Below are 72,089 nucleotides of genomic sequence, written 5' to 3'. Positions count from 1 at the left end.
AAACACTCATCTTCGAAAAAGCCTCCACCAACAATTACTGAGTACAGGAGAACCTATTCAGTAAATGGTGCTGAGAAAACTGGCTGACCACATGCAGAAGATTGAAACAGAACCCTTATCTATCACCATACACAAAAATCAACACAAAAAGAATCAAAGACCTAAACGTAAAACATCAAACTAAAAGAACCTTAGAAAATGCTTTTTTCTTGTCGGCCCATTTGAGTTTCTTATAGATCTTAGATGTTAGGCCTTTGTCAGATATACAGTTGAAAAATATTTTTTTCTCAGACTGTGGGCTGTCTCCCCACTCTCTTGATGGTTTCTTGGCTTTGCAGTTTGATGTGGTCCCACTTGTCTAACTGATCTATTATGGCATGAGCACTTGGGGTTTTTTATCAGGAATTAGTTGCCATTTCCAATTTCCATAAGAGTGTCTCTTGCATTTTCTAAGTTTCTTATAGTTTGAGGTTTTATGTTTAGGTCTTTAATTCATTTAGAGTTTGTTTTTGTGTATGGTGATAGGTAGAGGTTGTGTTTTAGTCTTCTGCATGTGGTCAGCTGATTTTCCCAACACCATTTACTGAATAAGTTCTCCTTTCCCCAGTGGTTGATGGTGAAGACTTTGTTGAAGATGAATTGGTTGAAAAATTCAGGTTTTGCTTCTGGAATTTCTATCCTGTTCCATTGGTCTATATGCCTGTTCTTGTACCAATACCAGGCTGTTTTGATTATTGTAGCTTTATAAGAGAGTTTGAAGTCTCGGAGTGTGATACCACCTGCTTTTTTTGTTGTTGCTGTTTGTTTTTTTTTGCTGAGAATTGTTTTGGCTATTTGTGGTCATTTATGTTTCCATATGAATTCCTGACTTGTCAGTTCTAAAGTAGACAAAAGATATAAATAGATACTTCTCAAAAGAAGACATATGAACAGTCTATAGATACATGAAAAAAAAATGCTCAGTCTCACTATTCATCAAAGAAATGCAAATTACAACCACATTGGGATAACACCTAACTCCAGTAGAATGACCATCATCAATAACTCAAAAGACAACAGATGCTGGAGAGGATGTGGGAAAAAGGGGACACTTCTACACTGTTAGTGGGAGTGTAAACTAGTACAACCTCTGTGGAAAACAGTTTGGCAATTCTCAAATGATCTAAAAATCTAACTCTGCAATCCACCTACTGGGAATATACCTGGAGGAACTCAAATCACTCTATGAAAAAGATACCTGCACATGCATGTTTATTGCAGCACTATTCATAATAGCAAAAACATGGAACCAACCAAGCTACCCATTGAAACTGGAATGGATGAAAAAAAGTGGTACATATACAAGATGAAATATTACAGAGCCATAAAGAAGGACAAAATTATGACATTCACAGCAACTTGGATGGACTTAGAGTCTATGATACTGAGTGATCTATCACAGAAACAAAGATCTGAGAACCACATGTTCTCACTCATAAGTGGACCTTGAATAATTATCATAATACTGTAAGAAAGGGATTGGCAGTGGTTGGAAACTGCCAGGGGGAGGGGTGGGATTGGCAATATTGGGAAACTGTCAGGAGGTGCACACCTCATCTGCAAAGGTATCTGCATAATTAACATTTGCATGCCTAATCCTGAATTGTAGCCCACATCTTCAAAATTAAAAATTAAAAAAAAAAAGAAAATGCAAGAGACAACCTTATGGAAATTGGAACTGGAAACCAATTCCTGATCAAAACCCCATGTGCCCGTGCCATACGAGATAAGATAGACAAGTTGGACCTCATCAAACTGAAAACTTCTTCAAAGCAAAAGAAACCATCAAGAAAGCAGAAAAACAGTCCACAGAATGGGAAAAAATGTTTACCAACTGTATATCTGACAAAGGTCTACCATCCAGGATCTACAAGAAACTCAAATGTGCCAAAAGGAAAAAAACCAAATGGTCCTTTTAAAGAGTGGGCAAAATACATTAATAGTCACTTCTCAAAAGATATATAGGGGCAGCCAATAGACACATAAAAAAGTGCTCAACCTCACTGATCACAATCGAATATTATGCAGCCATAAAGAAGGACAAGCATATGAACTTCACAGCAACTTGGATGTATTTAGAGTCTATCATTCTCAGTGATCTATTACAGAAACTAAGAACAGAGTACTACGTGTTCTCACTCATAAGAAAACTCTTAACATTTACCATAATACTGTAAGAAAGGAATTGGCAGTAGTGGGATACTGTCAGAGTGGGAGAATGGGAACACAACATCATTAAGGGTACCTGATCTCAAACCAGGCAAAGTGTGGACCAAAGGAGGGCCTAAATTTTACCTCTATGATGATCACTTGTATACCTAATCCTGAATTGTACTTCACATCTTAAATAAAATAAAATAAATAAAATAGTATATGCACTTGGGAATCAAGTAAAATTAATGTATAAAAATGCTATGGCAAACTGGTAGCCTAAACAAAGGGGAGTTTTCCATAATAAATTTACACATTAGAATTTTTTTTATAATTGTACAAATGACCCCAGCAAGTTTATCTGCATCTTTTACTATAATTACATTATCATGTTTCAAAGGCCAGAATTGATATTGTTAATATTAGTAAGGAACTATCTTCAAATATGTTATGCTTTACCCAATATCTTTGAGAATTGAGTCAGTGGAGTCAGAAAAGCAAGTGATATTCTTGAACTGTTATTATACCAGGAATATCTTGTTTTATTTCATTTCAGTTTATTGTACTTCATAGATAGTGTGCTTTTTATAAACAAAACTTTTGGCAACCCTGTGTCACATAAGTCTTATTGATGAATAAATACAGTGGTTTCTTGAAATGGGATTTACCCTTGATGAAGGTGATAGTGAACATTGTTGAAATTACAACAAAAATTTACAATATTACATAAACTTATTTGATGAAAGCAATGGTGTGGTTCAAGAAGGCTGATTCCAATTTTGAAAGAAATTTTTCTGTGTGTAAAATGGTTTTAAATAGTATCACATGCTATAGAGAAATCTTTCATGAATGGAAGATTCAATTGATGTGCCAGATTCATTGTTGTCTTATTTTAAGAAATTGCCACAGCCACTCCAACCTTCAGCAATCATCAACTTGATCCCTTGATAGATCATTGGCCATCAAACTGAAGGCAAGACCCTCTACCAAAAAAAGATTATGACTTGCTGAAGTTTCAGATTATTGTTAGTATTTTTCAGCAATAAAGTTTTTTGATTTGTTTGTTTTTAGAGACATAGTGTTGCACTGTCACATAGGCTGGAGTATAGTGGCATGATCACAGCTCATTGAAACATTGAACTTCTGGGGTTAAGCAATCCTCCTGTTGCAGTTAGCCTCTTGAGTATCTAGGACCATAGACGTGTGTCACTATGCCTGGCTAATTTTTTTTTTGATTTTGTAGAGTCAAGGTCTCTAGCCATGTTGCCCAGGATGGTCTCAAATTTCTGCCCTTGGGTGATCCTCCCACCTCAGTCTTCCAAAGTACTTGGATTATAAGTGTGAGTCACTGTGCTCAGCCAATAAAGCATTTTTAATTAAAGCATGCATATATTTTTAGATATAATGCTAATGTACACTTAATAGGCTATAACATAGAGTAAACATCAATTTTATATGCACTAAGTTACCAGAAAATTACTGTGAAAATTAATAGCAATATAAAATAACAAATATTCTTTATTGTGGTGGTCTGGAACCAAACCTGCAATATCTCCAGTGGTGTGACTATATTGATATAATTGGTCTACTTTTGTGGTTTTTAATAAGCAATGCCGAGTGAAGTGCCGGGATCTATACAAACACCTCATGAATTTTGAGAGGACTAGGTGTTTATATAGACTGGAGTGTGGAATCCCTTGACAGAAGTTCATGAGTTTCTATCAGCATTGGCTGAAAGACAGCAGTATAAAGGCTTATATGGTGAGCATAAGAACTGGTGCCTGTACATGTCTTTTCAGCAAAAAGTATTGGTAGAGGCCAGGGAAAAATACAGTATTTGATGTCTTTTGTGATCAAAAGTTCCACACAAAATGCAGCCCCTTGATCTTGGACTTCCCAGCTTCCAGCCTCCCCCTCAATAAATCTCTTTTCCTTATAAATTATCCAGTGTGTGGTATTTTGTGACAGCAGCAGAAAATGAACTCAGAGAGGCTAACAATTCAATAAACATAAGGGTCATTAAATGTTTTCCAAACTGATTCTCCTAAATTAGAGACTGTTATGGTTTGATTGCCTCTACCAAAACTCATGTTACATTTAATTGCCATTGTAACAGTAGTAGAAGATGGGATATTTAAGAGGTAATATGGTCATCTAAGCTCCACCCTCATGAATTGATTAATGGTGCATGGGAATAGGTTATTTATAAAGGGCATGGCTTCATTATAAAACCTCTCTCACACACATGCATGGTCTCTGGCCATATTATATTGCCAAAAGAAGGTTCACACAAAATGGGACTCCTTGATCTTGGACATCCCAGTCTCCAGAACCAGCTTGATAAATCCCTTCTCCTTATAAATTTCCCAGTGTGTGATATTCTGTAACAGTAGCAGAAAATGGACTCAGAGAGGCTAACAGCATTTAGTGTTCACTTCCTTTTTTTTTTTTTTTTTTTTGAGTCTCACTCTGTCGCCCAGACTGGAGTTCAGTGGCCGCTCCCGGCCACCACAGCCTCGACCTGCTGGGCTCTGGCGATCCTTCCGCCTCAACCTTCCAAGTAACTGGAACTACAGGTGCACGCTACCACGCCTGGCTGATTTTTTGATTTATTGTAGAGATGAGGTCTTGCTGCCCAGGCGGGTCTCAAACCCGCGGGCTCAGGCAATCCACTCACCTCAGCCTCCCAAAGGCATGGGATTACAGGCTGAGCCACTGAGACCAGCAGTGTTCACTTTCTAAGAAGCCATCTTCATAGAATTTAGTAGAGTACTAGAGGAAAGATATGAAATAGGGCTAGAAAAGTTATATTCTACTTGTGTGGAATTTGGAGTTCTATGAGGTGCTTAGCCCCAGAAGCAACTCCCTATGACAGTAGGTCATAGGCACTTAAGAAACCATAATGTAGTAATTGTATATTAAAAATTAGAAAATAATCTTTATCTTTATCCACAGATGAATAGGGTCAGAAGGCATACATAATGGATCTTCATTATGATCAGTAAACCTCAAAATTTATTCAAGTATCAAAATTTTATATAAAAATAAAGTACTATTAATGACCTAACTACCACTACAAAAAATTTTGAATTAAAGCATCTAGTCACAGTGGCTCAAGTCTGTAATCCCAGCACTTTTAGAGGTCGAGGTGAGAAGATTGCCTGAGCCCAGGGGATCAAAACCAGCCTGGGCAACTTGGTGAGATCTCGTCTCTACAATAAATCCAAAAATTAGCTGGGTCAGGTGGCGTGTGACTATAGTTCCAGCTACATGGAAGGCTGAGGCAGAAGGATCTCCTGAGCCCAGCAGGTTGAGGCTACAGTGGCCATGAGCATGCCACTGAATTCAAGCCAGGGTGACAGAGTGTGAATCTGCCTCAAAAAATAAAAAATAAAAATAAAGTATCTCTCTCACTATATATATAAAATATATATAATATATGTATATATAATATATATATACATATTCTACATAGAACTGATAGAAACGGTCAATGAAAGGGACTATAAAGGAGAAATTTCTGCTGACACAATTTCATTACCCTAATTTCATTTTTTTTCTCTGTCAGTAAAGGAAAAAGAATGGAGATTGAGAAATGAATCAGTGGGGGAAAAAGTCCTTACCCTCAAGTATTAAACACAGTATACTTCATTTCTCTTTACCATCAACATGTAAGGGCTAACATTACTCCTTCAGAAGTAAATGTCATCACAGCTTGCGTTGCCAATTAAAGTTGCAGAAACATACATACAACTCCACATCCTACACTAAGGGAACAAGGGGTCATTGTGCGCTACAAGACAGTATATTGCTGGCAAAATATGGTGCTAAATGTAATTTGAACTAAAGCTCAGAGGAAATGTCCAAGATTAATATCCACATTCTTGAAATCTTGTTTACTCTACCCAAACAAAAACAATAATGTTTTCTTTTGTATCATCACTGTTTCCTTTTTTTTTTTTTTGCATGCATGCATTTCTAGCACACAATAATTGATTACAGCTCATGCAATGACATTCAGTTTGCTGCAACTAATAAAATTTCTCAAAGGAAACATAAGAATCTCTTTTCTTGATTTAGAAAATATCTACCTCTCTCTTTATGTATGCACACTTAAAAGGAAACAAGTTACAGTACATACCCAGGACCAAAACTTAAAGAATGATGTTAAAATGAAAATATTTTCCGTTAATTCAAAAAGATTAGTAATACATACTTTTAAGAGTGGCTAGCCACATTAGAAACTTCATAGACTTATTGGAATGCTCCTTTTTCAGTAGGCTTCTGAAATCTTCAAAATGGGACAGGATAGCACAATTTACATTCCATACATAAAAAATATTCTTGGGAAAGTAATTGTCAGTAAATGTCAAGGATAACCAACTGCTCGTTTGATTTCCAATATTAATATGACAACTTAAAAAAATTTGTATATCTAATTCTGATATTTTGCATGATATAGCAATAATATTGAAAATAATTTTGCTTTCTTTCTAAAACAGTTTACGATATATTCTCTGGTTCAGATAATCAAGGACAATCACATTTTAACATTCAAAAATATATACTATAAATATTGTTCATCCTAGCACAAAACAAAATTTTTACAATTATTAAACATCTTCTGGCAAAGGCATTTCAGATATTATTGCCTGCAATTATGGGGAAAATATACATGCCAAAAGTCAACCCTAATCACACATGTATATAAAGTGAAGGGACACTGGTTATTCAGTCAGGATTTATTGTAAAACTTGATTTGGGTTCCATGATATCAGTTAGGTTAAAACACAAGAGAAATGCCACCAAACTAGTGCAGACTATAGGATGACACGGGGCATGACTGAAGATTTGTCAAGCAACCAAAATTATACCACTCATATTAAACAAGGCTATGCTGTTTCTCGTGTGTGCAAGTATAACAGGGGGTCAAATGACTGTATGCTGAACATAGAGGAAAAGCAAAATTAAATAAAACAGTCCTAGTCTTACTGTTTGGAATCATTCTAATCTTATTCCCCTGGCTTGTCTGTTGAAACCTCAAAATGCTATTGCTAACAGGTAAGGAAATATGTTATTTCTTTCTGTTTCCTTTTTATTTTTCTGTGTTATCCCCATATCATCTTCTGCTTTCTCTGTTATACTTAGTTTAAGAAAGGGCATTTGACTTCTTACTCTCATTTGCATTTTTTTCCCTTCCAAAATCTAAAGATGTAAATTCGTTGTACTCACTATTTGCTAACTGGGTAAGTTTGGGCAAGCTATTTTACTTCTCTATGCTTTGTGATTCAGTCTCCTTATGTGCACGAGGTAATAATAGTGATTATAATGGCGAGTTATTATTTTCATATTACTTACTATATGTTGCTTCTCATTCAAGGCAGTTTTCAAGCGATAACTGATGCATTCTTCATAACAACCTTATGAGAGATACAGAGGAGGAAACAGACCCAGAATGATTTGGTAACTTACACAGGTTGCACAAACAGTAAGTGACAAAGCCGGAATTTAAATCTAAATAGTTCGGCTAAGACTTCTTTCTTGCTTTTAACCAAAATGTCACCCAATTCATAGAGGATTTTTTAAGTATTAAAGATCATATATATAAATTTTGATTAGAATAGCTCCTGGCATGTGATAAAAATTTCAATAACTACTAGCTACTGATTATCATTATTCAGATAGTTCATGTTTAGGAGGTGCATATGATGCCTAATTGCTATTTTTTATGGTTTTTCTGGATTATTTACTGTCTGATACATTTTAAATTCTTGACACTCATTATACTACATTTTTTCCCTTAGCTGAGTTGTGTAACTCTCCACATAATGTCTGTATGTTTTGTTACTTTGTTGTTGTTTTCATCCCTCTATTTGTTACTTTGTTGTTGTTTTTGACCTTATATCTTTTATTGATATTTTTACTTCAATATTTGCTCCTGTAATTGCTATAAAATACTTACTTTGCATCCTAGATTAATCCTACATGTCTTTAATCTTTTTTTTCCCAGAGATTATAGAGCTTTGCATGTTTCTTCTGAATTCTGTGGTATTATTGATTTTTCCCCTAATTAACTGCTTTCGATATTTATATTTAAGTTGTTTGTTTTATGGTTCTATGGCATTTCTAAACTTCAGTGATTATGTCTTAAAACTCAAAGAATTATAATTTTATATTTTTTCTGTTATTGATTTCTGCATTTCTTTTATAACTACAGTTTCCTTATGTCTCTCTCTGAGAAGATTGAATTGGTGATTATATAATATTTCTATGTTTCTTCCTCAGTGTCTAAGTTTCAACTCCTTATTTTAAATAAAAAGTTTTATGATGCATGTGTCTCCTGAATTCAGGAGATAAAATGAACTCTTACATAGATGTCATGACACTCTTCTCATCCTTTTAGGTCTATATAAAAAATAAAGGAAAAATGGAGGGTTATTTTAAGTTTTAGCTGCTAGACTAGATATTTTATGTCCTGTGAGAAGTTGAACGGGAGGTACAGCTAAGGGCAATCCTGGCAGACAGATTATTGTGGTTGCCCAAAATTACTTGTGGCAGATTTTCAATTCCTTGTACAGCATGTGTGCCTCTGTGAGAAATCATCCTTTAAATAGGAATTTGGAGGGGAAAGGGAAAACAAATATTTCATTATCTATAATAATTTTTGGTGGAAGAATGATTATAAATTGGTATTTGGCTTCATAAATTGACTCGGTCAAAAATTAGAGCCATACCTTGTCACTCAGAACAATGGGATATCAGTGTTTTGTTGTTGTTGTTGTTGTTGCTGTTCCTTTCTTCCCCCAAGGATGCCTTTAATTTATATTCAAGGAAGTGTATCTCTTAATATTTTTTGATAGAAGTACATCATATGGATATATAATTACAAATATGTATTTAATCTTGAAAGTTTAATCACAACTATAGTCACATTTAGACTCTAACATTTACTTATAAATATTTAATAAAAAATTTGAAGGCAGAAATAAGAATAGTATATAACATGTTTTAAAAAGTATATAGTATAATCAGGACACTTGGCTTGGTGAAGTAATGGTGCCTACCGAAACTGACTGTGAGGCGTTGCATATCTCTTTTATATATATGGGTTTATATAAAGAATCTGTGGCAGAAATATTTTTGCTTCCTTCCACTTTTGAAATTGTGTTATAAGTCCCAAATCTTATGATTGTAGTTCAATAGAAAGAACACTAAACTTAATGTCAGCGTAACATGGCTGAAGTATTCGTTCTTTCCATATCTAGGCATTTGCCCTCTAACAAAAGATACAGTTATATTGAACCTGTACCTTTATAGAAAATGGATTCAGAAAAACAGGCTTAAGAATACATAAAACTGTGTGTTTTCTTCTGGAGTAAATAAAATATCTATGGGAAAGTGGTTTTTTGCTCTTCATTAATGTCCTCAACATACTGCTCAACTTTTCCCACACACTAGGTGTAAGAGGGAGACCCAGAAAAAAAATAAAATTATCTTTTGGAAAGCAGGCACTTTGTAGTACAATTGGAATTTGTTCCTCCAGATGAAATGGTCAACTGCAGTTTTTATCTAGAAGGTTTGAGAAGGTTGTGTCATGATCTGTGGAAGAAACGTCCCAAGTTTTGGCAAACAGGTGACTGGTTCTTCCACCAAGACAATAATGCACCTGCCCACACTATGCTGAGTGTTCAGCAGATTTTGACTAGAAATGGCAGGACCCCCATGTTCCACTCTCCCTATTCACCCAATGTTTTCTTGAGTGATTTATTTTATTTTATTTTCCTGGGTGAAAAAAGTCCTCAAATGGAAACATTTTGCTAATGTGGAAGAGGTCAAACAAAATGGCAGCATCAAGCCGGGCTCGGTGGCTCAGCCTATAATCCCGCGCCTTTGGGAGGCTGAGGCGAGTGGATTGCCTGAGCCCATGGGTTCGAGACCCACCTGAGCAGCGAGACCTCATCTCTACAATAAATCAAAAAATCAGCCGGGCGTGGTAGCACATGCCTGTAATTCCGGCTACTCGGAAGGCTGAGGCGGAAGGATCGCCGGAGCCCAGCAGGTCGAGGCTGCGGTGGCCGGGAGCAGCCACTGCACTCCAGTCTGGGCGACAGAGTGAGACTCCAACTCAAAAAAAATAAAATAAAAACAAAATGGCAGCATCACTTAAAGGCATCAAAATTGACAAGTTCTTAAAATGGTTTTCAGCAGTGGAACAATCATCTATTAAGAGATGTCCCTTTGAAGGTGACTGAAGTTTAAGCATGTAAGAATAAATATACAATTTTTTAATAAATAAATACCATTTTGGGGGAGGTCCTTTCTCATACAATTAAAATTTATCTTAATATTTTATATATTGCCTTATCTTTAGTCATTCTTGTTCACTGCCACAGTGGGTTGTCAAACACAATGTGTTTCTTAGAGCAACTCAAGTTTAACTCAGTATTTTCATGAGTTTGCTGTGCTAGATTTTATATCACTCATTGAAATAAAAACATTAAAGTTTAACAAACATGAACAAATTGAGTGCTCTCCTGGCTCTTGAGTAGTCTACCATCCAAAGACATCCTAATACTCATACCTTCACTAATTCCTGGGCTGTGGTCAGTGGCTTAGCTGTATGGTTTGGTAGTTGAATAGTCTCAGACTGGACCATCTATGATCACTCCTTTGGTGGCTCATTGTTGATATCTGTGCCACTCAGTCTGTCTTCTTCATCCACCATGTCTAGCTTACACTGGTCACCAAAATCTCACCTCTAAATATTAAAAAAAAAAAAAAAGAAAAAAAAGTAGATGACCTTACCCATATTTCTGCCTTCACAACAGAGACTATGGCATCTGAACAAGCTTTCTTCTTTTGGGCACACATGACTTTGGGCAGTCTTAGACGCATCTATTAACTTAGAGTAACATCACTGGGGCTTCTCAATTTCCATACCAGCTGAGGGCAACTGGACTAATTGCAAGCATAAAGAGGCTATTGAAGAAGTCCCTTCTTCGAGACTTCTCACCAGTATCTTCCCCTACTTCTGGCCCGGATCAACAGGCTCACATTGGGACCTACTGCTCTTCTATAGGACCTGTATTTTTAAACTTTCTGCCTTGTCCTTCACTCTGACCTGTGTACTCCAACTGGGGCAATTGGACTTGGATGCTTCTACAGCTGTTGTTTCTCGCCCTGAAACAAGAGTCCTCAATCATTGTTTTCCTTTGTTTTTCCTTTTGGTGAGTTTCCCCATAACTTTGAGCCACGCCCCGTGGACATGAGTACCCTCGTAGGGGCTCCTGTCCTCTCTTTCTTCAGTTTATGTTACTTATGGAAACGGACATTCCACTGACCACCTTACAGTTGATTCCACCTCCCAATGTGGTGCCCACCACATTGTTGCCTTGCTGAGTATTCTGAAAACCAACTCTGGAATCAGTTCCTGTTGAGAGCAAGCCAATTATTGACAGTTCATAAGACACATTCAGCTGATGCCCTTGGGAGTGCCTTCTCCATCTTTATTTCTCACAGTAAGTTAACATGGGCAAATAACATTTGGGCCTAAGGACAGACATACCCTCACCCTTGTTATTGTCACCATTGCTTTTACTTTCTGTTAGTATTTCTCCTTCTGATCCTCATCTTCTATAACTATGAAACATTAGTGATGGTGACTCCCCCATGTGATACTTAACATTGGTAGCTCCCTATAGGAGCCCTCTATTGTGTGGTCTGATTATTACTAATTCCACCTCATCTGGCACAAACCCCAGACCTACCACTGTTTCTTCTGTGTCAACAAGGACCCCTTGGGTCACTTCCACCAAAAATACATCAACGACTGATTAGTAAGGACAAGACTCTGCTCATCTTACTAAAATACCAATGTGCCTGAGCCCACAGGCTCGAGACCAGTCTGGGCAACATGGAAAGACCTCATCTCTACAATAAATCAAAAAATTAGCTGGGCCTGATACACATTCCTATAGTTCCAACTACTTGGAAGGTTGAGGTGGAAGGATTACCAGAGTCCAGTGGGTCAAGGCTGCGGTGGCCGTGACTGTGCCACTGCACTCCAGGCTGGGCAACAGAGTGAGACTCCACAAACACACACACACACACACACACACACACACACACACACACACACACACAAAATATCAACATAATGATCATTTTCACTCTTGGAAGTTGTGCCCCAACATTTGTTCCTGTTACTACTATTGCCAGGATCCTAAGTCATACTCTTAAATACTGTCCCAATTACAAACTCTCAAACAGCGCTACCATGTTTCTTCTCCACTGGACCCAAACATACTGCCTGCAGACTCAACTCCTTATGCTCCTTCTGAAGTGGATCTCATTTTTGGCCCTGCACTGATAGTGTTCTACTGTGCTACCTAAGAGAGTTTCTCCCAGATTTGACTAATTTTTTACACTGTGATGTGTTTACCCTGTGGGCCCTCCAATCTGTTGGCAAAATTCTAACAATTAACAGCTGAGGAAGGCAATTGCTGCAACACAGACCACCACACAGTACCTTATTTCTGGCATCTATGATTTGTAGAAACTGGAACTTAGCTGCAACCTCCTTTTTTCTCTGGTCTCTGCTGTCTTGCCATGTACCAGTGGCAGAGGATAATGTCACCGTTTACTTAACCACACTCGGCTTTCCTGTGTCATACGTCTTCTTCCCCACCTACAGAGTCCACTTTCTTGCAACGTGTAGCCCAAGTTTTCCTTCAGATCAGCTTCCACAAACACCTCTTCGCCATTCTTTTTAGCTTTTCATCAGACCTTTGATGCTGTGACAACTTTCCAGGCTAGTGCTTTTGCTGCAGTCATAAAGTTCTTGACCCCAGCTCAATCTTTTCCGTTTGCAAGGACCTGCCTCATGCACAAGAACTTCTATGCTCTTGCCTCAGAAACTCACTTGAGATTGATCACTGACTATACCAGCACACTTATCAGCGTTGTGCAGTCCCTGCTTCATCAAGTTCATGGCAATGATCAAGCACCAACTTTTCCATTTACTGAAAAAATGACTTCACTGCTAATATCCTTGTCCTGTGCCCAGATAATTTCACAGCCTGACCCACTAACTCCAGCTACGTCTTTACCTGGCAAGGCTTTACTTATGTATTTGCCCAGTATTCTCTTGAGCCACCTCCACTATCATTTCTATGGCTTGTAATTTCTCTTTCTGTATCAAAGAAAATTTTCAATCCTGAGACTATCAATTTTAGCAAAAAAAGCATAGGATTAGAGTTCTAATCCTAACCTCCCTCATTGTACTTTTAAAAAGTATCTTAAAAATGATAATGATTAGTTTATAATTGTGGGATTATTGATATTGATACCAAAAGGATTAAGTTAAATAAGAAAATAAATATAACAAACTGCTGTAGTTCAGACTTAATAAAGTTTTATTTACTTTAAACAGGAATACATTTTTTTCTTGGTAATCAAACACATTTTGGATTTAGTGTTGGGTTTTGTGAAGTTTATTATATATATATATATTTTAAAAACATGGTTTTAAAAATATCTATTGACTAATAATATAATATTGTATGTGGTATATAAAAAGTGAGTGGTAGGGTTAGTAAATACTGTAAGCATTTTTAAGCAGCTGAGGTGTTCAAAGAAGGCTAATACAGAATGTTTTTGCTGCCTTTGTAGCAGTATAAAGGAAGTTAATGCATAAATCAACTTAAAAGGTACTTTCAAAAAGGTTTTATAAAATGTTTTCAGCAGGTGTTCAGAGATCATGACAGAGAATGTAAACCTAGCAAGATAATTCTAGAATATAGAACTTTTTGAAACACAGTGTTCAGGAATTTAAACTTTTTGTTTTGACTAGTTCTTTCCAAGCTTTTGTATATGCCTGCTTTACATATTACATTAAAACAGGAATCTCATTATGGTTGAAATAACAAAAAAAAGTTTTTTATCATCCCAAAATATCATTGTACATAAAAAAGAATAGTTATGTTTTCAAGCATTCTGTAATTCTATTTACTATTTAGATTCATGATAAAGGCATACAATTTGCATTAGTAATATCAAGACTACATTTTGGTGCTCTGGCATTCAAATGCTTTAAAATAAAAGTAATAATTCCTTTATTAGATAAAAATAACAATGTTTTATATGTTAATTTTACTAGAAAAAATAGCTACACATACAAAAATAATAAAGTATTATACATATTTTTTAAGGATAGATTTTTTTACATTAAAACACAACAAAAGTAGTTTTGCCAGCAGATTTTTTTACTGTAAATATAGAATACAAAGATAAAATATGAAAATAACTCAATTTAATATAGTGAGATGACATGTCATTTCTGTTAATAAATAGTGCGATGGTTAGAAAGCAAATTATTATTTTTTATATCAATTGAAATTACTCATTTGTTTTGCTATCGGTATATATTGAACTATTTAAGAACAACTGCAGTGGCAACATAATATCATTAATTCACCAATTCATCAATTTATTCATTTGGACTAAAGAAATGTATTCAATAATATGATTTGCATCTTGAAGTGGTTAATTAGATTTACTTTTTTATATAAAGAGTAAAGATATTGAATGTCCAAAAATCACCCAGGATACTAGTGCAACAATGAGTTAGCAGAAGAAGAAAAGGAAGGAGAGGCATAGACATATTAAAAAGGAATAATAGGCAACCCTCTCAGTTTCTTAATAAACTTCTGCTTTCTCACCTCAAAATAAATAAATAAAATAAAATAAAAAGGAATAATAATGTTATTGGGTAATCAATTGGATATAGGGAATATGTGAATGTGAAAAGAAAATTTGTTTTTATTGTTTAATATGTTCGTATCAAATTGCCACATTATCACTCATTCATTTTTAATCAAACTCTGTCTAAAATAAACTGATCTCAGTTTCCCTGGCTTTCCTCAATTCTTTATCTTCTCATTCTCTTCTAATTTCCAATTTGAACCAGTCAGTTCCATTAAAAAGAAAAACCCACTGTGTAAAAAGGAAAAAAAAAATATTTTCAATGGAAAGTCAGAGACTTAGATGTGACTCTTCAAGAACAATGCTGAAAATACACAATGAAAGATCCATAGAGAACCCTCTGTTTCAATGTCAAAGTCTTAGGTGCCGTCGTTTGCAGTACCCAAGCCTTTTTCGCTACTGCTCTCAAAACCCAGAACTAACATTACCAAATACCAGGATTTGGAACTGTCTCCATTCCCTCACTCTTGACCCTTCAAGAGGTGTAAATGGTTAGCATTAGGGATAATGAGTTCCTGACTTCCATCTAGGAAAGCTGAGCGCAATGTGGCAAATATTCAAGTTTATTAATGGATACTCAAAAGACTCTAAGTAGCCAGAAGGAAGTAAGCCAGTTCCACTCTTCTGTTTCTTGATCAATCACTACTTAGTTGACTTTTGCAAGATATTTTCTATATACTTTCCCCCAGTTGTGAAATAGCAGTATAGATACTCAACTTAAAAAAAAATTCATTTTCATAAATGGATGTGATGATAAAATATGTGAATTAACCTATTGCTGTGAGTGTTCCATTCACATCCCAATTAAGTTGAATATCTTACTAAAGTTAAAAAATTTTAAACTGACTTTGCACTTATGGAACATAAACTATGTGTATTAATTTTTAACTTTTGATATAATGGATTTCTTCTGTGTGTGTGTGTGTGTGTGTATGTATGCACGTTTGGCAATAAATGGATAGCTGCACTTAATGAATAATGAAATTAGTTTCTATTTATTTTATATTTTTCCATAATATTTGTATAAGTCTCCTTAATATATTTGTATAAGTCTGTCATAATATATTACCACAAACTTGGCTTAAAACAGCAGGAATGTAGTCTTCTGTAATTCTGGAGACCGCAAGTCCATTATCAAAGTGGAGGACATAAAGGAAAATGTTTTCTTTCCTTTTTCAGCTTCTGGTGACTCTGTATGTCTTGGCAACCTTGTCTTGTATCCATGTCGTCACTCCAATCTCTGCCTCGGTCTTTATATCACTTTTTTTCCTGTGTCTGTGTGTGTGTGTGTGTGTGTGTGTGTGTGTGTGTGTGTGTGTTTCTTTTCTTTGTCTGTCTCTTATGAGAACTTGGATATAGATCTCAGTAAGTAACCTAGGATGTTCTGATATCAAAATCCTTAACTTAAAAACATCTGCAAATACTTTTTTTCCAAATGAGGTTTGAAAGTTCACATGTATCAGGGAGTTGGATGTGGACCTATCTTGTTGGAAGCCATTGATAACACCAGTAGAGTTTATAGAGCTCTGAAGGATAACTCAAAATATTATGGTATGACAAATTTTACCCTCATTCTCTTGTTTACTGTTGACCCCATCAATCTATCCGCAAATGCTACAGAATATTCACCATGTATGTTCTAACCCTCAGGGTAGGCACTGGTGAAAAAACAAAGAACTAGTAAAAAATCTCTGTCTCTAAGGAGCTTATAAGTTACTGTTCTTAAAAAAATTTAATTTACAAAACAAAGTATTGATCTCATAGAAAAGCATAAGAGTGCATCAATGGATATAGAAGGTGGTATCAGGTTAACTTCTTAAAAACTGGGAGGAGGTTAGAGGACGGAGTGTGGGAGGAAATGACACCTGAGTTGAACATGGAGAGGAGCATGGAAAGTTGTGTATCTCGGGTAGGAAGAGAAAAGCAATTTGTATGCTAATTTCTATAATAATTTTTGCTCATTTCCATCATTGTTTACATCAAGCACATCCAGGGTTCATGGCTCAATGAGTATAGTCATAATTTTGCTAAATTTAATTAATAACCTTTACATTGATTATGATATTTGCTGCCAATATACCAGATTTGTTTTTTATTGAGCAGAAACTAGTAAAACACTGAATGCAAAAATATATCAAAACCATTTGCAAAGTAGTAATTGTGAAAATTGATCCAATTATTTTAACTATCAAATTTATGATCATATTAGATGAATAACTCAAATCATATTACAATGTAACTGTAATGTAACAGATATTGTCTATGATGAAAATAATTTCCCTGAGCTATTAAATTTTCAATTGTTGTAGAATACAATCTCATAATTATATGTAGCATTATTTCTCTGAGAAGAAAGTTTTGTGTCTCTTTCATATACTCTTATGCTTAGATTTCACTATATTCTGTTAAATGTTTGGAATTAAAATGCAAGTGGAGCCGGGCTCGGTGGCTCAGCCTGTAATCCCGCGCCTTTGGGAGGCTGAGGTGAGTGAATTGCCTGAGCCCGCGGGTTCGAGACCCGCCTGGGCAGTGAGACCTCATCTCTACAATAAATCAAAAAAATCAGCTGGGTGTGGTGGCGCATGCCTGTAATTCCGGCTACTAGGAAGGCTGAGGCGGAAGGATCGCTGGAGCCCAGCAGGCCGAGGCTGCGGTGGCCGGGAGCGGCCACTGCACTCCAGTCTGGACGACAGAGTGAGACTCCAACTCAAAAAAAAAAAAAAAATGCAAGTGGAGTTGGACAATCCACTGGAAAATATAATTCTAACAGTAATTACCTTATGGAACAGTAGTCTTTTATTGATAGATATATTATAAGATATCAAATATAATAATGGATTACATAACATGTCCGAATCATGCAATTGCTGGAAGAGGGTTACAACTCAAGGAATGTGCACAAGCCTCCAGAATCTAGGAAAGGCAAGGATCAACTTCTTTCCTAGAACCAAAGGAACATAGCTCAGCTGACACCTTGATTTTAGCATGTACGTTCATGTCAGACTTTTTAAAAATATTATTTTAGATTCAGGGGATACACATGCATATTTGTTACATGGACCTGTTGTGTAGTGGTGAGGATTAGGTTGCAGGTGACCCATTCCCCAGATAGTGAACACTGTACCACATAGGTAGTTTCTGAGACTGAGCCTCCCTCTCCCCTCCTTCCTTATTGGTGTCCCCAGTGTCTATTATATTCATCTTTGTGACCGTTTAGCTCCCACATATGAGTGAGAACATGTAGTGTCTGGTTTTCTGTTTCTGAGTCAGTTTACTTAGGATGATGAACTCCAGCTCCATCCATGTTGCTGCAAAGGACATGCTGTCATTTTTTTAATGGCTGCATAGTATTCTATGGTATAAACTATAGTTTCATTATCCACTGATGTGTTGATGGGCATTTAGACTGATTCCACATCTTTGCAATTGTGAATTGTGCTGCAATGAACATGTGGGTGTTGGTGTTTTTGTTATATTATGACCTCTGTTCCTTAGGGTAGATACCTAGTAGTGACACTGTTGGATCCAATGGTAGATCTGGTTTCTGTTGTCCTAGAAATCTCCATATTACTTTCCATAGAGGTTGTACTAATTTACACTCCCACCAACAGTATATAAGTATGTCCTTTTCTCTGAAACTATTATGAGCACCTCTATGCAAACTAGGCAATTTAGAGGAAATGGATGAATTATTGGAAATATACAAATCCCAACCTTGAATCAGGAAGAAATAGAAGAACTGAACAAACCAATAATGATTAGCATTATTCAAACAGTAATTAGAAGTCTCCCCCTCAAAAAAGTCCAGGACCTGATGGATTCACACCTGAATTCTATGAGACTTTCCAAGAAGAATTTTAGTATTAAATTTTAATTACTGAATTTATTCCATAAGATTTAGGAGGAGGGACTCCTCCCTCACTCATTGTACGAGGCCAATATCACTGTGATTCTAAAGCCAGGAAAAGACACAATGAAAAAAGAAAACTACAGACCAATATTCTTTATGAACACAGAAAAAAAATCCTCAACAAAATAGTGTAAACCAAATTCAACAGCACATAAAAAAAGATAATAGTACACCATGACCAAGTGGATTTTATCCCAGAGATGCAAGGGTACTTCAACACACACAAGTCAATAAACACAATTCAATACATAAATAGAATTTAAAATAAAAATCATATGATCATTTCAATAGGTGCAGAGAAAACATTGGATAACCCAGCACTTCTTCTTGATAAAAACCCACAGCAAAATAGGCAAAGAGGGAATATTCTTCAAAATAATAAAAGCGATATATGATAAACCCACAGCCAATGTCATCTGAATGGAGAGGACTAGAACAAGGCAAGTATGTCAGAATTTTGACCCTAGAACTGTAAAATAATGTTTTTTTCCTGATTATAACCAAGTAACTCCATGGTAACATATTACAATAGCCATAGAAAACTAATACAGATTTTGGTTACTGAGCACTAGATACTTTTGTTGCAGATTATTTTCCTATGGCAGACTGAGCTAATTATTAGTACCTAATGATCAACAGAATATTATATTCATTGTTTAGTTCAAGAGAAGATAACCCCTACATTGCCAGTAGTGAAACACTAAACAAGTATAAACTTGGGTAGAGTCCTACTGTGGATGGTTTTTCTAAATTTAGTCACCAACATCAATTTAAAAACATTTGCCCATGTGTTTTCCATCTTGCCATGGCATGATAATGTGAAATAATTCAGTTGTGCTATTTTCAAAGTAATATAATGCAAACCAAAGATTATATTATACTGTTGAGAGCAATATTCTTATTTGTGATTTGCAATGTACGCTCTTGTCAGTAAAAGCATACAAATATCTATTTTGAGAAAATGGCTTATGTGCTTTGTACATTATGGATTAGTTCAATATTTAGTTGTCTGTTGCAAGTGGTCACAATGTCAAGATAATTAAATGTTAATTGAATAGCAGCATTCTAAATTAGATGAATATAAAATATGGCAAGCCATGAAAAGCATTTGGACTATATCATTACTGAATATTTTAAAATATTCTATCTCCACTGAAATAATTTAGTTTTACACTTTGGTGGTTAGGGGCTTGATTCTATAAGAGTTCTGCCTAATATAAATTGCATAGATCACACAAAATGTCCCAGAACATCATGCTGTATGACTGATGAGAAACATATTGTTCTGCATTTTTCAAAAAGAAATCGAATCCCAGCTATTTAATCAAAGAACATAGACAAAAATCTCTTACTATCAACTTGTATCATATGCATTATAGCTGACACTGTCATCAGTAAATTATCACTTACTGTAATGTATTTTAAATTTCATTTGACCTTGGTAAGACAAAGAGTTTTTCTTATTGAAATTAATATGCTGCTCACAGCTTCATCTTTTATGTTGCATTAAAAAGTACTTGGCAACACACAATTGTACTTTGAACAAACCCATGTTTTTAAATAGCTGGTATCCTATGTTTTGATCTTGGGCATTGATAAAGTGGAAGCTGAATACCCATTTGTTAGGACAATTTTCCATTCAAGAGCTTCTTGTAAAAAAAAATAATTTGTTCTTTATTTGTTCTCTCTCTCCAAATGTTTAGTATCAAGGATCCATTTTTCACACTAATCCACTCAATTTACTCTCCTTTATAAAAGAAAGCAGAACTGCTGCTGCTACATACATTTTCTTTGCTGGGTCTAATGTGTAATTAATTTCAGAAGAAAACCTCTTTTCATTAAGTAATGGTTCCTAGGTTGCTGGCATATTTCTAGGCCTCTCTATAGTGAGAAGGAAATGATCAGAATAAATTCCCAAGCACTGCCACTAAATTTACAAGCACACCGGAAAGTACTTGAGGCAAAAAGTAGGTAACCCATAAGGCAGGCATTGTCTATGCTGTGTCTCCCTCCTCTAATAAACACTCAATGAGAATCTCCAATATAGGGGAATAAACCTTCTAACAGACTAAGAAAAATGACATTAGATATTATTTAGTGAGTTGCGCAGTAATAATGTTGTCCTAAAGGCAATGCCCTACGGTGCCTGAGAACTCAGATAATTTCAGTCTCCAACAGAAATACTGAGAATGAGAAACCACAAAAGAAATATGACAAATAAAAAGTATAAATTATGTATTAAATCTCAACATTTTCTACTCTTCTGTCTATATAACTCGATATAGTATGGTGTCCTGTATAGTTACATTGAAATGATTGTCCTCCTTTACTCAAACTCTGTGATTTATCTCAAAATAAAACAATATAACCTTTACATAACAATTTTCAAATCACTTTCCAATGTTATATTTTGTGACAATCCTTAATGTCTGGTAGAAGAAAGAAGAGATATGGACATTTTTGGTAGATAAAAACATATTCTCATAAAGTTAATACACTATTTATAAATATGGTAAATGATAAGTTGTGGGTGTTTTTGATACACTTTATTTTTAGAGTAGTTTTAGCTTTACAATAAAATTGAGTGAAAAAGGTGCAGAGATTTCCAATATAGCTCCAGTCCCCACGTATGCACAGCTTTTCTCATTATCAACATCCCCACCAGAATGATGTATTTGTTACAATTGATGAACTATACAGATACATCATCATCACTAAAAGTCTATAGTTTACATTAGGATTGTATCTTTTATACATTTGGGCAAACTTAAAATACAGGTATCCACATTTATTGTATTGCTCGGAACTGTCTCATTGTCCTAAAACCTTTTATGCTATGCGTATTTATTCCTCCTGCCCGCCAGGTTCTGGAAACACTGATTTCTTTCCTGTATCTTTAGTTTAGCCTTTCCAAATGTCACATAGTTGAAATCAGGCAATACATGGTATTTTCTCATTGGTTTCTTTCACTTAGTAATTTATACTTAGGGCTGATTGACACCTTGATTGCTTTCAAGTTCTGGCAATTATAAATAAAGCTACTCAATATTCATGTGCAGAGTTTTTGTGTGGTCATGTGTTCAACTCCTCTGGGTAAATACCAAAGAACATGATTGCTCAATCATATGGTATGGTAAGACTACCTCAAGTTTTGTAAGACACCGATAAGCTGTCTTCCAGAGCAACTGTATCATTTTGCATGCCCAGTGAATGAGAATTCCTGTTGCTCCACATCCTTGCCAGAACCTGATGTTGTCAATATTTTGGACTTTGACCACTAAAACTGGTAGGTTATTGTTGTATTATTTTGCAATTCCCTAATTATGTATGATATGGAAACTTTTTGTAATGATGTTGTTTCCACTTCATTATTTTTGAGCAATTTTCTGTTGTTGAAATTTGAGAGAAACTGATTGTACACTTAGATATTATACCCTCATATTGATTGGCCCATTCAATGCTCTTTCTCTGAATTTTAATCTTGAATAGTATTATTATAATACAGGAGATGTTTGAAGTTCAATTATCCTCTTGGCAGCATCCTGAACAAACCATTCACTGCGATCCCACTCTCTGGAGGTACTCTGGTCCCTGTGTTACCTGTACCTCATTCTTTATCCTTCTTCACAATTATGCGAGTACCTTCATATTCTTTTTTTTTTTTTTTTGAGTTGGAGTCTCACTCTGTCGCCCAGACTGGAGTGCAGTGGCCGCTGCCGGCCACCGCAGCCTTACCTTCTGGGCTCTGGCGATCCTTCCGCCTCAGCCTTCCGAGTAGCCAGAATTACAGGCATGCGCTACCACGCCCGGCTGATTTTTTGATTTATTGTAGAGATGAGGTCTCGCTGCCCAGGCGGGTCTCGAACCTGCGGGCTCAGGCAATCCACTCACCTCAGCCTCCCAAAGTCGCGGGATTACAGGCTGAGCCAGCGAGCCCGGCCACACCTTCATATTCTTTGAAGTAATTTACTTTTTCACTTAAATGAATAGTGGCCTGCTTCTAGTCTTGCTTTAAAGTACTTTAATAGTAAGAAAGTGTTGGATAATTTGACAGTGTAAAAAATAGGACTAGAAGGCAGATCTTTACACATCACTTCCATTTTGCTGAGAGTACTTACAAAAGTAGCGCAAATCTTGAAACATATTAAATGCTCAATAAACAATAATTCTTTAATAACCACATACAGACACATCAATATTATAATTAATAGTAAAATAAAATCTAGGTTTTAAAAATGTGTCTTTCTTCTTTCAGAATATCACAACTTCTGAAAAAAATCATGGAGATCTCAGAAAAGGCCATGAAAAATATAGGTGTAAAAAGTAATATCAGACTATATATGTGTATGTCATTTGGTGCCGGATGTCATTAGATTTTGGCCCAGTTTTGTGTGATTATGAGCATGTTATTTAATATATTTAAATTTTACCTATCTCAATTTACAATGGAATTGCCGATTATACTTATCTTATGTGACTGCTGTAGTATTACATATCTGACCTAAGACCTTTAAATGCATTATAATATTCAATGTTCAAAATATTCTATGAATTTCATAGACCCACATGTTAAGTTACACAATGAATGTGAAATACATAATATCTGAAAAACAAGAATTATCTCAAAAATATCACTACCAATATTTTGGAAGAGATCATATTTTTTTCATCGAATTACAAACTAAAATAAGTTATTTGTAAAAATAAGGAATGATCCAGTGCCTACTAGGCATATATCAGGCACTGTCAACTTGTTGACTTAATAAAAAGTGATATTTACAATTACATTTTTATTTCAACGTTTTATCCTCAAGCAAATTTTATTCAAGAAAGAACAACCATTTCAGCTTGTATAAATGTCAACTCACCTTTTCAGACTTTTTATCTTTAATGACAAAAGAGCATTGAGAACATTTTAAAATTTGCCCAGAGAAACCATCAGTACCAGAAACTATACAGTTTATTACCAATCATTTCATTGGCAGTTCAGGCAGTTTAAGGAAGCTGTAGATAACAAAATAACTCACTCAAGGGAACATGTGTTTCAAAGCAAGCCCTCTAAAGACAGCTCTCCTGGCTTGAAATTCCAGTTCCATTATATATTAGTCCATTAACTCCATCAGCTTGAGTAAGTCACTTATCCTTTCTCGACCCTCTTCACCAAAGCATCATTTTTCTGTTTTCCTGACATAAACTCTCCAATTTCCCACATATATCTCTTGCCACTTATTCTCTGCATACTAATTATATCCTTGCAAACTCTAAATGGAGAAAATCTGCATGCATGTCCCTAGATTTTCTTTTTAAATAAATAATCATTCCCTAATCAGCAAAATCTGTAAACATGTGCTCAGCTGTCATTTAGACATTCATGAATCTCAAATGTATACTTACTGCTCAGATCCTATCTATGAGGTTCACACTCCACTATCTAATCGCCTCCTAGAAGTATTCATGGTTTATTAAACTTCCGATTCAAATCAACATGTCTAAAATTATAATATTATCTTCCCAAATATAGATTTTTCTCTATCATTTATTCATTCTCCACATTTCTGTAAATGGGAATTTTAAAAATTTAAATCTGAGTTAAAAAAGTCTTTCGACATCTTTCATTGCTTAGCCAATTGACCATATATAATTGAAATGTAAACTAATATTGTGTCAAGGAAAAAGAGCAAACAAGTACTCAGTGTCTGGCACATTGTTACCAGCACATATTATTTGCAGTCTGGTCAAGGTCTTGAAAACCTGCCAAAAAACTAGACACACTGCTATGTGATATACTTGTGTAATATGGTTTAAATTTGTTTGACTTTGGTAGGAGAATCTTCAAAGTAGATACATTGGTGGTTTTAGGAAGTCCGTAATCTTGAAGTCTGGAAATGGTGATGTTTAAGAATTCATGAAAGTAGTCAGAGAGCTTATGTATCCAGTGTGATGAAGATTTTCAGAAGTTTAGTCTGAGATGGTTTTACTGAAGATGTTTCTCAAGACAGGATATGGGAGTCATATAGGCAAGAGGTGAGTGAGTCTGAGTACCTGACAAAAAAGATAAAAGACATAGTTTACTATTTTTTAGTTGTTATCAAATTGAATGGAATCATATGAGTCTCTTAGTCATTTAGATGTCAATAGTTGAAGCAGTGCTTCCTTCTAGGAGAAAATTACTCCATTTCGCCTACATTTATTCTGACTTAGTTCTTCTGCCAACAGATTTGAATAACAGGATGCTATGAATCTGTGATGATAGATTGAGATGATTATTATTTGTCTTTTAAGAGTTTATCTTTGGTTTATCAGTGCTCTGGGGTAGAGATGAGCAGCATTTTGATAATGGCTGCATATTGAATACAAAACAGGACTTCAAGAACTTCAGTCTAGGCCAGGCTCGGTGGCTCAGCCTGTAATCCCAGCACTTTGGGAGGCCGAGGTGAGGGGATTGCCTGAGCCCATTGCTTTGAGACCTGCCCAGGCAACTTGGTGAGACCTCATCTCTACAATAAATCAAAAATTAGTCGGGTGTGGTAGCGCACACCTGTAGTTCTGGCTACTTGGAAGACTGAGGTGGAAGGATTGCTGGAGCCCAGCAGGTCAAGGCTGCAGTGGCCAGGAGCATGCCACTGCACTTCAGCTTGGGCAAAGGAGTGAGTCTGCAACTCAAAAAAAAAATAGCTTCAGTCTAGAGAATGATACTGCTGATGATGATATTGATTGAAAAAGCCATTCCATGATAACACATTCTCTGCAATTATTCTCCCACTTTGTCACTCTCCTTCAAAATTTAACCCAGAATCCCCTATTTACTAATTCCATTTGCTATCAGACTTTCAGATCCCTACCACCACCTTCATATCAGTAAAACAGGTCTTAGCAAGGTCATCGTTGGTCTCCAAATGTCTGTCCATGGCAGTGGATTCCAAACTTCAGACCCCTTTCTCATTCTGGAAACTCCTATTTAGTTTCCCATGCCCTTGGATTTTATCTTACCTCTCTGATGTATCCTTTTCAGCTTCCCCCTCCAGGCTTTTCTCTTCCATTCAGTTTCTAGATGTCAGAGACACTACTACTTTGTCTTTTCTCATTTTCTCACTTGGCCTTTTCTCCCACTTACTAACTATAAAAATTAGTCATTGTATTTTTGCTTGCTTATCTAAAAAAAAAAAAAAAAGAAGCTAGGGAATATTGGAAATATCTAATCTATAGAATAGAGTCTGTGCATTTAGAACAATTTCTGGCAAATGTGAAGCCTTCATAAAATGTTTGCTCTTTTGATTTTGAGAAACTAATAGATCAATTTTTCTATTAACATAAAATCTATTGTAAGCATGCTGTAGGAATAGCTGATTGTTTAAAATAATTTAAACTATTTTGTATATCCTTAGGCAAATCTATGTATTAGGTTTGAGATTATGTATTAGTATTCATAATAATTAATACGGTATTTGTTATCAAGGAAAATGAACCATACTAGTTCATGAGTCATTCAGTATTTTCATTTGTTGAAACAATATCTCTAACTAGGAGAAAGCATTCAATGTCTCTTGCATTTATTCTGTTTTTATAGTTCCTCTGCAAATAGATCTGAGTGATAGAATATCATGAATCTTTGTTACTATGTTAGCATTATTTTTTTTTAATACTTGTCATTTTTGTGTTTGTCTATGGGTTATTTTTCTTTCTGTGTGTGTTTATTTTTGAATCTATAGGCTACTTAAATTTCTTTATTTACCAAATGCAAATCCTCTCATCTCAGATCCTATTATCAAATTTCAGTTTTATTATAGTAGTTCACCAAGATATCTATTAACCTGTATTTTTTCCTCCTTAAACTATCTTAACTTCACATACACTTTATAAGTGTTGAAACATTTCTAAAAACACGAATATATCAAACTTTCTAATATCATTCTTCTTCTCATTGATAAACATCCTTTTGTCTGCTTTGTATGTTGGGGCCATTGAAACATATTTAAATATTTCTTATTTCAATGTTATTTTGTTTACAGTAAAGGAATCATTTAATATGTTTTGTAACTTGATTTTTATGTAATCATTTCATATAGTTCTGTGACATACATTTATTTCACAATTTTAAATAATTTAATTTTAAATTAAAGCTGTATTATTTTACATAATTTTGTAATTTTTAACATTTCTATATCTAATATTTAAACAAGTCCCTCAAATCATTTTGAATTTATATGGAAGATCACTGGCTTAAGAAATTAGGGAAGATTTTTTGACCTATCTAGCTGGATATTGCTAGTGAAATCATGCATGGTTCTATAAAAATTCTAGCTTTATTTCTTTGAAGAACTGTGAACTTTTTAGCTTTGTCATAATCTGTGTGCCAGCTTTATTCTCAGGATAATATGAGGGATTTTTAGGCAGTCTATTTCTTACAACAACTGAGGAAACAATTTTTTTTCTCCTGTGGCTCTAATTTCAGGTTAATGAATATTCTTCTCCTGAAGGCACTAGCAATTTTTTTCTTCCTGTCTGTGGGACAGAATTACTAAACTTTTTTTTCTCCCTGAACTTTTTAATTTATACATGAGCCCCTTTCTATGTTCAGAATCTTTCTTTACATATATACTCAGATCAAGGTGATATTTTAGAATTTGCTTCAATTTTCCATCTCTTTGATGTCTGTATTTTACATTAATTTTTTTTTGGCTCACATTGTCTTTTCCTCTATAATGTCAAATACTTATTTGTTCTTCAGCATTCATTTGTTCCACAGCAACCACATGCATTCTTTAAATGGAAACCCCTAGGCTGCTATAGTACCCTAGTAGAAATAGTGCACCTGACCACTGTAGCGCTGCAGTAAACTTAACACCTGAGCTGTTCATTCTCACACAGCTGTTAGCTAATTCTACTGATAAAATAGAGTAGACTCAGCAAAACTCCATCATTAAATAAAAATAGCACCTCCAAGATGGATTCAGACCAGGGTTTCAAAGAATCACCTGACTCCAGAAACAAGTAGCTGCGCTGTCACAGGGGGTTAAATGAATAGGGGGTGTTCTCACCTCTACCTTAACTAAGTCTAGCTCACGATCCAGAGATGTTCCACCTGATGGTATGACTTGGTTGATTAATTGATCTGTGAAATTCAAAAGTCAAAGAGTCCCATGGGTCACTGCAGCCATCCACTCAAGAATGACCACCTTTGGACAGAAACGAGACAAGGACACTATGTCAAATGGATGGAACTTCCGGTGGTAATGATGGCTTTGCAGGCCACTCAAGCAGCAACTCTGCTACATATTTACAAACTCATGGACTGTTACAAACAGGTGACCATATGGTCCAATAACTTGTAAATTAATGATTAAACCATTAGGTCTTCCTTGTGTAAGGATAGGGACAGTAGCAGCAGCTCACAAACAAAAAACAAAACTATTCATCATTCATGTTGGTGCTCATGACAAAAGACCATTCAAAAGGGAGAAAAAAAAAATTAAACTCACAGCTGACCTAACATGGACTTAGCAAATACCATAATCACTCTTCTCACATGGGCAGAGATATCTCCTATGGGCCATTTAAACCCCTCTGGTAAGGCAGGTGTTCAGTCCAACATACAATGGGACATAAAGATCTACCTCAGATAGAAAAATGGACAAAATAGTGAGGACTCATCCTACAAGGAATAAAAACCAAAAACAAGGCAGAGTTGCCTGACTCCTGCCAGTGAGCCTAGGCCATGTAATGTGGAAAACTGGGTTACACGAATCACTAATAGGCCCCACGTAAACGAACATCAGAACACTTGTTCTCAGTCATGAATTTCAATAATGCCTCACTGCCAAGGATCCATATTCCAAATAGGAAACCACCGTTCCTGTATGCCTTGTATAGATAAAAGTTACTGCTGTGACTTTAAGAAAACATCTCTGCCATGTCCAGCAAGGTTTCAATTCAGTGAAGGCACCACATTGAGTGCACAAGATACACAACAATGGACACAGTCTCAACTCATAAATGTTTCACACTTTTTAGGAAAGAACAATTAGATAGACAACTGAAATAACAAATACACAAGAAAAGGACAACTTACTGGATAATACTCCCTTCTAACAAAATCCATTTGTGCATTAAATACTACACTACAGCAAAGAAAACAACAACATGGCACAACAATCCGTGTTTAAAAATGTTGAATATGAGGGAGGGAGATGAAGGACCAGGCAGTCATCTAATTAGGCTGTGCTTGTAAAATTCCAATCTTAATTTACAAGGGAGACTCCCCTTCAAAAAAACTGGAATTATTTTTTGGAAGGCAGTCCCTTGTAGTACAGGCTTTTCCTGCTTGGTGAGTTCTAGGAACCTATTGGCATCAGCGTACCAGCTGGCATCAGTGTACCAGCTAGCCTTGTGGCAGGCTGTGTACATAGTGTGTAGTCAGTGTACACAGCTAGTCTTGTGACAGGCTGTGTTTGGCTTCAATGAATTTTTTTTTTCCTGGAGATTCTTTCAATGCATTTGTTCATTTAATGATGAGTGAATTATGAGCACACCTGCCAATACTGCCCCAAGAATTCAGCAGTTTTTGACCAAAAACAGCATGACCCTCATGCTCTACCCTCCCTATTCACCTGATCTCACCCTGATTTTTTTTTTTTTTTTTGGCTTCCCCAATGATAAAAGTCCTCAAAGAGAAATATTTCTTGTCCTATTTAATGCTTTGGCAAGCACACAAGGACTCAAACCTGCTACAACTTATCAGTGGATCAAAATGCCGATTGACTCCATTGCTATAAGTTCAGGTGCAGGCACACTTTTGAGTTCCCTCCTTTAGTATTACTTATGATACGGCAGGAAAAGACACACCCCCCAGCATTTTTCCTCCCCGAAAGTCTTACAAAAAGGTTGAGACTATATATAACAGGACTAGCCTTCATCATAATAGCAAATCCCCGATGGAGGTCACCTGTACTTCTCCCAAGGGTCTGCCCTTGGGAAAAAAATCCTGTTACCTTTGAGGTCCATAGTTCGTGTCAACAATCATACATGGTGGGGTGGAAGCGGCAGTCATGGTTGGGATTCACACTGCTAACCTACCACCACATAGCTCATAACATCCTTCTGAAGCAACAAACCTACTCACAGCCAATTTTAGTCTGCTTCTCACATTTTAATACCATGTATAAGCTTACAAACTGTAGGACAAATGGTGTGAAATCTGTCCCTAACTGTGATGGAAATAGCTAAGAACACTACTCAGGTCATCTACGACCAATAAGACTCACTAAATTTACTAGTCAAGGTGGAGACGTGCAACTGAGTAGTCCTCAATATTCTTTTTAGAAGAACAGGATACTGTTTCTGTTTTTAACAAAATCCTTTCCTATACATTTTTTGACCATTTGAGTTGGTTTTACCCAGACAGTTGCAATTTCTACTTAAGAACCATCCACCAGAGAGGACTCATCATCATTCTGGGTCTAGCTCTTCTGGCGAGCATGATGAAGTGCTGTCTCAGAATGACAAAGGGTCTGCAAGCAGACTGCCTCTATAATGTGTTGTTCACGAGCCCCATCAGACACAGCTCTGCTTCCAAATTTAGAGGTGGAAGGTGACCCTACCCAATTTGATGTGCTTTATCTGCTATTTCAGCAGTCAAGCAAGGGTCAGAGGTGAACAACTGGGAATGACAGTCATGCACAGCTTGCCAGCCCTTGTGCTGTTGCAGAATTGAGAGCCTCAGGTCTGGAGATAAATTTTCCCTACATGGAGATAAAGAGCCCTGGCAGCCTGTACTGGGTGAATTTCCTTGTTCGGAACTATTCTGGGCTTAATGTGTACTTTCCTATTCTGGGCTTAATGTGTACTTCTTTGTTTTGCATCATATGGCACCTGGTCAATCACACTGTTATATCTGTTTTTGGTAAGTAGGAAAAGAGATCCTTTATCTGAAGCACAAGAGGGCTATGGGAGAGACCTACTAACCATGGGGGACCAAGTCTCACTATTAAAGCTGATCTTGCTCAGTCTTTTTTTATGTGAGTAAAATGTTCCATCCAATGCCTGGGTAATCTGTGCATTTCTCGGTAACGCTGACACCAGCAAACCATGGCGTGGGTTGAATTCCTGGGACTGCTGCTTCTGGTGGTAGACTTTGTTATGTTCTTTGCTATCTTCCATGCAGTGGGACTTCTCCCCTGGAGACAGTAACAGGTGTCACCAGCTCAACAGAAATGATTGTAGAGAAAATGATGCATAATAAACCCAAAGATATAAGTCAGGTCTTTCAGCTTTTTGTAACTCGTTGGTATGGTATATTTTATTTTGAGTTAGATGAAAATAAAAGTAAAGTTTTGGTCACTGAGTAAAATTGTCTTCTGACCTAATGTTAGGAACATTATTCTTATAGCTATTTGGAAAATAGGAGGCAGTAGACAATATGTAAACTTAGAGACAAGTTAATAGGCCATTGCAAACGTCTTAAGAGAGAGATAATAAAGGCCAGAACTAAGGAGAATAAGCAGTTGATTCATACACAGAAATTGAAGATAGTGGCAGTAAGACTTGCAGATAGAGTAGATAATTGGTGTGAAAACATGATTGAGGAGACTGATGATTTGTGAATCAATAAGACAGAGAAACCAGAATGAAGAGCAAATTTGGGAGAGTAAACCAGGAGTTTGGTATGGAACACATGCATTTTGAAACTAAGTATCTTTGTGGGAATATTATGTTGCCGGTAGATTCTTTTAGCCTGGAATTCATGAAAAACGTCAGTTGAGACTGGTGATACATATTTTGGGGTCATCAGTATATAGAGGACTTTTAAGCCATGTTATTGGATGTGATCACCTAAGAGAATATCTGTAGAATAGAAGACAAGTTTAGTATTAGACTAAAGTGGGGAGTAAGCATGACTATTAAATTTTCAAGTTTCGGGGATTGAGTGAAGTTCCATGGCAATAATATACTTTTCAAAAGCTTTAGAAGATCATAGTGAAGAACACTGAGTTCAAGCAAAGATTTATAAAATTGAAGCAATACAGTACAAAGTCTAATACCCGAAACATTAATTTTATAATATATTATTTCCATCAATTTTTAACATAAGCAAAGAGGTAAAAGACTTCACGAATATGGAATATAGGCAATATTATTTTTTGCCTATTAAAAAAATTTTTGCCCAATATTGCTTTTTCTAAAACTTAATAACAAAATTTAATTTGTCTTTTTTTTCCATTTTTAAATATTAATTATCCAATATATTATTTCTAGAGGCAGTTTTAATAGAAAAACTACATATACAACTTTTATGGAAAGACCTTTGATCTTATGTTCCTTACCTGAATTTCACTCCCAACTAATTAAGCACAGCACTTGATAAGGAGGGCTTGAGAAATACATTTCTTCAAATGTTTTCTCAAAAGTAAATAAATATAGTTTATAAATATGCATTTTATTTAATCAACATATTTGGTGTCAGTCTTAGTATTATTAAAAAAAAAAAAAAACAGCACAGCAATGAATGAGAAAGAGAGGTTATACAAAAGCACTAGTTCCCAGTACTTAAAAGTATGTTTTATTATCCATGACAAAATCAGGAAAAAAAAATACATATATTACATACTTATGGGTAGTGGACTACCATGACTAATTCTTCAAACTTGAAATAAATTGTGAAACGTGGAGAACCAACCCTGGGGTACTTAGTAGCTGGTGCTGTGCTTAATTGTGTGTAAGATTAAGTGCACTTCTTCCATGACCACCAGTTTCTTTGGTAAAGCAGTGCTCCTGCAGTGTTCATTATGTTTTCTAATCTGATTCAGTGACTAGTAATTCTATGCCTCAGAATATGGAATAAAGACCAATGGGAAAGTACTAGGCCAAATAATTTTACTATCAGAATGAGGCTGGAATCTCTACTTATAGTCAAAGGATTCTTGATGGGCTTCAGATAATATTCTTAATATTTCAGCTTTTAGAAATTGACGGCATTCATTGCAACAGACACAGGGTCCATATGCTACCACCATATGCATAAGCACCAGTGCAAAATGAATAATTGTCTCTACTTTCCCTTATGTCACTAGTGTTTTCTTTTCTAATAGCATATTATTATTAAAATAATAGCACTGTACAGATGTACAAAAAGGATATTTATTTAAAATATGTATTTTTTTCTTCTAAGTTTTGTGTACTGAAATTGCATGGATTTAATGCAAAATATTGATTCTAAAGTTGGAAATATAAAATTGGAAAAAGAATAGACATATATTATCTACCTTTAAGATAATACTTCTAGATTAAAATAACTTGTTTAGTGTATGTGCATATATGTATACACTGAGTACAAATATGATATGCATATGTATGTATGAGGGGGATCCCTCCCAACAAATGGAATTTGTTTATAAAATATTGTGCATTTCTTCTTACATGTTCAAACTTCAGTCACTTTCAAAGTACTTTCCGTTTGATGTAATGTACCTATCTAGACACTTGTTCAAAGTCTCAAAATAGTTTTTGAGCTTTTCAACTTTGATGCCTTTCAGTGCTTCAGCCATTTTTTTGTTTCAACTTTTCCACATAGGCAAAATGTTTCCCTTTGAGGAATTCTTTTCATCTATATTTTTTTTTAAAGAATAAGGTATCAAAAAGTAGTTGTTTTTACCAGAGGGATAACTTGGGTAAAAAATACTTTAACAAAATGCCCTTATAGGTGTTAACTTGATCTTTGAGGTATGAAATTTATTTTTAAAACATAAAAATTTAAGTGTAGACAATGTTGTAATGATTGTTTTCGGTAATTTTTTTTTTTTTTTTTTTTGAGTTGGAGTCTCTGGGGAAATAATTAGATGAGCTCAGTGTCAAACTCCACATAAATTGCACAAAAGTTTTTTGTGACTTGGAGTCTCACTCCGTCGCCCAGAGTGGAATGCAGTGGCCACTCCCGGCCACCGCAGCCTCGACCTGCTGGGCTCCTGTGATCCTTCCGCCTCAGCCTTCCAAGTAGCTGGAACTACAGGCGCGCGCTACCATGCCCGGCTAATTTCTGATTTGTTGTAGAAATGAGGGCTCGCCAAGTTGCCCAGGCGGGTCTCGAACCTGCGGGCTCAGGCAATCCGCTCACCTCGGCCTCCCAAAGTGCTGGGATTACAGGCTGAGCCACTGAGCCCGGCCTGTCCTCGGTAATTTATATGCTGACTTTATTCATGACACACCACTGTGTCACTGGCATATTAGACCTCCTTTTCCACACCTACAGAGAACTTACATTCTACAATTAAACATGAATCTATAGCTATATTTAATGTGGGCACTTATCAAGTATCACTCTTCAATTTGAAACCACATATTTGATTACACGTTATTATCATGACATATGCTAGAAAGGATGAAGGCTGAAAATGTAAGTAGAAATAAAAGCTAGAGATCTTATTTTTCCCAAAATTTTTGTTCAACTATATTGAGTTATAATTTAGATAGAGTAATATCCACATATTTTAAATGTACTGGTCATTTACTTTTGAAAAACCTTATTAAGGTACAATTGGAAAATAAACTAGTTCTATTCAAAGTGCATAATTTGATACACACATATGTATCAAACCATAACCAGAATTAACATTATTAACGTGTCTATCATGTTTTAATTTCCTTTGTAATTTGAAAACTTAAGGTTATTATTATAAAACTAATGCCAATATTTCATATATTTAGACAGATCTAAATTATTATTATTAATTAATTATGTACTCTTCCCTATGCTTTCTCATTTAGAAAATGCTATTATAAAATACTTAGCTGTGACATGATACCTCATTCAAGAAAATGATCTCCTTAAATTTGACAATATTAAATCTAAATTTAAAAATTATATAAATAATGTTTATTTAATGGTAAAATACTATCTACAAAAAGGAAAAATAAAAGTTCTTAAAAAGTTATTTTGGCAGGAGCTAGGGAAATGCACACACATATACACTCGTAGAGAAGCTAGAAATTTAAGAAATGTGCTTAAAATATGCACATTTTAAAGGTTTGTAAGTGTTTAAATACACAGTAAATTATAGAATTTTACTGTATATAGAGAAATTATAATTAAAAGTCAAAGCTTGCAAAAGACATTTCTGATAGAGTAGTGTTTTACAAAATATTCAAAGAACTATTAAAATGCAAAAATGAGAAAAGAATAAAACCTGATTAAAAAATGGGTCAAAGACCTTAACAGACACTTCACTAAAAATATATATACAGATGAAAAATAAGCATATGAAAAGATGCTTAGCCTCATATGGTATCAGATAAATGCAAATAAAAACAACAAGATACCATTCCACCCCTATTAGAACAGTCAGATTTCAAAACACTAGCAATATGAAATGCTTGCGAGAATGTTCTCCTTCATTGTTGGTGGAAATGCAAAATGGTATAGCCACTTTGGAAAACAATTTGGCAGCTTCTTACAAAACTAAGCTTATTCTTACTATATGATCCAGCAATTACATCCCTGGGTATTTACCCAAAGGAGTTGAAAACCTACAAAAGTCTACACATCAATGTTTATAGCAGCTTTACTTTTAATTGCCAAAATTGGAAAGCAATCAAGATGTCTTTCATTAGATTAATGGACAAATAAACTGTAGTTCATACAGATAGTGGAATATTATTTAGTACTAGAAGACTATCAAGCTATAAAAAGACATGGAGAAAACAATTTTTAAAAGTCAATCTGAAAAGACTTCATAGTGATTCCAACTAGATGACATCCTGGAAAAGGCAAGATTATGGAAACAGTAAAATGATCAGCAGTCACTAAGATCTAAGAATTAGGGAAAAAAATAAGGGGAGCATAAAGAAGTTTTAGGACAGTGAAAATCCTCTCTATGATACTACAATGGTGAAACATGTCATTATATGTTTATCTAAACCCATAGAATGTATAACATTAAGAATTAACCCTAATGTAAACTGTGGATTTTGAGTGATGATGATGATGTGTCAGTGTAGGGTTATTGATTGTAATATTCTATTTTATATCTACTCTAGTGTGAGAATTTGGTAATGACAGAGGCTATCCATGAGGGTGAGGAGGGGCCATATAAGAACTCTGCTCAACTTTGTCATTAACCTATAAGTACTTTAAAAATTAAAGTCTGTTTTAAAAAAAAAAACACAGTAGTTACCTATTGCATCTACTAAAAAATTGCATTTCATACTCATTTTTCTGATGTTTTTATTATTGAGTGAGAAGAAATTGTGAAAATATTCATTCCACAGCTATCAGAGATACTTTTACTAACTTTGTCCTCATGCTTAATTAAATGATCTGAAACTGGTAAAATAAAACTGTAGTTTATGATGCCATGGAAATAAATGTAGCTTTGAAAGGACTTACACCTGATGATACCTGTGTGTGGTTTTTGCATTCCTGACTAAGCTATCACCCAGAAGAGACAATCTTTCTTTAGGACAATAAGCATATCAGTTTGGCTTGTTAAATTAGTATTGTAGTGTACTAAATTTTACTTCCCTGATCAAAAGGTTTAGCTATATACTAAAATTATATATATGTTTGCCAGAGAATATTTCCTGCCCTAAAATAAAATTTAATTTGTGTTTCCTGAGGAAAGAATGGCCTAATCAAATTAAATAGATGAATGAATAAATAAGAATGTATAATACCGAAAGAACATATTAAAAATATTTCATTTCCAGAAGTTATTTTCTTACCATACACTCTCAGAAAATCTGGACTAATGCTTAACATAATCTTCCCCTCTGGATTTCAATATTTGAAATGTATATTATTGTTAATGGCAACATCAACAGAGCATACATAATGACATTTTCTGCATTAGGAGTCAAGTTGTTTTACATGTGTTTTTATAAACTCAGATAATTTTCTTAATAATATATTACAAATGAAATAAATAAGCTGAGCTAGTTCACTATTACTAAAACTTATAAGTGACCTCCACATTTATTCTTCCTCTAACTTCTATTATTTATATATATACCTCAGGTTTATTCATTTGTATGTCTAGAATCAAAGGTCCTCTCATTTTCAATTTGGCTTTGGATTCCACTTTATATTTTAAAAATTATTTTTTACATTCTTTTCTTTCTACTATTTTGCAATATTCTAAATCTTGCAGACGTATGCCTTAACCCAAGAAGTGCATTAATTTTTCTACATTTAAGCTAAATTCTTGACTTGGATCATTTACTTTTGCTTACAAGTAAATTTATATTATTGCTATGATTGTTATAGTTTGAAATTAGCTCTAATCCATCTTTTCATAATGAATAATTACAAATGTATTTTATTGATGTTTTCATTCAGTTATAGCTCCTACTTTATAATGGGTTTACTCCATTTCACTTGGAAATTCAATAAATTACTTGAGTGTCATTATCACTTGGAAATTCAATAAATTACTTGAGTGTCATACATCTCCATATTAACACAGAATGGAATTTAGCATAAAACTAGGTAAACAATGCTCTTGAAGTCATTTAAATAGGAATATTCTGGCAATATAAGAATTCTTTATGATAAAGAAAAACAATGGCAGGTATCTTTAGACTGAAAACTTTTTCAATTACCAGAACTATTTTAGATGGAGGATTCTTTGGCATAACTTCCATTTGAAGAGGGTTAAGTGCTAAGACAGAATCTCTGTCAATAAATTTTTATTGTCTGCAGAATTTAAACTAAAATGGATCCTTACTTTCCAAGCAATTTTTGCTTTTAAAGGTTAGTAATCAAAGAAGAGGAAAGAGACTTTTATAAAATAATGTTTAAACCTTCAATGTCCTGTGTCATTTAAAAGTTCTACAGGAATTTCCATTACAAACACACTTTTGAAGGCTTTAGATCTTTGTAGCTGAAATTTGGAACAAAGATACCCAGTCTCAAACAGTTGTTATTTCTTTAAACAAGAAACTAAGAAGTCTGTATTATTTTTCAGTGGCAATAGCACTGAAAATATATTGTAAGGGAATGAGATCCTAAATAGAGAGTATGAAAACCTAAAAACCATTATTTAGTATGAATTCTGGAAAACATGACATGAAATTGAATTTCTTGTACAATTCAAATATAAAATAGAATTTTCATTATCATTATTTGTCTTCCATTTTTGTCTATGTTTTGCTTTCTCTTTGGAAATTTGACTATTTATTAAAATCCCAAAATGCACTCTGTTGACTAAAATATGCCACAGATTTATTTGTAATAATACGTTCAAGTCATGTTAAAATCTGAGTGTCTTATCCCAGTTTTGGAATCTTATGGAGCCTGAACATTTTATTATAAGACCTATATCTATATCCATCTATTTGGTTTCATAATTTGGAGTGAATAGCTAAATAGTGATAGCTGAGCAGTATTTATGAGTTGGCAGAAATTAAATGACAATTTGTTAAGCTCTGAGAAACAAACAATTAAGCAGAAAATACCTGTTCTTTAACTCTCTTTGGAAACTAATTTCCTATGCTTAGGGACTTCCAGTCTTCCCCGGGTACCCCAAACCCTGACAAAATTCATCTTTGCCTGTGGCATTACTGTAAATGAACTATTATTTTGTCCACATCATCATCTGTTTTGGGTTTTTTTTTTTTTCTTTGGTTTTTTTTTTTTTGGTTTGCTTTTGGAGGCTAGACAAAAATTAGAGCTAGTTAGGAAAGACTAATCATATCAGTTAGCGTGCTGACAGCAGGTCAATTGTTAAGATTAGCTTCACATAAAGATTTTAATTTTTTAAAGGCCATTGGTGGTAGTAAATCTACCTCTTTTTTTTTTTCTAACAAGGAAAATTTGACCCGAGTTGGCCTCCACTTTATATTGGTTAAAATTAAATATCTATTTTTGTGCTCATTTAAAAGTAATATACGCAACTAAGAAAAAGTTTATTGTTCAGAAATTTTGTTAGTTAACTTATTTGAAAATCATTTTTGAGAATCTAATTGAACATAAAAAAAAGAAGTAAAGCATATTACTTGACTTACTTTATAAAGGAGGGAAATTGTAAAACATAATTTGTGTTACATTAGTTAATTAAATCATTCTTTCATTAATGCAGTAAGCATCTATGGAATGCTTCCTATGTCAGGTACTGGCATTGTGTCAGATGGAAGTCTCCTATAGCATTCAATCTATTAAAGAAGACAATTTCCCAGACAGACAATAATTACGGTACATGGTGCTCAGTGCCCTGGTGGAGTTATCGAGTCTGCAGAATGTTGCAGACTCAAGAATTCAGAAAATAGCTCAAGTAAAATAAGTTGATGACTACCTTGGGCCTTACAGGATGAATAGACCCTTGAGAAGCAGATGATAAGAGGAAAGAAATACTTCTAGTTGGGAATTATACATGACATTGTATTGAACATTACAAGAACTGTGACTAATGCAGTGCAGCTGTGGCACAGAGTGTTGTGAGCTGACCAGATGTGAGGCAGATGTAGGTCCAGTTTAGCAAGGGCCTTAATGGGTTCAGGACATGTTATCCTAAAATATATCATCTTGGCATACTGAATATTTTAAACTGAAATAAAACTGAGAAAACCACAGAAGCAGGAAGATGACTTTCACTTTCCCTTCATCTTTCTTCCCTGAAGTAGGCCATAAAAAATTCTCTAACTGACTGGGCACAGTGGCTCAGCCTGTAATCCCAGAACTTTGAGAGGCTGAAGTGAGAGGATTGCCTGAGCCCAGAAGTTCGAGACCACTTGGGCAACTTGGTGAGACCTCATCTCTACAATAAATCACAAAAAAACTAGCCAGACGTGGTGGTGTGCATCTATAACTCCAGCTACTTGGAAGGCTGAGGCGGAAGGATCGCCTAAGCCCAGCAGGTCGAGGCTGCGGTGGTTGGGAGCGTGCCACTGCACTTCAACCTGGGTGACAAGAGTGAGACTCCAATTAAAAAATAACAATAATTCTCTAACTTGCTCTAAGGTAGATCATAAGATCCTTATTCCAGAGGAATCTTCTCTATATTCGAAGGAAAAGAAGTGATGCCAAGAAGAATCTGAACAAACAGGCCTTGTCAAGTACCCCCTAATTACTCGCCTTGTCCAATAATACTTCCGAACAATTCTCTGCTCTTCATGAAAACTAAACATGCAAATACATGCTTTCCCAGTTTCTTTGAGTCCTTGTTTCTGAAGGCTCCCATGTCACATAAAACTTGTTGTAAATCCATTTGTAATTTTATTATTAATCTGTCTTCTACTATAGAAGTCTCAACCACAAACTTACAATGGGTGAAGAAAAGACATTACTTTTTATTCTTTAGCCTTGGAATACCCTATTTTATCTTTTGGATAACTAGAAAGTATTTTAACAAAGTCATGAGAAATACACACACACACACACACACACACACACACACACACACACACAAAGAGGGAGAGAGTGCACTTAGAGAATAACTAAAGCAGGAAAGGTAGAAGGCAGAAAATATTGCCTCAAAGTTCTTGACATTATTTGACAGAATTTTAATTCTCCTCTCTCCTAAACACATGTGGTAAAATTCCACTTCTTCACTGTGATTTATTGGAGCTTTTGACCAATTCTGGTCAAGTAGCCATGAATGAAAGTAATATATGTCATTTTTAGCTTGGTGAATTTAATTGCTGATGAGAAACTACCGGTGTTAATTTTTTTTTTTTCTTTTCCATCATAGTACTATTTTCCTTCTTTCCAGGTCATAGAGTAAGGAAGGAACACAGTGGCCAAGCAGCCCAAATGGATATGCACCCTAAGCAAGAAATAAACTTTTGTTGATTTAAGCCATTGAGATTTTTTTCTTCGTATTTGTGTGTTTGGTGATGTTAATACAGTATAAGCTCTGCCATCCCAGTTCACATAGGTACAAACACTTTGTCCCCAAGCTGAAGCAAACACGTCCCAGAACTAAAACAAAACAAACTTCTGAATGTGAATGGATTTTATTGTCAAATTCTTTCTTGTAACAGGAAAAACATGTAACTTTTATTCATATTTACATGCATTGGTATTCACAAAAGATAAGTTGGTTAAAATTGAATTAGATTAGCAGTATGGATTGGTTAAAGTTTATGGGAAGCCATTACTTGATGTGAAAAAGAAAACAGGGTTTTATTTAATCATTATAATGATTCAGTTAAAAAAAACACAAAACTCAAAAACCAATCAGAAGTACAAAGTGGGTATTTGGGGGGGTACTTGACAAGACCTGTTTGTTCAGATTCTTCTTGGCATCACTTCTTTTCCTTCGAGTACAGAGAAGTTTCCTCTGGAATAAGTATCTTATAATCTACCTTAGAACAAGTTAGAGAATTATTATAATTTTTTTTTTTTTTGAGTTGGAGTCTCACTCTGTCACCCAGACTGGAGTGCAGTGGTCGCTCCCGTCCACAGCAGCCTCGACCTGCTGTGCTCTGGAGATCCTTCCCCCTCAGCCTTCCGAGTAGCCGGAATTACAGGCGCCGGCTACCACGCCTGGCTAATTTTTTTTTATTTATTGTAGAGATGAGGTCTCGCTGCCCGGGCGGGTCTCGAACCTGCGGGTTCAGGCAATCCACTCACCTCAGCCTCCCAAAGGTGCAGGATTACAGGCTGAGCCACCGAGCCCGGCTCTATGATTATTTTTTAACTGGAGTCTTGCTCTAAGCCAGACTAAATCTCCTCTGTGTTGTGACTGTAAGGAAATCAACTTTTATTCTAGAAAAAGCTAGTTAGATGTTCAAATTTTTGGAACTGCTCTTCTCAGCCTTCAAGTGATGTATGACCAAACCTGGATGAAGTTATAGATGATAGGGGCTATTTTATAAATGCCCGATTATGCATACTAATCTTGGTAGTGACTCTGTGACCAATGAGAGCAGTAGCTCTTTGTTCCCTGGTATAAGGGGAGGCAGCTTCCACAAAGGTCATTTCATGTCTTGCTTTCAGCCAGTAAAGACTAAATGAAGGTAGAGAACTCTACCTACATCAGTTGAGTCTTAATTGCCTTTTGCTCAAAATAATCTTTATGTCAGTGTGGCATAATTTGGGGGCTGGCACAATCTAGACCTTTTCAGAGCAAGCTCAGATACCAATAGAAACAATGAACTTTAAAGAAACAGTCAACAGTTATACTAATATTGCACAAGTTTCATTACAAATACACTCTGGAAATTTATTGCCATTATCAGCATCAACTTCAAGGTTGATTTCCTTAGACAGTATATTGATACACAAATACATAGGTAACATATTATTAAATACAGTGTATTTGATAACATGCTACCTATGAAACACCATTGGATTGTTTCTTTGTTGTCTTAGAATTGATTCTGGGATGTCATAGCAGCCTTATGGCACATCTTGATAACATAGAACCATTTTAATTGGCAGGTTATCGACAAAGTCCAGGATGTCCTGGGGAGTCTCTTATTTGTAGATCCTTTCTTTAAAACTATCTCTTAGATCTTGCTTGTTTAGAAATCCACTTCTAGAAGGGTAAAACATACCCATATCAATTATATTGCTTTGTTTTTAGCAATATTTACTAATATGATATTTATTTGCCTAGAAGCTTGTGTACAACTGGGTCACATGAAAAGTTCTTCCCTTCCCCACTTCTGCCTTTATCTCTGACAAAAGATTCTCTTTGAAGTATTCTCTTGTTGATAATTTTTCATCTTTTATTAGTCCCAAAGACACCTCACCATGATCTACCATGATCACCAAAATACCACTAAGACTAGTGTAATCTTGCTTGACATTCATTTATTTCTCTTTTATGGAAGTCTGTTTTGTTTTTTCAACACCAAGATCTAATTGTCTTATTCTCTGGATACCAATGGGATGTTCATTAATTTTACTCAATTCTGATACTACCCAGAGTAAGTGTAGACCTCAAAGATTATGAGTCTAACCCACAAGGTTTCCTGCCCCCCATTTCAGATGTCAGTTACAAGTCATGGGCCTCATGTACTTCTGACTGAATAGCTATAAATTAGAGGTTCCCAATTACCCCTTCTTAGGTTTAATAATTTACTAGAATGACTCATGGAACTCAGAAACATACTATTTTTTTATATTTATTGATATATTATAACAGATATTATAAGAGATACAAATGAATAGCCAGATAAAGAAGCACATGGGGTTCCAAGCAGGAGTTTCTGTTCCTATAAAGTTGGGAACATAGATGTTGTTTTTAGCAACCTGGAAACTTTCTGAACCTCATTACTTAGGAGTTTTTAGTGATGGTTCCATCCCATATACACAATCAATGAATTCAATCCTCAGCCTCTCTCCCCTTTGCAAATGTTGGGGATGGATTGGAACTGAAAGTTTCAGGTTCTAATCAAGGCTGGAGTTTCTGGTGACCAACCTCCATCCTGAAGTTTTATAGGAATCATCAAGAGTCACCATTATATGAAATTAAAAAATGTTTCCACCACTTCTATCAAGCAGGAAAATACAATGGTTTTAGGAGTTCCGTGACTGGAACCAGGAATAAAGATAATATAAATATGTATGTCTTATTGTCACAAAAGGGGTCTTATTTTCTGGGAAAAAACAAACCTACAAAAACAGTTAAAAATAATTTCCAACTTGCCTTTATTAGGAATCCTCTGAAGAGCTCGTATCATTCTGTTTACAAATGGTTCTTCGTGTAAAAAACATTCAGCCTCCACTGTGTATTCTCCTCTAATTAAGAAACTCACATCAGAATTATCTTCATTCCTCTAATTTGTAGAGGCACTCCAAGACCCATCACGGTTCCTGTTCAGATGACTTCTAATCACTGCATGAATGGGGTGGAAGAATAGCATGTATGCAAAACATTTTTAACACATTAACTCCATCCCCATGAAAATAAGTATCAGTAGATAATTGATCACCATTCAATAAGCTATTCTTTTCTCATATAAAAAGGAATTTACAAGACCATCAATTCTTTTATTTTACTAGAAGAACTTTCTCAAAAACATGATTGTGGTGAAATTTATTATCATCTCTAATTATTTGCACACACCCCATTTACTGTAAAAAGTGTATACATCTTTACCTATCAACATGTAATTGGTATTCCCTCCTCTTCCATGCTAAGTACCCCACAACTTTAAAATAAAATAAAATTTAAAAAAAGATACACATTCCACTCTGGGAGTATATATCCTTCCTTTATTTACAATGAGCATGGAGCCAAACTTCCTGAAGTTTGCATTCTGGTTCCCTAACTTGCTCTTTGTGTGATCTTTCATAAACTCTCAACCTGTTTCTCACCTATAGAATGTATGAAATAACGACAACTTCTCAGAAGGTTCTAAATTATAAGGTATAAATATATTGCTTTTGTAATCCTTTAAAAATATATTTTTAAAATTAACCATTTGATTTTACAAAGCATAATAATAGTAGCCTTGGATAAGTGGGCAACTGCAGTATTATCTCACAGTACTTATGGCTGAATTAGTTAATTAATTAGTTAATTAATTTATGTAATTTGTTTATTGTTTACATTTTAGATTCAAGGGGTACATGTGCAGGCTTGTTACATAGTAGATTGCATGATGATTAAGGTCACCCACGTGGTGAGTATGGTACCAAATAGGTAGCTTTTCAACCCTTACCTCCCTCCTTTCCACTCTTCAGTAACCTTCAGTGTCTGTTATTCCCATCCTTATGCCGATGTTGTTTTAAAGTGCCTAAGTCGGGCATGACACAATATTTGCTATGATGTTGATGATGAAGATGATAAAAATTATTTCTTCTCTAAAAGAGAGAAAAAATATATTTCTTGTCCCATATGGGTTACATTTATGTTAATTGCACAGTCCTTTTCTGGTAAATTTCATAACCGCAAAGAAGCAAGCTCTGACAAACTTTTCTGTTTCCATCTTTATCAGAAGAACTAAAGGTAGGGGTGTAAGCTCAGATGAGCTGGGAAACTCTCACAGATTTTTACACAGGTTAAGCTACCTTAGTGATTTGTCTTGTAAGAGACTTCTTTTTTTCGGAAAATAATGGGGAATGTTTCATATTAAACCTAGCAGTTCATCTAGCACCAAAGTGTAAAAGCAGTGATGATACCAAAAAGCAGGAAATGAACCCTGAATTTATCTGCAAATATGTCATTTTTTTTTGTTTGGTTATGACTCTTCTTGTTAGAAAAGTTAGCTCTAGTCTATATTCCATTAGATTTCAATATTTTGGCACAAGCAATAAGCATACTAATATAAATGCAAAATACTATTTTTAAGTCTGAGAAGAGATGAATCATATGACAGCTTTCTCTGCATAGTCACATTGAGATTTAATACACTTGATTATTTAAAAGGTTAAAATTAGCTGCTGAATGAGTTTGCCCTTATAAAGCCCTATAGCAAAAGAACAGTGTGCATTTCCAGAAAACAAGATCCTATGGAAAATAAGGAGCTCATTGAGCTCTTTCACATCATAGTCATATGAAGAGAAACACAAGTCAATATTTTTCAAGACATGATATGTGACCTTGAAATTGCTATTACTTTTGGATAGAATAATCCACTGCTACTAAAATCTAAGATCAAATGAAACTTGATACCAAAAACCAAAACCATTCTAAAAATTACTTTGAGGGGCTTATCTTTTAAAGCAGAATGGATAGTGGCTTCACTTGTCACTTTCGATGAAGGCAGATCTGGAAAACAAAGCTTCTGGAATCATGGGATTTGATATTTTTTTGTTTCTAAGCTTCTTGATATATCCTCTTTGGCATTTTCCTGACGCATTATAGAAACTGGATAACAATAAGTAATTTATTCATTCTATCATGAACTTTTTACAAATTTTAGAATCATGGAGCACATGTGAGGATTTGTTAAATTGTGTGAAGGTGAAGTTTGGGCTTCTGACAACCCCTCCTCCAGTAGTAAGCATGGTACCCAATGAATGGTTTGGTATCCCACATCCTCCTGCACACTTCTTTAGCAGTGCCCAGTGTTTGTTGTTCCTTGAGTCCCTGTGTGCCCAATATCATCGACTTTGCATAAGTTTGTCAAGATAAAAGTGAGGTGAATATTTAAGAAACGTGTGTGTAGATTTAATAAACATGAAGATCTTGAATTAGGCAAGTACATCTTAAAAACTTTCTTCAGTGGTAAATTTTCTCCCTCATGTTTTTAATTATCTCCCTTAAGCTCCAAACTTTGATAAGTACACACTATTTATCTATATACATATGATTTTATAACACAAACAGTGCTTAGTTCATCATTTTAGTCTTAGAAATAAAGTGTCTTTTACATACTCCCCAAAATAAGATGAGAATAAATTAGAATAAACTAAGTGGATACAAAATCTAAAAAGTTGTCAAGTGGAATAATAAATATGATTTTTGCTAAATTTAACCTGTCTTAATTTTATCACCATTGGCACATTATTCTTTTACTAAATTGAAATATTTTCTAAACTACTCTATATTTTCCCAATCTTGAATCTGTTGCTTTTTAAAATTTTGTCTCCATATTATTTTTTTCCAAAATTTGACTAAATTTCTGATTGATCAATTCTAGGTTCAATTATACTATAATGCTGAATATTTACTAACTTGCTTGACAATCTTGGAATAAAGATTTTCAATATATTTATTCTTCTGAATCATATGTGAGGTAACCAAGTTTAAAATCTGTCATTATTTTTTTTTCTATTATAAAACTTGATATTGACTTTGCACATAGTAGGTAAACAATAATTATTTTAAATAATTTAGCATTAATTTGAATAGCAGTATTCTGGCCATCAAGTTATAATAGAAATACAATTTTTTAATAAGTTTATTCATTATTAGTTTAGATTCACGGGGTATATGTACAAGTTTGTTACTTGGACATATTGTGTGATGCTGAAGTCTGAACTTTTGAGCCAATTACCCAGATGATAAGCATATTACCCAATAGGTAATTTTTCAACCCTTGTCCCCCTCTCTCCCTTCCTCTTTTAGAAGTCCCCAGTGAGCCTCAGTCACCTCAGCTATCTCAGACACCGCAGCCACAGCTGCCAATGACACTGCTGCTGACACCCCACCCCTGCCTGAGGCGAACCATGATTCCAGACTATGAAACCCCCCTCCCCAACCATGCTTTACTGAAACTGCCACCGCCACTGCCACTGCCACACCCTGCCCCCTCGCCTGGAGCCAGGCTCGTGGAGCTCCTTTCACTCAACATGAAGCGGAAACTGCCGCTGCGGCTACCATTGCCTGCTCCCTCCCTGGAGGCCTCTGACCTCCGCCCAACCTGGCTTGCATTGCCTGGCAGTCTCCAGCTGCAGTGGAAAAAGACATCAACTGGAGTGGTGAGACCAGCACCACCCACTCGGGATCCAAGGTAACAACATCAAAATGGAAAGGACAGAAGCTCCTCCCCCTTGCTAAATAGACATAGGCCGGATCTGGGTGGCAGATTTGGCAGGCAGCCCAGATCTGAATCACCCTCCACAGCAGGCCAGGGGCAACTGACCCTAACTATGAACAAATCTACCAGCCTGCAAAGACAGCTAGAAATCAGAGCTGAAAGGTTATTGGACTTAAAGGAAAAGTCTCAGAGTGTGCTTTGTTCCCTGTTTAAAATTTTTTAAAAAATCATTCTTTCTCTGTTAGTCTACCTACCTTGTTTTCTCTCTCCTCTTACTGCTATCAATGTTTTCATACTTACTGTGGTTCTGTTAGTTTACTGAATTTACTCTATTCTATTTTTTTCTCTAGACCACATCTTTATATAGGGGAATAGCACACCAATAAGGAGGTTGGTTAGCTTGTATGTTTGTATGGTTGTATGTTTTAGTTTTTTCGTATGGTTGTTGGTTTGCTTGTTGTTGTTTTTTTCTTTTTACTTGTATCAGTCTTTGTGTCTCTTTTTATTTGTTAGTAAGTATGTTTGTCTGTTTTTCCTCTTACACCTCTCTCTCTACCTCCCTCTTCCCCCGACTCCCTGCTCCATTCTTTTCCCCCTGCTCCATTCTTTTCCCTTTTTTTTTTACCTCATTTTGCTTTCAGGGAGTAAACCTATAAACCCACTGCATGGACAGATTGCAAGGCAGTGGGAAGTGGGTTCCAGATTATGAACCATCCTCCACAGCAGGCCAGGGACAACTGACCCTAACTATAAACAAATCTACCAGCCTGCAAAGACAGCTAGAAATCAGAGCTGAAAGGATATTGGACTTAAAGGAAAAGTCTCAGAGTGTGCTTTGTTCCTGTTTTAATTTTTTTTTAATTATTCTTTGTCTGTTAGTCTTACCCACCTTGTTTAGTCTTACCCACCTGTCAGTGGATACTGGGATCTGCAGACAGATTTTTAATCACAGTCCCCCCTTAATTAAATCTTAAAACTGCAAAAAAGACCACCCCCAACCTACAGTCCAGCTCCAGAATTGAACAAAGTTATAGGATATACATAAGGAAGAATAGGAGATTGAACAAACAGAAGTAAAAGCAACCCCTCCACCCCTGAACAACAGATTTAAAGAAGATGGTGGGGGGGGGGTGAAGAGGAAAAATCTGCACAAATGAAAAAAAACAAAAGAAGAATATAGGCCTCACACAGACCCCTGGGAGGTTAGACACTGGGAAAACAGACTTTGGAACATAAACAATGAAAAGCCCCCAGAGTGACTGGTCACATGCAACAAACCCAGACATCAAGACATTAATAGAGAGATTAAAAAGAATTGAGGAGAGACAAGAAAATGGGAAGGAACTGATAACTGAAATAATAACAGTAAAGAATACTGTGATTGAAATAAATAACAAACTAATAAGCATGGAAAGCAGAATTAGCCAAGCAGAAGAAAGAATCTCAGAGCTTGAAGAACAAAATATAGAATTAACCCAAACTGTCAAAAACATAGAAAAGAAGCTTAAAAAGAACAAAACCTTCAAGAGATGAACGATTACTTCAAGAGACCGAACCTAAGAGTAATTGGACTTCCCAAGGCAGAAAGGGAGACAGAGATTACCCTGGAACAAACATTCCATGAAATTATTCAAGAAATCTTTCCTCATCTCATCAGTGATGCAAAAATTCAAACACAAGAGGTTCAGAGAACCCCTACAAGACAACAAATGAGAAGACCAACTCCCAGACACATAATAATTCACCTAAACAAAGTAGGTATAAAAGGAATAATCCTAAAGGCAGCATGATCTGCTGGACTGGATTTAAAAAATGTGGTACACACACACGATGGAATATTATGCAGCCATAAAGAAGGACAGATATATGGTCTTTGCAACAACTTCAAGTCAATCATATTCTGTGATTTGTCACAGAAACAAAGAACAGAGTTTCATATGTTCTCACTCATAAGTGGACCTTGGCAATTATAATGGTATAAGAGAGCAATTGGCAGTAGTGAGAAACTGTCAGGGGAGGTGGGGATGGGATTGGCAGTTGAGGGAAACTGCTATAGGAGGGAGGGGCATACCTCATTAACAAGGGTATCTGCATGATCAATGTTTGTATACCTAAACCTGAAATGTACCCTACATCTTTATAATAAAAAAATTTTTTAAAAAGTTCCTGTGACCGTTTTTTCCATCTTTATGTCATCAACACAATTTTGATTATACTGAACTCCTTTTAGAAAAGGATTCTATTTTTTTTCTGTTAGCAGCAAAACATTTTTAAATGAATACAAATTTGTACAAAATCATTGTGATTTTTTATATTTCCAATCATTTTTAAGTAGTGTATTTCTGTTGTGAATCTTTGAATCAGTAATTTTGTGTCTTTATTTTCTACTTGTTATTTTCAGGGTAATTTAGAACATCTTTTCTAACATTAGTAATGGAGTTTGACACTCCCAGATTTGTTTTGTAAATAGCAAGTTAATTTGGAGGCAATTTTATATTTAGAGAACATTGTAATTTATAGAATATAAAATTGAAGACAAACTTAAAGCTTTTCTGTTTACACATTTTTAACTAGGATCACAGTTATTGTAGAAAGTATGAGTAAATATAAGGTGCTATTAAGAATTTCTCAGACAAGAGATTAACCTGAAGTATAACTTAATTATTTGGTTGCCTTCATTCAAAATTTTATCCTTTGGACATTTTAATAAAAGGTAGATGTACATTAATTTATAAACAAAATCTTTAGAAAGTTACTTTAAAATTAGATGTCATTACTAGAAGTTATTTTTCTTTAGATAAAAACTTCATTGGTGCAATACATATGAATTTGAAGACAATAACCATGCTTTGCTGTATAGTCTGTACATGTAAGACTATGTAAGATCATTTAATGAAATGACACAGGTATTAATTTAAAACATTATATGGTGCAAAAGAGCACAGACAATTCTTAAAACTAGTGAAAAATGCATTAGGCTACCCCCAAATCAAGTAATAAACAACTAAATAAATAATATTATGAATTTAGAGAACTAAAGTGCATGGTAATAGAAGTCACTCAACATATCACATAACCAGTCTTTCTAGATAGATGGTGATGATAGACATCAGATATTGTTTGGATTTAGACATTATCATTACAGAATACAGAATATGTAATACATTTATATTATTAGGAGTAAAGTGGGATGATGCTTTAAAGTCAAACAATCAATAAAGAGCATGATCACTTTCCTTCATTTTATGCAATATCCATAATATAACTTGAAAATTATATGTTTAGAGTAAAATAAGATAATTTTTCTATGAGTATGCATGTTATGCTAAGTAGTTATTATCTTGGAGCATTGGACAGAAATCTCTGGAAATAGTTTAATAAGGTAAATAATTTTCTAAAATAAAACTTATACTCAGATAAGACTGAGTGTATTATTCTGTTATTTACAAGGAAGTTGCTAAGGTTTGAATGTCTACTCCAATTCTCATGTTTAAATTTAATTGTTATTGTGATGATATTAAGAGATGGGACTGTTAGGAAGTGATTAGGCTATGAAAGTTCTGCCCCCATGAATTGATCAACACTGTCATCAAAAAGGAGTTTTCTCATTACAAGAGTCAGTTGTTATAAAAGCCAGTTAGACCCTTTCTTGTTCTCTTGCCATTCCAGCTTCCCCATGAGAAGATGTTGCCAAAAAGTTTTTACTGGATGTGGGCCCCTGGATCTTGGATTTCCTGGCCTCCAGTACTGTAAGAAATACATTTATTTTATTCATAAATTACTGAATCTGTGATATTCTGCTATAGTAACACAAAATAGACTAAGACAAAAGCAATAACACTTAAAACTAGACATATTTATTTGCTAATTTTAAATATAGAAAAAACATATTTGGTTTAGTTATCAGTTCTCATTAATATTCTGTTTAAAATTCCTGTCTATATTGTTCATAAACTTTGAAAGTTCTACTTCTTAAAGTCAGAACAAATTTCAAACAAGTCAGTGGAGCATAATGGACCATTACACCCTCATAAACTTGCTAATTATAAAAGAACTGAAAACCTACCAAGAAAATCATTGACATAAATTCTAAGGTGACAGCAAAGTCAATGATATCATCCAACTAAAAATATAGAACTATTCAACCAATATTGATTAGTTATTTAAATAAGTATATTTCAAATGCATGTAAAATTTCCTAAATATAACACAGTGACTAGTTCTTAATTAATCATATTTGAGGACAGATATATAGATTAAATATATCTTTAGAGTATTATAACTATCAGTGTTACAAGTGTGTGGCAGATGTGATGCTTGTAAAACTGTTCTGATGGAGCATGATTATATTAGTGGGAAAGACTCCTTCATCACTGGAGAATAAGATGTGCAGCCTGTCAAACTGATAATGAAAACCTTTTGCCTTCTATTTAATTATGTATGCATATACCTGATAAGCAAAGTACAGTGAGGGTCTGTAAAACTGTTCTTTGTGTTTGGTCCTGAGATTAATATTCTCTTGTTTATCTCTTCAGAGTGAGACATTTTACCCAATAAAAGAGTAAACAGAAATTGCCACCATCATCATCATTGACATCATTATAAATATCATTATTAATATCATTTTCACGGTCATTACTATAATTATCATCATCATCACTATTACTATGAACTGAGTTCTTTCCAGGTAAAATGCTAAGTGCTTGAAGTACATTTTTTTTCTTTTAGTCCTCAAGATAAACCAGTGGTGTAGGCTCTATCACTCTTGTTAGAAGATGAGGAAAATGAAGCTCAGAAGAGTTATGCAATTTTCACAAGATCAACTAGAGAGTTAGTCTCTCTGATATAGTCTGTGTTTTTAAACACTACAATGGGTCATGGCTTATATTATGAAATGACTGCTAAACATTTTGAAAGATATTTGCATTCATCTCAATGAGTTCCAAACATCCCTTTTCAATCACCAATTTGTTCACATGGTAGTAAAGTCCAATGAACTTCCTTCTAATTTACTTCCTATCAACCACAGAAATTGCAGGCTCTTTCTGTTTAAGGGAGCTACCAAAGGGATCTTTCAACCTTTTTCAACCAATTATTCTTGTTTAAGATTTGTTAAACGGTTAGACGGTGGCACACTCGTGTAATCCTAGCACTTTGAGAGCAGGATTGCTTGAGTTCAGGAGTTTGAGACCAACCTAGGCAACACAGAGAGTCTGCATATCTACGAAAATAAAAAAAATAATAAATAAATTACCCTGATGTGATGGTGTGGCCCTGCAGTCCCAGCTGCTTGGGAGGCAGGATAGAAAATCCCATGCATCCAGGAGTTTGAGGCTGCAGTGAGCTGTGAGTTTGACACTGCACTCCAGCCTTGGTGACATAGTGAGAACCCCAACTCAAAAATAAAAAAATAAATAATTCAATAAATAAAATTTGTTAACTGATTCCATTCACCCAGGCCTCATCCCTTAGGTGTGAATTTTATTTATTTCTTCAATCCTTGCTGTTCATTTTTAATTTCAGGAAACATTTTTATCTTAAACATAGCAGTTTCAAAATGTATTCCTAGTGATAACTCAAATGTTTTAATAGAAAACCAGCCTGTTATATCAAAATCTGCTGTTTTCATGTCAGTGTCCTACCCCAAAATCTCAAAGTTGCCTTCGTTTTTATGTGTCATGTATGACAGAATTTTCTAAATTTGTTCTTTATGCTTTTTTCCCTAGTTCTTTCTGTGGTCCTCCCATTTCCGTTTTTCAAAATCCAAGTTATAGAACTTTCTGTTACCCATCAAAGACTCTCCTTGAATTTTTTACAAAATTAGAAAATATTATGGAAAATTATATCCTGCAGAATTATATAAAATAGGTAAGATTAGTACCCACATTTCATAAGTTATGAACAATTTATACTAGCATAATGCCCACAAGATTGTAGAAAAGCTGTCTGAGCTTGGTCATAACTTTCTATTAAGAGAAAATAATGGGTCCACAAGGGATACCAAATAGACTTTATTATTATCACCTAATCTGTAGGTAACAAAGGCAGATGATAGAGATGAGATATGGGGTATGTTGAAAGCACACACTTTTACTTTCCGGTCAGTAGCCATTTAGAACAGTGAAAGAAAGGCTGTGAGATCCTCATAATATCTATGCAAAACAGAAAAGCGTGGGGTTGTCTATAACTTGACAGAAAGTAACATCAGAAAAAGGCAAACCGGGCTTTTATACAACTAGGTAGTTCAATCAAGTCAATCAGCCATATTGGCTAAGTTGCTTAGTGGCAAGTAAATACACACACACAAATGCACACACATAAACACAGACAACATGCCAAACACATAGCTCAAAGTTAAATTACAAATGATATTTGCTGGTCCATTTGTCCATCCAAGTCCCTCAGGCTATAGTATTACTGACCAGTTTAGTGAAGCTACCCTGTTACCTATCCTCTTAAAATCAAAGACAAATATTATATTAGCATTCAGCAAAAAGAATCAAGAAAAAGCAACTGCTCCAGAAATAGACTGTAAGACAAGGATACTAGTGCAAACATTTCATTTGAGAGGTACAATAAAGACTAATATTGGGCAAGGAAAGATAGGGACTGGGAAAGACAGTCAATAATGGATGTGTTACTAAGTCAGCTACAGATGTGAGTGATCGGAGCCTAAGTCCACCCAAAAACATTTTATAGCACATTGCTCGATGCTATGTGACCATAGTGGTCAGTTCTAAACCTAGGGAGTAGTGTGTACTAATTTCTTGGCCTGTCCCTTTTGGGTCATAAACACTAAAGTTTGGAATAATTTCTCAGGCAAACAGAAGCAGTTCCTGACTGTTTGAACTCTCCTGCAAGCATTGAGGTTCAAGGCTGAAAACCTGTAGTGGAGTAACCACAATCTCTACTATGGATACGGGACTTGTGAAAATATCCTGCATCATCAAAAGAAAACAGAGTTCTCACAAGGGAAAAAAAAAAAAGAATAATGCATTTTAAATATTAACTAAAGGAAAGCAAAATAAAATTTGTACCTAATTTAATTTTGTTTTTAATAACAAAACAAAGACGAAAACAAACAAAAAAAACAGGCTTTCTATCAAAAATTAAAGAAAGGACATGGAATGTCTTTCATACAAAAGTTTTTTTAAAAATTAAAAATAGAAAAGAGAGAACTGATTGATACTTTTCTCCTTTTCTTTCTTGTACCAAAAATTACTTTCTCCTGTCCATCAACATTTAAATGCATTGATGTTCTCTTTTTTATAAAATCAAATAAGTAAATAAAAACACTGACTTCTTGCTCTCTCCAGAGATCATGACATTTTTTTTTTTTTTGAGTTGGAGTCTCACTCTGTCGCCCAGACTGGAGTGCAGTGGCCGCTTCCAGCCACCGCAGCCTCAACCTGCTGGGCTCCGGCGATCCTTCCGCCTCAAACTTCCACGTAGCCGGAATTACAGGCATGTGCTACCACACCTGACTGATTTTTTGATTTATTGTAGAGATGAGGTCTCGCTGCCCAGGTGGGTCTTGAACCTGCGGGCTCAGGCAATCCACTCACCTCAGCCTCCCAAAGGCGCGAGATTACAGGCTGAGCCACTGAGCTCGGCTTCTCCATGACATTTCTACTCTCCCTGTACTGCCAGGTCAGGAAGGGCCTCTACTCAGTTACAGTATTCACTTTCTCAGACCAATTTACTTTAAAAATTACCACAGGGTAAAAATCACTTCAATCTTATTAAAAAGCAACTGGCCACAAAGATCTAACATTAAATAAACCCATAGGACATACATTTTTTTAGTCCTTACCTTGGGTTGACTTTTATGTGACATATGACACAGTTACACATTCTTTTCTTCAAGAAACAATAGTCTCTTCTTTATTGTAATACCTTTTTTTGGTTATTGTGTTCATTTTCTTTTTTTGTTTCTTTCTCTCATGTGTCCCATTTTTTTCCGTACCTTTAGTTAAAACTACTGAACCTACTGCTAGATAGGCATGGAGCATTTGGCTGATTATTTGGGATAGTACCAGAGACCTAGTAATCTGATTGTGCTTCTTAAAGACTTTCACTGGAACTTTTGCTTTTCAGTTTCATGTGTGCTTTCACCTATACCAGAAATTAGAATTTCAAATTACTAAACCTTTTCAGCTACCAAGATGCAAAATATCTTTTTAGCTTCCCTTGGTATGGTTCTTAGTTTTCTATTTCCGCTGCTCTACTGAGTTCCTGGCTATCACTAATCTGTTTTCATGCTTTTAAAAAGTTGTTGATTTTCTCTCTGATTCATTTTTGCACACATAGGTATAGACTTTCATTTTTGTTCCTTCCAATCATTTTTATAAGATAACAGAAAAACATAGAGGTGTGTAGGTCAACATTTGCTGAATAAGAATCACAAAATGTCAACTGTCATATATATACACAATGTCAGCTCATATATACACACAGACATATATTTATATTTATTTTTATTCACACATCCGCAAGTAGGCATAGGGGCTCACCTACAGTTAGAGAGCTGTTTTTATTCTATAATCCTCCAATCTCCCTTTTACTGAAAAAGTAATGGCAGATACACGTAAAGTCAGTCAAAATGCTGCTTTACGCCAATTATATTAATATGCTACTGGGAAAACAAGTTGCAGGATTATGAAGCCCTTATGAGGGATGCTGAGCCCTAGTATAGGGAAATTAAAATCCTAAGCCAATAATTCTAGCAGCCATAATAATTTAATACTTGTGTTTAATATGCCATATTTAACTGTAGATCAAAAAAAGATTATATTTGCACGTATTTATTTTGTATTTGTTTTTAGCACTAATTTGATTATTTTAATGCACTATTTAAACACTTTAAAGACACTTTGAACTGTCATAAGAATAGGACCTACTTCTCAATAAACCCATAAAAGAATGATTTATGGCTTCTGATTACTATTTTAGTTTACTCTCCTTTCCTTTATTCCCAACACATATACTATAGCAGCACCACTCCCAACTCAGCACCATTCTTAACTAAGTCATTCTTAATTGTCAGAATTACTAAAATATTATACAACCTGTATCAATTTGTAGAATGTAAAGATAATTCCCTTTTATAGGTTCTGAGAAGCTGTTTTGAAGCCCATTTTGTTTAATCAGTCAAAAGTAGCAAGGAGAACTTAAAGCTTCCAAGGCTCAAAAGGATTGTCAATGAGTAGTACTGAGTCTTTGACAACTTCCTGACCAAGCATTCTCCTTGCTCAGATGTGTATCTGAGCATCTTTTATTTTTCCAGAAACAGGCTAGTTTAGTCTACATTGAAAATCCATTGATAAAGCTAATTACACTTTCCATGTTTCCTTCCCCCCCTCATAATGATAGCCCTCAGAGTTCCAGGAAACACCTTGTCAACTATAATATCTTCATTCATTTAATTACAGTTACATTGATGTTTTGTAAACACAAACTTTCCTGAGACTAGATAATTATGCTCTGTCTTCTTTCAATCAATATCAACACTCTCACAGTAGTTTTCAGAGAAATTTAGCAGGGGTTATAAGGTTGAAATCACTAATTTTCTGAGAGCTGAAAGAACATAACAATAGAGTAGTAGTCTTAGTACTGGCAATCTAAAAGCAGCTAGTATTTAAATATGGAATGCAGAAACCATTATGCACATTACAAAAATAGATAAGTATATAAACAAACAAGTGATAAGCCATTTGAAAAAAAAAATGTTACCACCACCAACAGCAAAAATAGTAGAATTAACCAAAGCTAATCCTATTCAAAAAGTGCTTACAATATAGGATATAAAATGCCAGTTGAAGTATGTCATCGCTTTTGGATACTGACAAAAAGTATCTTAAGTTATTTATTTGCTTGAGTCTCATGAGAAGCTAAGGTGCCTAACAAATTTGGGAGAAATATGGAATGATATGTTTTGGTAGCTATGTTATCAGGTATAATGGACATTTGTTGTTTTTGTCTGCCTAGCGTTTTTTCATTTGGTTTTGACAATATCTTAATTGTTTTTCTATTTCTGAACCACATTTATCGACTATAAGTTGAAAAGTCCAGTGCCAGTGATGAGTATGAAACACAGACTGTTTTGGACAAGTCAAATTACTGTCTATACAAAAATTTTTGCTTGAATGACAGAAAAAGGGAGGAGAATTTTCATTTATCTTGAGTTGCGGAAAAGTAAGGTTTCCTCGGTCACTTTTCATCCTATAGTAGTAAACTGCCCTTTTGAATTTAGCTGTGCCTTTGGCAAGCATAGACTTATTTTGTCAAATAAAATACAAGTTGAATTGATTTACGATGATTGTGAATGCCAATGCTGTAGTCACTGTTCTCTTTAACCCTGCCACAGTTATTGGTGATGTGCCTGAAGTTGAAGGTCCATCATTCTGTGACCTCAAGTAAGATGCCTTGTTGACGAGTGAAGGACATGAAGTATGAGCAAATTGTTCTAAACCACTGAAACTTTGAAATGATTCCCACAGCATTCTCTAGTCTATTATGGCTAATACAAATTGAGAACTTCTGACAATTCTGATAAAAGTGGAAAAATTGCTGCAGATACTGTTGCCAAAAATGAAATTATCACCCTTGAAATTCCTAAACTGTGGTAACGAGTGAACTGAAATATGTTATTCAGCTCATATACAATGAATTCAGTTCATATACAATGACGATAATAGTGAAGTATTACATAGCAATGCTGGTTAATAATTATCCCTTGATCAAAATTTCCACTATAATCCCGTACTCTCTTGATCTGACGTCCTTGGTTCCTTCTCTGGGATTCCTAAACCTTCACCATGAGCTACTTACGAATCCAGTGAAGACTGGAGTTATAATTATCCTCTAGAACCCTGTTTCAATGTCATGGTCAATATCTGCACTCATATTTTGAATATCAACCCTGTGAAAGTTTGGGACGACACTTCTATTCAAAGCTAGTAGGTTATAAAATGTAACGAATTATTGCCCGTGTAATGTGAAAATAAGTCAATCAATATCACTAAATAAAAATAAACTTTACATTGTCTAGATTATGCCCTCAAAATGCTTGAGTTTTAGAATGTTTGACAGAATTTTCCCAGAACGATAGTTTTTGTTATACAATACTTAATGTCTGGAATAAATTCCTGTAAGGAAAAGACAACCTTAATTTAAAACTATCCCTTTATAAAGCAAAATACCTGTGAAGTTACTAAAACTTCTGGTGCTTTCAGGATGGGAATTTTTAACTTCAGTGATGCTTTTCAGGATTTTTCACATCTGTGCCACTTATGGTACATCTCATAGTGGCTCATCTATAGGAAAGTATCCTTTTTTATAGAAGCAGCTTTGTGCAAAGGCTGAGTGACCTGCTGAATAGGTTGCATGCCTAAGGCAAGAAGCTCTCAAAAAAGCAACATAAATGATTAGGCTTTCGCAAAGTATCAAAGCCAGTTTAATCTGAAATAAAACACCGACCAATTAGATCTCAGTAATTAGGTAAAAATGCTACCTACATAGTCATGTCAACCTAAGCAAACATATAGAGTTGATAGGGCTTCAAGAAAACTTGGTGACTGATTCATTTAGCCTGAGGGTGTAAGTTGCACAGTTTGACCATGAGTTATATTTGTACAGATGCTCAGAAAAAAAGAACATCAACAGAGGCTGAAACCACAGGAATTTTAACAAGCAGTTGAGGAAAGGATTTAATTGAAAAGAAGAAGTTCTACTTATACCATCCCTTAAAATTTTAGGGACTGGCAGATAATGTTAACTGCCTGCTCCACATCTATTTTCCCTTCTTTTCATTAACAAAATTCAATTACTACCTCAAAACATGATGCATAGAATAAAACCCAAAGACACTTCAGCTTGATTAGTCAACCAGTGTTTAGTATGGTCGTACCACACCTCCACCAGGTTCACGAACTTTAAAAAGCTCAACACAATCAAATGTTATAGAACAAAGGGAACCCTCACAAACTGAGGGCAGGAAGACAACTCAGTACTCAAATGCTGGAAAGTGTTTGTCAATATCAATTAAATGTGAGCCAATGTATAACTTTAACAAGTAACCTCATTCACAGCTGTATACCTACAGAAATAAATAAATGTGTTTTCAAGAGACAAGTACCAGAATAGACCCAAAATGAATACAATAGTATCTATTCTATAGTAAATTAAATAAGTTGTGTCATAATCATGCATGAAATATCATATAGCGATGAATATGAGCAAGCTATTGCTACATGCGAAAACATGGATGAACCCAGCAAAATATTTTGTGAAAGAAGACAATTACAAAAGATTCCATCAAGGCAAGCAAAAATAATTTAGAATGACTTAATTCAAGAGAGCAACTATGTTTAGGGAGAATGAGAGATAATTACTGAGAAAGAATATAGGGTGAGGGATACTGAGTGCTACATGTATTCTAATTTAATAAAAATTGTGGACACATGTTGTTTCACCTTACCAAAATTAATCAAGTTGCACACTCGAACCTGTGTACTATTCTGTGTGTTTATTATGATTAAATATACACAAATTTAAATGAAGACGTGTTATTAAGCCAATGAAAGTTTTGAGAAACTGACTGAATTAATTATACCATTTCAATAAAAGATAGCCCAATGTGTACTTCCAGAAGGCTAATCTCCTTACCAGGGATAAATACCCTCTGTCCAAGTATTGGATAGATAAGCTATTAGGACGACTTTAAATTCTTGGCACTTTTTATTTTAAAAGTTGAGGTAATTAAGTTAGGATACAAAATTCTTTGAGTTTTAATGTACTGGGAATTTGATTGCAAAGAAATTAAATCTTTGTACTTTAATATCTCCATGAGAATCTGATAGTGGAGGAGGGTTTAAATTTAAATTTGGATCATTTCTAGTTGATGGAATTTTATTATTATCATTTGATTTTTAAATATTTTAATCTATATCATTGCAGAACCACCGATAAACTCTCTTGTACAATTTAGAGGAAAATGGTTTGGAAATGAAAATAGAATAAAGAGTGACTTTCTAACTGAAGATATAGTGTTAATCATAGGGTTGATTTCATGGAATATCATGTTCTGACCCATTTCAGAAATTACAGCAAACTCATTATATTGTAATTTCTCTTCAAAAGGCATTTACCAGGAGTATGGTAGAGTAAAATTTGGTATTATAAACTACTGATATTCTCCAGTGAAGTATATTATACTCAACATTGACTTGGAAGTTTAACTTGATAGGTTAAACTCAGTGGATTATAAGAAAGAGAAAACAAAATAAAATTTCAGTAATACTTAGTGTCATTGCTTCTTGTCCATTTCTACTATTTCTTTTCTGTCAGCCTTTGTTTTTTTTCAACTCCTCTCATTTATCCTGAGACAAATGACTGATGAGTTTAGAAATAGAAACTCCAGGTATAGCTGTCTGTTCCTCTTTCCTTTCATTCATGGGAGTCAAGTGCATTTAAGAAAAAAAAAAAGAAATATACATTCTTCTTTGTTCCTATTCACAGAACAAAGTATATAATTTGTCTACTTTGCGGGTCTCAATGCAAAATGAAACATGGGACCTCTTCTTCAAAAGTTAGGAAACATGTTGTAAAGGTACTAAAATACAAATTTCCTGGTATTTTCTAGTCTCTCTCTCTCTCTCTGCACTTATTTTGATTTTATTGTCATTTTTTTTGCTATGTATTATTGCTCTAAGTGAAGACAATATAAAATATTTAATTGTTAACATAAATATTACCATTCATCTTTATATTGTGCAATGGCAGTTTTCAATGAAAAAATATATGGTCAGTATTTTGTAGCTCATATTTGTATATGAATTTCATTCTTACTAAAACTGTAGAAATGTTAGAACTGATTAACATTTTTTAAAATTCCATATTTTGATGTACATAGTCTTCAGTCTCTATTTTTGGTTTCCTAATAAATAAATAAGAAGTGAACAGAATAAGCAGCATAAGGTCCCTTTTTTCCTTTCTTGGTGTATTATCACTTTCAGTGTAAATTGTTGGCTAATTCAAGGAAATGACATGAATGAGAAACAATATAATAGGGTTCTTTGGTATTTCATGTTTCCTAGAACATCCATTGCCTCCTCTGTTAGAAGCAAATTATAGATTAATGGAAAAAGTATGGCTTCTGGGAACTGTCAATCCCTCTTATTCAATTATAGATGTAACACACTTAACTTATACTCTTATGTCTCCCTGAACTTTCATGCGTTGTGGATTCACTGGAATTCTCTACTCAGGAAGAACAAAAATGCCATCTGAAAATAGAGAGGCAAGAAATGGAGGACACAAATATTGTATGTATCTTCCCTGCTCATGCTTATGCTTCCATGTCCTATAAGGCTTCATTAAAAAGCACAAATTCAAAGATAAAAGTGTTGAAAATTTCAAGTTGAAGATATAAAAGTATTAAACTAAGTGTGGGGCACTGTGAGATTGCCAAGGTCACATACTCGTGAAACCTCCATACAACAAGTGTTAAATGGTACCCATATGGAAAATCTTGTTTTGTCTAATAACACTATAGTTGTATAAACAGCCTTTCCAGTTTAGTTGGTTCCAAGAATCTACTTGCTGGCAAACATTAGCCATATCCATCAGTTTTAGAAATGGTACATTGGATCTCATCTGCCTTGATTTTGAGCTTATAACTTCACTTCTGAGCCCTAAGACAAAGAAAGAGATGATATTTATCGAACTTTATGATAAGCAATATAAATTGCCATATAGAAGACACTGTAGCTTAAAAGGCAGCTGAAACAGAACACTAGTAGACTTATATTACTTTTCATAGACCAGTTTCAAAAATGTCATTGTTATGGTTTGATGTCAGGAATTCAAATTTCTAAAGTTTGGTTTACTTTTTTTTTTTAACAGATAATCATAATTCTACATGGTTAGCAAGACTATTTTTCCTAGTAAGGTGATGACTTTTTAGATACACCAGCCGAGGCACAATCCATTAAAGAGATAATTCATGTCACACTTCATTAAAATTAAAAACTTCTGCTCTATGTGTGCCATTGTCAAGAGATTGGAAAGTAAAGTCTCAGATTGGAAGAAAATATTTGGAAAGAACATATCTGATAAAGGATTATTTTCAAAATATGCAAATAACACCTTAAAACTAAACAATAATAAAATGAACAACACACACACAAAAGGCAAAAGACCTTAACTTACCAAAGAATGTATACAGGTGGCAAATAAGTATATAAAAAGTTGCTCAACATCATATATTATTAGAGAATTGAGAAGAAAAACAACGAGATACGATTACACATGTATTAGAATGACCAAAATGCAAAACACTGGCAGCTCCAAATACTGGTGAGGACATGAACAAAGGGACTTATTCATTGCTGTTGGGAATGCAAAATGATACACTTTGGAAGACAGGCAATTTCTTTTTTTTTGAGTTGGAGTCTCACTCTGTCACCCACACTGGAGTGCAGTGGCCGCTCCCTGCCACCGCAGTCTCCACCTGCTGGGCTCCGGCGATCCTTCTACCTCAGCCTTCCAAGTAGCTGGAACTACAGGCGCGTGCTACCATGCCCGGCTAACGTTTTTGATTTATTCTAGAGATGAGGTCTCGCCATGTTGCCCAGGCGGGTCTCAAACCCGCGGGCTCAGGCAATCCACTCACCTCAGCCTCCCAAAGCGCAGGATTACAGGCTGAGCCACTAAGCCCGGCTGGCAATTTCTTACAAAGCCAAACCTAGCCTTACCATATGATCCAGCAATCACTCTCCTTGGTATTTACCCAAAGGAATTGAAAAGTTGTGTCTGCACAAAAACCTGCTCAAAGTTGTTTATAACAGCTTTATTCATAATTTACCAAAACTGAGAAATAACCAAGGTGTCCTTCAATAGATGACTAGATAAATAAATGCAGTAAATTCAGACAATTGGAGAGTTTTCAGTACTAAAAAGAAACTATCTAGCCATTAAAAGACATGGGGAAAACTTAAATGCATATTACTAAGTGAAGAAAGCCAGTATAAAAAGACTACATACTGTGTGATTCCAACTATATGTCAGTCTAAAAAAAGGCAAAACTGTGAAGGTACTAAAAATCAGTGGTTGCACCAGGGGTTAGGAAGGACAGAGGAATGAATAGCCACAGAGGGTTTTAGTGCAGTAAAAATCATCTGAGTAATTCTATAATGATGGATACATGTTATTATACAAATATCCAAACCCATGATAAGTACAACACCAAAAGTGACACTGATGAAAACTATTGAGTGACTGGTTGATAATGACGTGTCAGTGCAGGTTAGATTGTAACAAATGTACTATTCTGGTGCTGAATATGGAAAATGGGACAAGTTTTGTATGAGTGGGGGTAGGGAGTGTATGGGAGCTTTTTGTACCTTCTCCTTAATTTTGCTGTGAACTTAAAATTTATCTAAAGTGCATTTATATACATATCAAGATGTTAAATTCATAAAATTGAACCAGAGAAGTTTTGTTGTATCATATTTATGAAAAACTATTCGCATATTGTTTTTCTTTATAGAAACAAGCCAGGCGCAGTGGCTCAAGCCTGTAATCCCAGCACATTGGGGGACGAGGCATGAGGACTGGCCGAGCTCAGAGATTCCAGACCAACCTGGGCAACTTGGTGAGACCTCGTCTCTACAATAAATCAAAAAAAATATATATATATATATGTATACTAGCTGGGCATGGTAGCGCGCTCCTGTAGTTTCAGCTAGGCTGAGGCGGAAGGACTGCGCCCAGCAGGTCGAGGCTGCGGTGACTGTGAGCATGCCACTTCACTTCAGCCTGGGCGACAGAGTGAGACTCCGACTCAAAAGAACAAAACAAAACAAAACAAAACAAAAAAAACAAGAAAGAAAGAGAAAATAAATAAATAAATAAATAAAATGATTCTTTTTTGAGTTTAGTCTTCCAAGACAAATATTCAAGTTGTTCCTATAACATCGGCAATCTGAGCCCTGTACTCTCGGTCATCCCCTTCCTCTGCCCACACATATTAGGTCTTTTCCTTCCCATTGTCTCTTCCTCATTATTCTCCCTGGCTGTACCATTTTAACCTATCGCTAGCCCTTTTCTTCCTTAAATACCAACTTTATATTCATCTCATTATGAACCTGTCTCAACATTAAAGTAGACTATGATCTCCGCTCCAAATTCTTTTTGTGTCGGTTGAATATAACAATCATATAATACTTATCACTTCTCCATTTGTGTTCTTAGTGCGGTTTCCTCTTTTATGTGACTAACAAAGCTATGAATCTTTTGTAGTTTTTACCCATGAACATTACTTGTATCTGACACATTTGTCTACCATGTATTGGTCTTGAAATTTGAGTTGTGATTGATAAGATTCTTTCAATTATCTTTGGATATTTGCTGAATTTTTAGAAATTTGTCTTAGTGGTAAAATTGTAAGTATACACGTTTTCAAAACTACAGTTAAAAAAAGCACTGCATGAACAAATTAAAATGTGAAACAATGCACGAGGCAGCATTTTAAAAAATATAAAACAACTAAATTTACTCTGTTATATTCAGAGTTCTTTGGACTTGAATTCTCTCCAGGGAATTTGACCAAGCATGACTTGTCAGGGTGATATTTTAAATGAAGTGCATGCAGCCAAGCCTCCTTTCTATTTGCACTGTGACTAAAACAAAACAAAACAAAATAATATGGTAATAAAGCTCATTTCAATAGCAGATGAGTAAACTGAAAATACTAACCTCTGGCCCTATTACCCTCTCCAATCATGCAGAGAGTTTGCAGTTTAACTAAAGAAGTTGACAACAGAAACAGCTATTTTACTGTATATCTTTTATAGTTTCTTCAACCAAATAAGACTTTATGAAGACAAAAAAAATTTCATCTTCCATTTGGTACAAAGTTGCTGACTGCTAACAAATGCTAGATCTATCAAAGTCATAAACAGTTCTGGATCATTACCAATACCATAAATATGCTTCATAATCACCACATAGAAAAAGCAGTTCGCTTGCTGCGGTGTGCATCTATCTGTATTTGTCTGACAAAGAAATGCCCAAATACTGTATTATAAATGCTGAAGATTAATATTCAAAACTGCTACAGTACGTACATGTATTCTATGTATACATGTATGTACATATGTATGAGGGGAACTCCCAAAAAGCGGAATGTATTTATAAAAAATTGTGTATCTATTCTTACATGTTTAAGATTCAGTCACCTTCAAAGTACTCTGCGTTTGATGCAATACACCTATTGAAACATGTTTTCCACTACTCCAGTTTTGAATTCGCCAATTGTGATTCCTTTTAGTGTTTTTGCTATTATTTGTTTCACCTCTTCCACATCGGCAAACCGTTTCCCTTTAAGGACTTTTTTCATCCAGGGGAAAAAAACTGTTGTTTGGAATGATATTTGGTGAAGAGGGAGGACGAAGCATAGAGGTCATGCTGTTTTTGGTCCAAAACTGCTTAGCACTCAGTGTGGTGTGGGTAGGTGCATTGTCATGATGGAAGAACCAGTCACCTGTTTGCCACAACTCAGAACATTTCTTCTGTAAATTATGATGCAAACTTCTCAAAACTTCCAGATAAGAACTTCGGTTGACCATTTGAGCCAGAGGAACAAATTCTGAGTGTACTACAAAGGGCCCACCCTTTTAAAAAGAGAATTCTATTTTGGGGGTGTCCTGCCTCACATATAAAAAATATACACATACAAGAGACCTCCAAAACATGGAATTTTTTTGGAGGGTGGGTCTTTTGTAGTACAGACTTTCCCTACTAGGTAAGTGTTCACTCATCAACATCAGTGTACCAGCTAGCATTGCTGTGAAGGGCTACATTCAGTTTCAGTGAATTTTTTTTTTTCTTTTTTGGTGATTCTTTCATCGTATTTGCCCATTTAATGATGGATGATTTATGAGCACATTTGCCAACATAGTGCTGAGTGTTCGGCAGTTTTTGACCAAGAATGGCATGATTTCCATGCTCCACTCTCCCTTATCACCCGATCTCGTCCCAAGGGACTTAGTTTCATTTTCCTGATTTAAAAAAGTCCTCAAAGGGAAATGTTTTGCAGTTGTAGAAGAGGTGAAACAAAAAACAGCAGAAGCACTAAAAGGCATAAAAACTGATGAGTTCAAAAACTGTTTTGAGCAGTGGAAAATACATCTCCATAAGTGCGGTGCATCAAGCACAGAGTACTTTGAAGGCGACTGAAGTTTAAACATATAAAAATAAATGCACAATTTTTTATAAATCAAATTTTTGTGGGAGTTCTCCCTTATATATTTTATTCATGATACAAAAATGTTGCTTCACAAAATCATTTTTTTATTAATTTTCAGTGACATTTATTTTTATTGTTGTATGTTGAGTAAATTTGAATAAAGAAAGATACTTTCAACCATACTTGTTCTATTGTTTTTTATAGATTATTTTAAGTGGAATGTATAAGTACCTTATAATAGCTTCATTCAAATAATTTCTTTGTATTATGATTACATTATTCCAAATAATATAAAGAAATAGTAATAAAAATACAGTAAACCTTTTTCTAATTCTGCATTTTCTGGAGACATGTGGGACACTAAATTATCAATGGTCAAACACTGCAGTTATAATTTTTGATAGATGGTCAAAATTTTCCATTCCAGTCTCATATTTAAGAACATGAGTTTTACTCCAGACATGATGAAGATGAAATTCTAGACTTTTATTGAAGTGCTGGGTGACTTAGAGAAGTCACTTCTCCTGTTTAAAAATGTTTTATCAACTATAAAAGGTATGGAAATGAGTCTAAATTATGAGTCTTTATTATTATTTATTATCAAATAATGTATTATTATTTATTATGAAGTACATAAAAAAATGTTACCATTATAAGTCATTTTATGAATTTGAGCTACTTCTCTGTGCTTTGAGATTTTCTGTAAAATAATCCCATTGTCAGAGAATGAACAGTCTATGTGGGTTTTAACCTCCAAATGAGAGAATCAACAGGTTTTGTGAAGATCACATATAAGCAGAGCAGATCTGACCTTAGAAAAACTTTTTTAGAAATAACTTCACTACTCCTTAACTCCTCTTTACACAAGGAGGGAGAGAAATTGGGAGTCTCACACCAGGTATCACACACAAAAAGAACATTATATAATACAAACAAAAAATGTATGAATTTGACCTAAAACAAATATATTACATCTATTTTCAGACAGAAATACTGTAGTGCTGGCTGTCAGGCTATGGAATATCTCCCAGCTGCTTCCCCTAATTACCTATCGGAAAGTTCATTACTACCTAATGTTTTCAGCAAAGTAAAGCAAGTGGCATTCATTTTGAGAAAGCTTCTTTTTTTTCTCTTGCAAACTTCCTCATATTATTCTTTTTTGGTTTTTTGTTTGTTTGTTTTTAATTTTTATTACAAAGATGTGGGTTACAATTCAGGGTTAGGTATATAAACATTGATCATACAGGTACCCTTGTTGATGAGTTATGCCCCTCTTCTTTGTTATATGTCACAATTGTGGCAAGTTGGAAGCTATAGAAAATGAGTTTAAAATACATTAAGTCAATATATTTATCATTAATCAAATACAAAGCATAGCATCATACCCAGAAATGAAAAGAGTCAAGGGTTCAACGTCACCAGTACCCATACTTTAAATTCTCTATCGTCCCCCTTTCTCACTTTCTTCTCTCTCTTCTTTTCCAGCCTTCCTCTCTTCCTCTGTTTCTTTTTGTTTCCTCCTTCCCTTTCTTGCATTACCTTCTTTAGTTCACATGTTCCAGCCACAATTTCATGAACAAAGTCCAGTATAAATAATAATTCTTTTTTTTTTTGAGTGGGAGTCTCACTCTGTCTCCCAGACTGGAGTACAGTGGCTGCTCCCAGGCACTGCAAACTCGACCTGCTGGACTCCGGGATCCTTCCGCCTCTGCCTTCCACATAGCTGGAATCACATGCGTGCACTACCATGCCCGGCTAAATTTTGATTTATTGCAGAGATGAGGTCTCACCAAGTTGCCCAGGCGGGTCTCGAACCCGCGGGCTCAGGCAATTCACTCACCTCAATAATAATTCTTATACCTCTTAATATCATGTGAAGTAAGGAGTATTTGTGGTATCTAAATGAAAACAGTCTGAATATAAAGATATTGATGTAGATTTTTTTCCTGCAAGTTGACATACTGGGCCCACTAGGGATGCTGCAGTTCCCAGAGTTGCACTATCAGTCTGAAATCCATGGGGTGGCCTAGAAGGACACACATGGCCAAGGACATAATGGCATCCACATAGAGGAATGTGGTGGCACCCTAGAACTCATGGTTGCCAACAGCCACGGAGCCCCAAGGAGTGTTGTAGCTCTCTTAGTTTTGGGGTCAGCACCCCAAGAAGTGTTTACAGCTCCGCCAGCTTGGCGGCTGGCAGGCCAACCCTGAAGTGTTTATAGCTCCCTTGGTTTGGTGGGCCGGCAAGCTATGCCCCCAAGGAGTGTTGAAGCTCCCTCAGCTTGGCAGGTGCGGTCCTGTCAGTCCTGTGTGTGTAGCTTTTCCAGTTCAGCAGTTCCAGGTACTTGTCTCATGCCCAAGAAGAATGAGGAATGCAGACACCAAAGAGTGAGCAAGTTGGAATTTATCAGAAATTAGGAAAGCTTCCACAGTGGAAGAGAACCTGAAAGAAGGTTGCCAATGATGCCTCTGCAATCAGGGGTTAATATAGTCTTGAGAATGTACTGAATGGTTGGCAACAGCACCAATCAGAGCGAGGCAGCATGGTGTGGGATTGAAAACGCACCAGAAGGAAGAGAGTTGAAAATGGTCAATCAAGAAGAAGCACACAAAAGAGGAGGTCAACAGACCTAGAAATAGGTGTTCTTACTCCAGTCCACGGGGCTTACAGTGGAAGTTTTTCCAGGACCGTCCCTAATCTGTCTGCCTATCCAGTTTCTTCTTTTCTCCTCTCTCAGTATTTTTGGGAAATAAATGGTATTGCAAAGTATATTTTTTAAACACAGGGAAAAATATGAATCTCATAACATTTTTTGTAGCTATTCTAAAGTTCAACAATGTTTCTAAGATCACATGGCCTAAAAAATATTAGTCTTTTTTTTTCCTGCACACATTTAACAGACATGGTAAGGGGGTACAATTTTATGTGCTCCATAGTAAGATAATCTAAGTTACAGCTGAGGATCGCATTTAAATCACATCTCTGCTATCATGTATCATCTGGTGACCATCTCACCATTCTTTATGTATTTTATTTCTGTTTGAGTTCATATTTAATCAAGCATAGAAGTCAGCACTTCCACCAGATTCTACAGGAAATACAGTTACATCAAACATTTGTAACTGTTCGTGGAAAATTGAAAAACACAGGAAAATCATGAAGAGTAATACCATTAATTACACATCTTTCATCATCTAACAAATTTATGTTGTCTTCCCATACACTGTTTTCTGAATTCCCTTTCCATATGTTTTTGCTTCTATCTACAAGGTGTCTTCTTTCATTTGGGCAAAGAATTTTGCCATATTCTTTTTGGCTTTGGTATCAGATAGTTCTCTGCTTTTGGAATCAAATTTCATAACATATTTATTTGTTTGTTTTTGTAAAAGGCTTATATCCCTTTAAAATGGATTGTTTATTCATTTACACAGAATAAAATTTATTCATCTCACCATAAATGGTATATGAATAAATGAATAGCTTATGCTAGCATTTGAGCATACAATTGATTCTTGAACAATGTGACTAAGGGGTGCCAACATGCATGCAGTAGAAAATCCAAATATAATTTTTTATTCCCCCAAAACTTAACTATAAATGGCCCATTTTTGACCAAAATCCTACTGGTAATGAAAACAGTCAATTAACATGTTTTGTATGTTGCATGTTTTTTATACTATACTGTTATATTAAAGTAAACTAGAGAAGATAAACTGTTATTAAGAAAATCATAAGGGGGAGAACCAAGATGGCAACCATGGAGCAGCAGACCAGGGCCTCTCTTGCTGAGCAAAACAGAGAGTAAGGACCTAGCTGCCAATAGACACAGGCACAGCAGTTGGACAGTTTTGGACAGGTGAAGAACCCTGCACCTCACAGAGGTCTCTTCAAACACATAGAGACCAAAAAGCAGAGTGCCTGGATGGCAGGTATTGGAATAGGGGTGCCCATCCCCAACTATGTGCCAGGCTCACATAGGAACTGAAGATCTGCCTTGTGTGCAAGAAGAGGTGAAAGATCCTAACAGCTTTGGGTTGATCCCCCTCCTCCCAGTGTTCATGAGTTGTTGGTCCTACATGGAAGGAATCATAATCAGGGCACAACAGCAGGTGACTGGAGCCCAAGTAAAACAGGGAACAAATCTGCACTAATGAAAGTCCCTGAGTACCTGCCCTTGAGCACCCTGTTGCTAGGGCTCCCAGGCTCACTTGCAGATTGCATTCAGCTGGCGCCTGCCCAAACCCCAGATCAAGAAGGATCTCCTGCCAGGCCTGCAAACCCATAGGGTGGAACCCTGAGGCAGGGAGCTTGCTGCCTTTCAAGTGCTCAGCATAGACTTGAATGAGGAGTAAGTGACATGAAAGACACCCAAAGTCTTTCTCAGTGAGAAGGTTTCTGAGATGCAAACTGCAAACAGCAGACATGGGGCCCACCCCCCCCATCCTGACTAGTCTAACCTTAGAGAAAACTGCAGCAAAAGCCTTTTTCAGCATGGAGAACAGAGCAGAAGATCTCCAGTCTCTGAGTGATCTCTAGTAAATGACAGAAAATGCTCAAAAACACTAAAAAGACATTAATTAACTTCAAAACAATAAAACTAAAAAAAAAGAAAGATAAAGAGAAAAGAGTTGTTTTTCACAAATGAGTAAGAATCAACAACACCAAAAAAGAAAAAAAAAGAAAAGAAAAGAACACCAGAAATTCTGAGTCTTAAAGAAACAGTGTCTGAAAAAGCAACTATCAGTGCACAAACAATGAAGTCTGCCAGAATGACCTGTTTTGGATGACAGTCACAGAACTCAGATATCGGATGGTTAAAATGAATAAAGAGAACCACAAGAAACTAGAAACAAAACCCACCAAAGTCATACAGGAAGTAAAAGCAAAGTTGGCAAATTTCAGAAGGCCCATTCTGAAATACTGGAAATGAAGAATTTCCTCCTGGAATTTAAAAGCATAATAACAAGCATGGGGAGCAGGATAAATCCAGCAAAGGAAATAATCTTAGAACTTGAAGACCGAAATATGTAACTAAGCCAGTCTGTCAAAAACATAATAATAATAATAATAAAAGACTCAAAAAGAATAAGCAAAGCCTCTGAGAGTTGTGGGACTATGTCAAGAAGCCAAATCTATGCCTGATTGGTATCCCTGAAGCAGAAGGGTAAACTGAGAAGACCATGAAACAAGCATTTCATGAGGTCATCCAAGAATTTCCCACATCTTGCTAGAGAGACAGTCATTTAAGTGCAAGAGATTTAGAGAACCCCCACAAGGTATCACATGAAAAGATGATCCCCACATCACATATTAATCCACCTCCACAAAGTAAGCATGAAAGAAAAAATCCTAAAGGCAACAAGAGAGAAAGATCAGACTACCTACCAGGGAAGAGCCATCAAAATTGCTCCAGACTTATCTGCAGAAACACTATAAACCAGAAGGGATTAGCGGTTCCATTTTTAGCATTCTCAAAGACAACCAATTCCAACCAAAAACTTCCTACTCTATCAAGCTAAGATACATCAATGATGAAGAAGTAAAATTCTTCCCAGACATCCAATCCCTAAGATAATATGTTGCCTTCAGATCAGCCCTTCTGGAGATGCTTAGAAC

The sequence above is a fragment of the Carlito syrichta genome, unplaced genomic scaffold (genome assembly GCF_000164805.1).
Source record: "Carlito syrichta isolate Samal-C Ts95f unplaced genomic scaffold, Tarsius_syrichta-2.0.1 Scaffold308797, whole genome shotgun sequence".
NCBI lineage: Eukaryota > Metazoa > Chordata > Mammalia > Primates > Tarsiidae > Carlito > Carlito syrichta.
The sequence above is the reverse complement of the archived record's forward strand: the minus strand, read 5'-3'. Positions refer to the sequence as shown.